The sequence below is a fragment of the Aulonocara sp. 'chitande type north' Nkhata Bay genome, linkage group LG18 (assembly GCF_057382095.1).
Source record: "Aulonocara sp. 'chitande type north' Nkhata Bay isolate Kocher_YH1m ecotype deep benthic linkage group LG18, A_spYH_male_GT1.1, whole genome shotgun sequence".
Lineage (NCBI taxonomy): Eukaryota > Metazoa > Chordata > Actinopteri > Cichliformes > Cichlidae > Aulonocara > Aulonocara sp. 'chitande type north' Nkhata Bay.
Window position 1 is genome coordinate 2,767,220 of NC_141361.1, and position 71,554 is coordinate 2,838,773.

A 71,554-nucleotide genomic window follows, 5' to 3' on the forward strand; every position below is an offset into this window, starting at 1 on the left:
TTAAGAATCATTAAAATGATGATCATCAATTCTAATATCTATAAACAGTAATAAAAACAGGGCTGTGTTTCACGTCAGCTTCATTTATTTGTAGCCATGGTTAGATTTCATCTGCAGCAGGCAGTCATCCACCTTTACACACACATTTACACAACAGTACAAAAGTACTTTTTGATTCCTGAAAGAGAAATAAGACAAATGTTGCCTTTGTATCATCTCTGATATGGAAGGGATCATTTGAAGATGTGAGTGAAGGACACAAATATTTGGATCTGGTGTTGTTCTACATTTTAGGACTAAAAGACAGAAGGAAGAAAGTGAAAGTGACTGTGCGAGGCGTTGAAGTCATGAAGTCAAGTGGAGGCCGCTGACTGCTGTTACTTTCTGCTGTACAGGTTCAACAGGGACTCACAGTCAGCCTGCTAGAACATTTGGATGAAGAGAAAAAGGAGGAAAAAGACTTTGAGGGACAAATCCAATAAGATCAGCATGTTTTGAATGTGGGAATACAACAGTTTCCTCCACCATGACACACACTGGAGCCTCTTTTTGCTCACAGCTTCACTGTTTGTCTCAAAGTTCAGTTTGGAGGCCAAAATTGTTGCAACACATTTGTAAGTTTGCACTAATTTCACTGTGTGACCCTTAATGGATGTAATGAAAGAATCAGTCAGTGAAATATGAAGCTGTGCTGTAAGTTTGGAGGAGAAAAGTGTCTGAGTGACTTTAATGAGGTGAACACATGAATACAGAGCACTGACTGACACGTACACACTCCTTTAATGAGTCGCACACATTGTTGTGACTTCATGAAATGTCAAAAATGACACAACACACAACAAGCTGCGAGCACATTATTGTGTGTTTGCTGTTTGTGTGCTTTGTTTGCTGTTATGATAGCAGGCATACAGCCATGTTCTCAATGTCTCAGCTATCATTGATTATTGCTGCTCTTCCTCTTCTATTAGGCACTTCAACTCAATGAATGACACACAGAAAGATTTCATGACTGTGTTCTTCACAATAAGGAGAATATGTTATCTGCATCTGAATGACTCATGTTGCCTTGTTTCTACTTTGTTTGCATATTTCTGCTTGTTGGAAAGGATTTTCTGAATCATTCAGTAGTTTTTGTAATAATAAGGACATTTAGCAAGACTTCAAAATGATTCTCCAACATTTGCTGTTCAGACTTGATCTGTTCTTACGTGTGTGATATCCAGAATGAAAAACTCAGCTCAGGTAATAAAATGGGAGCTGAGCAGACTGCAGGGGCTTCATGGTCTCTCCTTTGATTCCATTAAAGTTCATTTGTCAGCTGTGAGTTGAGGATTTGAGCTGTTTCTCTCACAGGTGAAGAACACAGATCCTTCCTGGAATCATTCTTGAAGCAGAGTTCCTGCTTGTAACTGTCATTGTGTTATTAAAGTGAAAGCCACAGCTAACGGTGTGGAGGCTGCAGAGCAGAAACCCACACAGCCCGTCTGCTGCAGGAGAGCAAGTTTGGATACAGTCAGTTTGTGCTTCACTCACACGGCTTGTTGTTGATCACACAATGAAAGTAGAATCAAACTCTTCATCTTCAAATCTTTATTGTTCACACAAACACAACTACACTGTTTGACATTTGAAAATCAAAGTGAAAACTTGTGATAAAAATATTCCTGATGGTTTTTGTTACTACAATAAAAGTCACAATAAGCACAAAAAGAATTCTAACTCAGAGCAACAATACATGTAAAGATGTATTTATTTCAGACGATCTTCTAACTGTTGAAGAAAAAGGCAAAATAAGCTCAACACATCATAACTAACATTTGTGATCAAAGTGATGAATGAGATGAATTGATGAGATGTGATGGTGAGAAAAGGCGAGCAGGAAACAGTCAGTCAGCATGTGTGCAGTTGGTGGACGCTCCCTTGTTTGTGAGCATCATCAGCAGAGAGAGTCCACAGCAGTACACCAGACTCTTCACTATCAGCACTGTGTACAGCAGGCAGAGCAGCTTCACCCTGCACTGAGACTGGAAGGACACTGAAGGACAGACAGACACAAAGAGACAGACAGACAGTCGGGTTATTCCTCTCAGATCAAGGAGAAAAAGTCCAAATAGAAACAGTCACAGCTTCTTCTTCAAGTGGATGAATTGATGTAGTGTTTGTGTCCACTTGGGGGCAGAAGAACTCCACAAGCAGCTAACAAACTGATCTCTGACATATTATGGTCTGTCTGCTGTTTGGTGCTGAGCAGCTAGTGTACAGTGGCTTTATCAGAGCTTGTTGGATGAAGATTTGATCAATTAGTGCAACTTTAAGAGCCTAAACTTGTTCCAGCTGCCTCATTGGACATTGGAGCTGTCCATGCAGAGAGGCAGCAGGTGATCTTACAGTCAGCTGGCTGCAGAGCTGGCAGGTCTGCTGGCTCTCTCTCTGGAGGACAGGAGGCTGCTGGAGCTGGAAGCTCTGAAACAGAAAAGGAGTCAAATGTTTGGAGCTGCAGTGAGAAATGTCAGTCCTCTGCTGCTCTGCTCTCTTTGACAGCATCTCCACATGAAGCTGAATCACTGCTGAACACAGTCACCAAGCCTTCATTACCTTGTTGTGTTCGGGCCTCCACTGTGCCCCCCTCGTGCTTCACCCAGCAGCTGTATTTATATGTGTCAGAATGGCTCCCATCAAGCATCCTGATGGCAATGGTGCGTCCCGCCTCTCTGAGCTCCAGCTGCTCTCCCTCAGCAGGGGGCAGCTCCTCCGCTTCTCCGCCGTTCTTCTTCTGTCTTTTCCAGGAGAACTGGACCAGAGGAGGAAACATGGCTGAGGCCACACACAGCAGGGAGCTGTTCCCCTCCAGGTGGGCTCTGGATGCTGCTGGGTACACGCTCACCACGGGCTTCACTACCTGCTCATCTGAAGTTTGACAGCAGCAACAAGCAGCACAGACACACATTCACACAGTCAGCAGCAGCTTCCAGCACTGCACTGCATTCAGTCTGATCCTGGAAACTACATGGACTCTGATCACTAAACTACTCATCAGCACAAAGTTCACTACATACACTGGATTCAGCTTCATATCAAACACAGTCATCACCTCATGTCATCATGGCTCACATGAGGAACACTCAGCATGATTTTACATCATGAAATAAAATGTATTTCTTCTCTTTTATTTTCTTGATATTATTTCAAAATATGACTCACACATGTAAATGTATATAGATATTTGTTTTTATACAATTTAAATTTGATTTCCCATCTAAAAAAAAAAAAATTCTAACAGAAATTAGTTTGTTTCCAAAAATAAATTATTTCTTTCACAACATAATTTCAACAATGAAATTTACATTTTTGCATCGGAGTTTTTAAACATTTGCTATATAGATTTCACAATTCTTGTATTTTATACTCCAACAATTGCAACAGCAGCACATCTATTGTTTATTTTATTATATGCTTTAAATGTGTGAATGGATTGTTACACACATTTAAATGTAATTAATCAGACACTTAAATGTAAATTAAATACCTTTTTTAAATAATATGAACTAATGATCATACTTTACATCATATATTGTATGTGAGAAACAGTTTGGCAAAATGTTATTTACCTGTACATATTTTTTCAAAGAAGCAGTTACTGGTAACATTTTTCTTGTCTTTTGAAATTTAGTCTCACACATCAAACAAATCTGACTCGTAACAATTTCATTCTAATTTTTGTTATCACATTTTTTAATCACACCATTAACTGCTATCTATTTTCTCTTTAGCATAGCTTATATATACACATTTATTTCTACTTATTTGAACATCAAATATGATCTTGTGTTAAAAACCAGCAGAATCACTGAGAGGATCAAATCCTAAATATTTGTAACATCACTAATATTTGCAGAAATAAAGAATAACTTTAGTTGTTCAGTGAGATTTCAACATGTTTTCAGAGATTATTGAGCTTTTCTTATGTAACAATGGCTGCAGATTTTTTTTTATTTTTTTTTTTATTTTTTTATTTTATTTTTTGAAAACCTAACATCTAATACCTGCAACAATAGAAGCTGGCTTTTAAAATATTTTCAGCTTCTACAATAAAACAACAGAAGGAAAATTCTTTGTTCTTACCTGTTACATAGAGTTTAGTTCCAGAGCCAAAGATGTAGTACCATCTGCTGCTATCCTCCCACAGTGAGACAGACTGCTACAAAAACCTGTCTGCTGCTGAACGTGTCAGCTGAGGTGAATGAGTCCAAATGAGGAAGCAGGATCATATTTCAGCTCCATGATGTGTTTCTCTAATGTTCATATCAACATGACTGTCTCTTCTTCTCTTTTCTTTAATGCACATGGATTCTTCATTAACTGATTCAGTTGATTCTGAATTTTTGATCCAGGTCAGCATTTGAGGTCTGGAATGAAACACCTGACATGAATAATGCAACTGGAATTTACAGGCTTCTGTTTAGTCTGCTTAAAATGTAGTTATTCATGGCAGTCAGTCAGCTTTGTGTCAGTATTATATTGCTTGCTGTGTCTACACTCAATACTGGATGACATCATCCTTTTTGCTAAACCATATAGTTATGCTGGATCAGGAGACCCCGAATCCTTCCTTAGTTATGCTGCAGTAGGCTTAGGCTGCTGAGGGATTCCCATGATGCACTGGACGTTTCTCCTTCTCTCATCTCTTCTTCACTCACTATGTTTTATACAGCACTCTGCATTTTATAATAAATCCTTATTGATCTCTTGCTCTCTTCCACAGCGTTTCTTTAGCCTTGTTTACCTCCCTTCACTCCAGCCAGCTGTGACAGATGGTGAATCCTCCCTGAGCCTGGTTTTGCTGGACGATTCTTCCTGCTGAAAGAGAGTTTTTCTTTCCCATTTCCCACAAAGTGTTTGCTTGTAGGGTTTTGTGTGCTTAATACGGGTTTCTCTGTATTATTGTAGGGTTTTTAACTTACGGTATAAAACTTCATTGAGCAGACTGTTGTTGGGGTTTGGCGTTATATAAATAATAGGGGTGGGACTCAATTAAAAAAAATCAACTTAATTAGAGGCTTTGCAATTAATTAATCTTGATTAATCACATTTAATCGCACATGAAAATTTGCCCCAAAGCACTTTTTTTTTATTTAAAAGGGTTTTAGTGGGCGACAGAATGAAATGATTGTCATGCACATGAATATTATAACCCAAGCTCTTTCAATTTATGGGGAAAAAGCATTTAAACTGCATTAAAAAAAATCCCTGGCCAAAGTTGGACAGACTTAAAATTCAAGTGTTATTTTAAGTACTTTATGTGGATTTTCAAATGGTATTGTCTTTAAGTAATAATAATACAAATTTCAGCATAAAGTGCAGTTTTCTGTATAAAAGCAAAAAGGCGGAAACATAAACGGTTACTTGACCAGCTTCACCTTTAAACTCTGAGTAACCTTTGCCAACATTATTTTGTACATTAGGCTAAAACAGTGTGATCATTGAGCATTTTAGTGCAAAAACTAACAAACACATTGGACTCACAAGACCTCCATGCTTATTTACTCTCTCTCTACTAACATGTTCACATTTTCAGAGCAGCTCTGTTTTGATCCTATGTGACCTGTAAGTGAGAACAGTCTCTCACATGGGGCAGAAGTGGCAGGACAAATCAAATACTTGTGGGCCAGGACACACAGCTGTGTCGCTGCTCGACGGGTCAAACTGCGGTGTGCAGTCTGTCTCGCTGATGGTGGATTCTGCTCTGTACAAACTTACACAGGGCTTCCTCATCTGAATCTGTAGCACATTTTCCAACCCCCCGACCTCCTACCACTGATAGTGGTCTACAGTCCAGAGCAATACATTTTGTGAGAGAATTTGTAAGTTTGTCCAATGCTGACTTACTAATTTTGGTCCTGAAGCCAGTCATTTCATCAAGTTTGGGCTGCCGACATCTTTTTGTTGGTACTCTGACTGGGACTGCTACCACTAACAGCTCCCACAGTTTCTGTGCTCGCTGCAACGTGTTTTGCATTTAGATGGTACCGTATGGTTGAGGTGCTTTGGTGGCATCCAAAGTCCAGTTTGCACAAAAACTGCACTTTTAACAAATTTCTTTTGAAATGAAATTTGCATCTTCCATTTTTGTAGTTTGTGCATCAGTGTAATTGGTTTACAGTACCAGAAAAGTGTGCATTGACAAAAGTTCCCCTTTGCTTGGAAAGTGCGATTAAATGCGTGTTTTTTTAAACGTGTTATTTTTTCAAATTAATGAATGTCAATTAACGCATTAAAGTCCCATCTCTAATAAAGAACAATAATTGAACCTCTGTGTGCAAACAACAGGAGGGTCCAAACTTTGTTTTTTGGATGTTTAATAGCCTGGTCTGTGTTTCCCTAACGAGCGTCAGTAATAAATAATAAATAACATAGATTTATACATCCAACTTTGTTTCTTGATTTTCTATTTTTTTCTGTTGGCAGCAAATAATTTTACCCCAAATTTATTTTCTACAAGCATTAATATCTGATTCTTAAACATGATACTTAAGATAAGAGATAAGATAAGATAAGATAAGACTTTATTGATCCCACAACGGGGAAATTTTTGCGTCACCTCAGCTCAGGTACAGATATATGAAGGAAATACAAAAATACAATTAAGTACAATCAATGAAAAAAAGTAAGATAATAAACTATATACAATGGTAGCATACACAGTATGTGATTATGGATATAATTGGAAATATGGAAGACATAAACTATATAGCTTGGAAGGTCATGGAGGGTCCATTATGCATGAAGTGGTGACCGTGGATGTTCACAGTGTCCAGTGACTTATGACATCGTGATTGAGGAGTTATAGAGTCTAACTGCTGTTGGGATGAATGATCTGTGAAAGTGCTCCTTCCTGCATCGAGGGTGTTTCAGTCTCTGACAAAAGGAGCTGCTCAGCCCACTCACAGACTCATGCAGTGGGTGATGTGGGTTGTTCATGATGGATGTCAGCTTTACTAACATCCTCCCCTCACCAACCAACCTCCGCACCAGTTTGTCAATCCTGCTCCTGTCCCTGTCCGTGCATCCACTCCCCCAGCAGGCCACTGCATAGAAAATGGCAGATGCTACCACAGTGTCATAGAATGTCCTTAACAGAGTCCTGCAGACTCCGAAGGACCTCAGTCTCCTCAGCAGGTGGAGTGGACCCTGGCCCTTCTTATACAGGACGTCTGTATTTGTAGTCCAGTCCAGTTTCTTGTTCAATGACAGTGTCATCCACCCCAATTCCAGAATGGTAGGCGAACTGCAGGGGGTCCAACACTGAGCCCACCAGTGGCCGAAAGTGGTGCAGGATGAGCCTTTCCATGGTCTTCATCAGATGAGAAGTCAACAGGCCTGAAGTGGTTGGGCTCCCTGGGGTGTGCGATTTTTGGCACCGGAACCACACAGGAAGTCTTCCACAGTTCAGGAACCCTCTCCAGGCTCAGGCTCAGGTTGAAGATGTACAGGGCCACCTGACAGAGCTGGTCTGCACAGTCCCTGAGCAGTCTGGAGCAGATTCCATCCGGACCTGCTGCCTTCCTTGCCTTTGTCCTCTTGAGCTGATTTCTCACCTGATCAGCTGTGAAGTAGATGTGAGGCTGGGCTGGAGTGGGGGGTGGGGCTCGCTTTGTTGTGGATAGATGTGTGGATAGGGGTGAAGCAGGGTTGTGGTGATGCTGCACTGTACTTGCTGACCTCTTGATATGAGGTTTGTATGTAGACTGAGACTGAACAAAGTTTTTAAATCTAATTTTTGCTCTCAAGCTCTTTAACAGCACTGAGCCTGCATCTGAAAGAAGAAACAGTGAAAGTTGAGGGGCAGGTTATGTTTCATGATTAAGTTTAAAAGCAGGTGGAGGTGCTAGCATTGATTCTTTTATTTTATGTAAATGGGCAGAAGGGGGAAGTTTTAGTTTCAAGGACATGATGCCAGACTCTTTTACGTAAATATAGAAATGTGTGGTATCCACAAAAACTTCTGAATAAATCTTACAACTCATAGAAACTATTTTTAACCACCAAAAAGCTAAAATTAAAAAGTAAGAACTTTCAGCACTACTTCTTAGCCAACAGGCTTCAGTTTATCTCAGGATGGCTAAAACACACCCTCTTAGATGAACCTTGGCTAGATGTAGAACAAGCACTCTGCAATAATCTAGAGATCTCAGACCTACCATTTATCAGCTCAAACATCCAACGACATGAATGCTTTAAAAGCATCAACATCAGCTCTTCTCTGACAGCATGGTGGGAGTTTCTAAAATTGACGGCGTCTTCATTAATCCCATGCAAACGTACACCTATCTGGAACAACCCTGACATATTACAAAACAATAATATGATAAACTTTTCAGATTGGAGTGATAAAGGAATCAAATATTTAGAACATATACTAGAAGGAACAGAATTTATTTCATTTGACGGACTAGTTACACAATATGGGATCAACAAGAAAAGATTTTTAGAATATCAACAAATTAAATCCATAGTAAAAAAGAAATTTAAACCGGGTCAAGTTGAACTACAAACACCACCAAGTGTGGTTCAATTTCTTACTCTTAAACCCCCCAAATTACTATCCAAAATATACAGAATGCTTTCTAAAACAGATGAATCAATATCACTTCCTATTGCAAAATGGGAAGCGGATTTATCAGTTAACTTAGACCTAAACTTCTGGTCTCAGATTTGCTTAAAAACCTTTCATCTAATTAGAAATCCCAGTCTTCAATTAATTCAATACAAAATATTACATAGAGTGCACTATACAGGTCATCGGATGTTCAAGATGGGCTTTACGTCTACCAACAACTGCTCACACTGCCAAACCAATTCACCGGACAATTATATCCACGCTCTTTGGTTCTGTCCACCAGTTCAGAAGTTTTGGCGCGAGATATGTGAAGACTTATCGAAGTGTCTGAAATGTAACATTCCAACTTCCCCCTTAGTGTGTTTGTTGGGCAGCTTAGATAATGTCACTTCAGAAAAGAATATCGCCCATATGGTTTTCACTGCCCTATGCATAGCCAAGAAAACAGTCCTCATGAACTGGAAAAATAAAAATAATCTTAATTCTAACCAATATAGAAATTATCTATTAGATTACATTAGTCTTGATACAGCCTCTGCCACCACATCAGATCAATTGCTCTGGGCTCCTTTGATCAGCTCCATCACCTAGTGGGGGTGGGGGGTCATAGTTTGGTCCCGCCTTCACTGTTGTGATTGGTGTGGGGGTAGGGACAGGCTTAGGGCGTTGGGGGGTTCCCCGGAGGCATCTTCCTTGGGGGGCTCAACCCGGGGTAGCGGTCATGTCCGGTTAGGGGCTCTGTTGGCTCTCAGGTGACTGTTTCCTCGCGGCTGCGTGCAGCGGGGCTAGGGGAGGGTCTGTGCTGACGGACGTGGGTTACTGACCTGGTAGCCTGGCTGCCCCTGGGTGGGTCCGGGATGGGCGTGAGGTTCTGGGGGCGCTCCGTCTCTGGGCTGGGACCCGGACCGGGCCTCGGGGGCTTGGGTCCTGGTTGGTGTGTTGCCGGGGTTGTGGGCGGGTGGGTGCATGGGGGCCCAGCCCTGGAGCAGGGTGCCGCCGGTGCGTCGAGCCACCTGGGGGGCTCTTCAACTGGTGGGGGAGATTGTCACATCTTGCAGGAGCTTTCCTCTCCTCAGGAACTCTCTGCAGGAGAGGGAGACACAGGAGAGGTGGAGGAAGATCTCAGCCTGGGTGTTTATTGTCTTATGTAGTCTGGAAGATGAGTGGATGGTGGGGTGGGTGCAGTTTTCTCTGTGGTGGGGTTGGGTGGACTGTCCCGGGCTCTGTGGGGCCGGGCGGCGCTGCTGCACTGGGCCCCGGTCTGGATGGGCCTGGGCCCCCTTTCCCTGGCGGGTCGCGGAGTATGGGGGTGCCTACTGGGGTCAGCGGGGGAGCTGGCCCCAGGGAGGGGTCACTTGCCCCTCCCTTCCTTCCCTCCCCATCTCCAGCTGCCTCCCTCTTCCCGCTCCACCACAACCACCCACACATGCAGGGCCTTGGAGTAGGGGTATGTCACCAGGGTGCAGAGGAGGCCACCCCCCCCCCCCCCCTCTGTCCCCTTCTGGCTGCCTCTGCCTCAATTTTATCCCACAACTTAGACATTCACATTACTCACACTCTCATTACACATACATATAGGATCTTGGGGGTGGGCACAATCACGGAGTCCAAAGTACCATCAGGGTGTACACCCCACCCCTGGCATCGTTGCCCACCTCTCAATTTTAAATACACATAGACATTGAGGGCTAGCAGGAGGGGCTATGCGCTTACCTGCTGCTCTCTGGCAGGTAGCTCCATGCCCTCCTGGGTTTTAATTGCACCTTAGAACACACATGCATCAACATTACAATGAACGGGTGGAGGGAGGTTTGGAGTCTTCTCTCACCCCCATTCTCTGCGACCTGCTGGAGCAGGGGGGCTAGGACTAGGAGGAGGAGTTGGCCGTCCGACTGCGGTCTGGAGTGTGGAGCCTTCCTGCTGCTGCGGAGTCGGGGCGGTCTGCCTCCCCCCACCGCAGGGAAAAGGGAAACACCACCTGGGTCTGGGTGCAGTTCCCCCCTCCAGGGGCGGGGGCACCTAGACCCGGTTTGTAGAGTACGCTTGGGGAGTGTGATCGTGTGTACAGCGTCTCTTTATGTCTGTCTCCACGTTGGTTGAGTGTGGAGTAAGTGCATATGAGAGCATGAGGGTGGGAATGGATGTTTGTGTCTGTGTGCCTGTATGTCTGTGTCTATATGTCAGGTTGGGTGTCAGGCGCCACCTCTCTGGGGACATCTCAGGCCCTCCAAGGTTTGGAGGCCTATCTCCCCCTACCACCACTTCCCCTGCCAGTGGCGGACCCCCTCAGACATCGGTGCGTTGGTGGTTCTTTGTGTCCGGGGATGGGCGTCCAGGTACACACCGGCTCACTCCTTGGTGGCCGCTTATCGGGGCCTGGAGCCTGGGGCTCGCTCGGGCCACTTCGGAGGTGGGGTGCCCCCGGCCTCTCGGCCTGGGGCTCGGTCACTCAGGCACAGCTGGCTGCCGGCGGAGCTCACGGGCGCGTCACTGCAACTCCCCCTGGCTTCTGCTCCGCGGCTGCTGAGTGAGCCCTCATCTGGGACTCTCCTCAGCTCTTTCCGGGACAGTGGCGCGGCTGCCCCTCTGTTGGTCTTCCTTGGTCTCTTGTGTTCTGGGGGCCTCTGGATGTCTGGAGTTTTGATCTCCTCCATACCTGCTTCATGCCCTGGAGGACGGGGCTGTGGCCCCCCCACACCCTCTAGCAGATCATTACATGAAGGAACCTTTTAAAAAAACAAAAAACAAGCGCGTCCATGCTCACAGGTGTACACACGGGTGATCACACCCACAAACTACACCCTTTTTGGCTCCTACCTCAAAGCACACTGTGTTCTGTTGATCTTATGTGCTGCACAATAATGTTTAACATTTAGTATTTACTGTCATATTCCCATATATCATTGTGATGTTGTTTATTCTATTACTCTTGTTCTCTTCTGCTTGTTTTCTTTTTTCTTTCTCAGCAGGTGACCCAGGTGATTGATATATGCATTTTTTTTTCTCTGCCCGTTCTGTTGGTTTTTGTCTTTTGCCCTTCTCCCCCGTCCCTCTTCTCAGCTGTTTCTCTTTCCCTCTTTCTTTCTCCCCTTCTTTCCCCCAGTCAAGTCTGTCCCGTATTCAGTAAGTGAAAATAAAATAAACAATAAAAGGTGAATCAAATGGACCATTACGGCAAGGCTGGGATGGTCAGTTTGGTAAAGTAAATCCGTTGGGCATCTTTCTTTGCCTTTAGACAACAATTCTGATGCAAAAGAGCCAAACGGGACAGGCCAAAAAAAAAAAAAAAAAAAAAAAAAGTAAGAACAACAAATTAAAAGAGCAGGTCAGTAAATCCCACAAACGATGTAAACACAAAGCACAGAATCCCCTGTTCACCCGACGGCATGTAAACAGACAAACAAGGCCTTTGTTGAAGGCTGACATCTCACAGATTCCAACACTGAGAGCTTCTTCATCCTCTGACAGAAATTCACTGAACCCGCAGAAAAATAAGACCTAAATTATGCTTCATGTCTGAAAACCTCAGCATGAATTCTGTCTCATGTTTGCTCAGGTGAGACTCTTGGTTCCAACTTTTAGGCGACTCACCTCCCAATCATAATGTCATGCATGCAGTGCCTTGTAATTATTATTAATGGAATATGCTGATTGTGAATGCAATCAACCCTTTTCATGTTTGCACATCTTAGCTGAATTAGACAAACATTACAATTCCATGAGTGGAGAATAGATTTGTAGTGGCAGGCATCCTGTTCAGCCGTGGTTGGAGTGATTCCTGATATCATTCATATCAATATTCTCTGTTCATAATGTTCACTGGCATTTTTAGAAATGTGCTACTGGAAAGCAATTCATCAATAAAATACATGAAAAACTTTATAAAAATTATTATCACATCTGACCCACGTTAAACTCATGGACTGAACATACACACCCCCACAATGGACAACTGTACCCTCAAACACATAATAATAACATGGAGTGAACCACCACTCACAACCACTAGCACTTTATATAGCCTCTGTAGGAATTATCTACACCCTCACTTATCTTAACTGCACTACTGTATAGCTCTGTGTAAATAATCATTCTGTACATTCGATAATTTTTAATCCTACAACTGTTTACAACTTGCACAGTTCCCATTTCTGTATAGCTGTATATCTCAGATTTCTGTAAAGTTATTTATTTCATATTCTGTATAGTTTTTCATATTTATATCCTGTTCATAGCCTGTACATAGCTTGTACTCACTACAGCCTGTACATACTTATAGTTATAGCATATTCACAACATACTTCATACCGTGTACATTATAACATACCATAATAGACCCATTTCTGTAATATACTTACATATCTATACTATTGCTAATATATATTGTAATATATCTATATCACTAAAGCACTTCTGGATGGATGCAAACTGCATTTCGTTGCCCTGTACCTGTGCATGTGCAATGACAATAAAGTTGAATTCTATTCTATTCTATTCTATTCCTGTTTTTGTACAACCTCTCTGTCCTCTCTTTCTCCATCCTCCTCACTCAACTACAAACTAGAAAATAACAAATATATAATCTCATAGTAATTATTAGAGCAGCAGGTCAGGGATCCACAACTGATAGCAGTACAAAACACTCTTTAGTTATGTGAACTCCTCATAAACTTTATCCTTTTTGGTGAATTTAACCACATGTCCTCTCTTACTTTTTCTTTTTGCTCTCTTTGCTGTCTTCATCCTGCTCTCGCCCTCTCTGTCCTCCTCTCTAAGTCTTTGTGGCAACAAAGTTAAACTTTACACTGAATAAAGACATAAATCAGAATACAGGCTGCTACTGACAGACAGGTAACTTCACTTTGACTTGCTGTCACTTGTATGCAGCTGTGCTGTAAACAAACACTAAAGCTCAAATTGACCAGAACAAAAGAGAAATCTTTAACAAACTATAATAAAGTACATCAGTTCCTTCACTGGTAACCAGCAGCAGATGTGTGGATCAGAAGGTTAAAACTAGCCACTACTACAATATTTACAGAACAAATAAAAGTAAGCAGACACTTTATAAGTCACAGCAAAGTCCCCACATCATCACAACAGTTTGACCACTTCAGTTAAACTGTGTTTTAAATCAAAATGACTGATTAGTGTCACGAAATTACTGATCTGATTATTCAGTTATTCAGGAAACAGCATCTCCTGAATAACTCCATCTCCCACAATGCATCAGAGCATAAGGCTTTGGAGTTGACGTCATGCCGCAATGGGAGCGCAGCGCCATTTTCGGGGGTCTACGAATCAAAACAAACACACTGTGTTGGAACAACGACTCCAAGAAAGATGCTTAAAAGCAGCTCAAAAGAGAATGAACAGTATAGAGACCGATTGCGTCCAGAGGCGAAGCGGCGGTACTTGCAGAAAATAGCGTGCATTGGAAATGTGGACCCGTATGAAATACGGCCGTGGAGTAGAAACCCTGAAGACCAACCGCTATTGACGTAGCCTGACATATTTTCGTGCCTTGTCTGTGGAGTCAGCGCGTACAAGTCGTCATTCAAACAAAGATAAGTCAGCTCGAGTACTGCGAGTGAAATGCGTTTGATTTCCCTGCAAACATTCAGATTAGTGCAGCATAAATTCATTCATGAGGGGAAATTACAGTGAGAACATGTGGAGGCTGTCAGAGGGATAACAGTGAGTTCAGTGCATTGATGAGACACTGTCCTAAAGGATTGTTGTTCTTTATGGTTAAAGAAGTTGCACTAATTTATTCATATTTATTATAAATAATCCTAATTATGCATCTTGCTTCCATGTTTGTATCCTGTGTCACTAAACGGACTATTTTCTTCCCAGTTACACAGACTTGATTGGATGATGGCGAGTGTGATATTGAATTCATTGAATTAAAAACTGACTTGACTGAAATCTGACATAAGACAACATTAAGACAAATGTTTTACAAGACTCATATACAGTCATGATTCTTTGGAGAAATATATTAATAGTAATATAATAAATATAATATTAAAATATGCTGAGGGCTCTTTTGAATTCTAAAGTTGAACTGTAAACACTTTAAGGAAGCAAGAAAGATTAAATGGGACTTGGACTTGAACACTAAAAAACAAAACTGTCACATGAAGCTGTGTTTTGTTTTCAAGCTTATTGGCCAAAGTTAACAAACAATACTCATTTAAGCATGCTAACATAATTGCTAAAATTAAATAATCTTAATTATTAGAGCAGTAAACCAACATGGAGCTCAGTATGTTTGTGACTCTGAGATGGAGGTGAAACATGTGAAGCTGGGCTGTGGTTTACTGCTCTCTTCCTGTCACAGACACTGTTTGACATCTGTTCATCTGTTGGTTTTTGTTCAGGCTGCAGGGATCATTTCTCACTGTGGGGAGCATCCTTGTAACAGAAGCAGTAGTAGGTGGCTGAATGATCGCGTTTAACTTTCTTTATCTTCAACTCACAGCTGTTCTGTTTTTTCTCAGCTGAAAAGTCATCTTTCTGAGGATGACCGTAACCTGAGTAAACAGAACCACTGCTCTTATCAATATAAAGAATCACTCTGAATGTTTCTTTTTCTTTCTTCTGGTACCAGAATATCAGGTTATCATCACACTTATTAATCCCTCCACAGCTGAAGGAGACACTTTCTCCAACTCTCCTGGTCAATGTTAAATCGTCCTGAATCAGCATTTCTGCTGCCATGGTAACCAGTGCTGTAGAGACACAGACAGATAGATGAAGGTTAGTGTGACAGTGTTTGTTACAGGTTGACTTTGTTGGCTCCTGATTGGCTGGAAACACTCACCTGAACACAGACAGCACAGAGCAGCAGCTGGGAGGAAAAGCATTTTGTGCAGTGGTGTTTCCTCTGGTGAACCTGGGGAGAAGTGGCGCTCTGATGCAGCTGAGGCCAAACAAGGACGAGCTGTGAGATCAGACGAGGGCCACGTGGTTTCTAACAGGTCCTCAAAGCTCCCATCAGCCCCTGCGGCCCACAGATAAGACTGCTGCTGCTGATTGACAGCTCAGCTGAAGCTGCTGTGGTTTCATCGTCTTCATTTCAATCTGACAGCAGATCCAAAAATCTGGGTCACATGATGCACAAACAGTCAGAAACATTCATGTTGCTGTGAATTTACTAACACACACTGTTATCTGTTGTTTAACAGCTGTGATGAAAACACTAAATATACAAACTAAATATAACTAAACTATTAATAAAAATACAAACATAAAAAATAATATTCTGTAAAAATCATTTAAAAGTTCATAAATTATAAACAAAGGACTTTAAAAGAATAAAATCTCATGAAACATAATTTATAGTCAAATTCTTTTTTCTTTTTTTTGTTTTTAAGGTTTTAGCTTCTGTGAAGCACTTTGAGATTTTTATCTTGAAAGGTGCTCTATAAATAAAGTTTTACTTACTTACTTACATGTGGTTCGGTTGTGTGTTTAAAATATGTTTATCTTTGTGAATCAAAATGAATAAATAATATTCACAGCATCTCATTTTTAATTGTCCTGTTTTATCGACGACGGTTTTAAGAATCATTAAAATGATGATCATCAATTCTAATATCTATAAACAGTAATAAAAACAGGGCTGTGTTTCACGTCAGCTTCATTTATTTGTAGCCATGGTTAGATTTCATCTGCAGCAGGCAGTCATCCACCTTTACACACACATTTACACAACAGTACAAAAGTACTTTTTGATTCCTGAAAGAGAAATAAGACAAATGTTGCCTTTGTATCATCTCTGATATGGAAGGGATCATTTGAAGATGTGAGTGAAGGACACAAATATTTGGATCTGGTGTTGTTCTACATTTTAGGACTAAAAGACAGAAGGAAGAAAGTGAAAGTGACTGTGCGAGGCGTTGAAGTCATGAAGTCAAGTGGAGGCCGCTGACTGCTGTTACTTTCTGCTGTACAGGTTCAACAGGGACTCACAGTCAGCCTGCTAGAACATTTGGATGAAGAGAAAAAGGAGGAAAAAGACTTTGAGGGACAAATCCAATAAGATCAGCATGTTTTGAATGTGGGAATACAACAGTTTCCTCCACCATGACACACACTGGAGCCTCTTTTTGCTCACAGCTTCACTGTTTGTCTCAAAGTTCAGTTTGGAGGCCAAAATTGTTGCAACACATTTGTAAGTTTGCACTAATTTCACTGTGTGACCCTTAATGGATGTAATGAAAGAATCAGTCAGTGAAATATGAAGCTGTGCTGTAAGTTTGGAGGAGAAAAGTGTCTGAGTGACTTTAATGAGGTGAACACATGAATACAGAGCACTGACTGACACGTACACACTCCTTTAATGAGTCGCACACATTTTTGTGACTTCATGAAATGTCAAAAATGACACAACACACAACAAGCTGCGAGCACATTATTGTGTGTTTGCTGTTTGTGTGCTTTGTTTGCTGTTATGATAGCAGGCATACAGCCATGTTCTCAATGTCTCAGCTATCATTGATTATTGCTGCTCTTCCTCTTCTATTAGGCACTTCAACTCAATGAATGACACACAGAAAGATTTCATGACTGTGTTCTTCAAAATAAGGAGAATATGTTATCTGCATCTGAATGACTCATGTTGCCTTGTTTCTACTTTGTTTGCATATTTCTGCTTGTTGGAAAGGATTTTCTGAATCATTCAGTAGTTTTTGTAATAATAACGACATTTAGCAAGACTTCAAAATGATTCTCCAACATTTGCTGTTCAGACTTGATCTGTTCTTACGTGTGTGATATCCAGAATGAAAAACTCAGCTCAGGTAATAAAATGGGAGCTGAGCAGACTGCAGGGGCTTCATGGTCTCTCCTTTGAGTCCATTAAAGTTCATTTGTCAGCTGTGAGTTGAGGATTTGAGCTGTTTCTCTCACAGGTGAAGAACACAGATCCTTCCTGGAATCATTCTTGAAGCAGAGTTCCTGCTTGTAACTGTCATTGTGTTATTAAAGTGAAAGCCACAGCTAACGGTGTGGAGGCTGCAGAGCAGAAACCCACACAGCCCGTCTGCTGCAGGAGAGCAAGTTTGGATACAGTCAGTTTGTGCTTCACTCACACGGGTTGTTGTTGATCACACAATGAAAGTAGAATCAAACTCTTCATCTTCAAATCTTTATTGTTCACACAAACACAACTACACTGTTATTGCTGTTTGTTCATAGCTGGACTGGCCCGGTATGCCCGATGGCGATTTTTTGTTTTTATGGGCCGATCGATTTTTTTTTTTTTTTGGAAGGGTATAAATAATGAAAGGTGTTGGATTGGCCAATTGGTCATGATCGACTCTGGGCTGGACCAATTACAGCTGAGGAGGTCGGATGCACCCTCCCCCTTGTTTAGCAATCTTATAGACCATAGGTGTCAAACTCTGGCCCGCGGGCCAAATTTGGCCCACAGCCTAATTACATTTGGCCCGCGAAGCCAATCCTAAATTACTATTAGAGCTGTCAAAGGAGCTTGCAAAGAAAAGCGTCTGGACTTCTTTAAGTTACTTGAAGACGTTTCACCTCTCATCCGAGAAGCTTCTTCAGTTCTAAGGTCAAATGGTGGACAGTCCCAGATATAAACCTAGTGGGAGTATCCCCCCACAGAGGGACAAAAGGACCCCCTGATGATCCTCTAATCACCTGAGCCAAGCTGTGAAACTGGGTGTGGGTCCCAATCAGCCAGAGTTTCGGGTGAGTTCATTGTGTTCCAGGCATGTCCCACCGGGAGGAGGCCCCGGGGCAGACCCAGGACACGCTGGAGAGATTATATCTCTCGGCTGGCCTGGGAACGCCTTGGTATTCCCCCGGATAAGCTGGAGGAGGTGGCTGGGGAGAGGGAGGTCTGGGCCTCTTTGCTTAGGCTGCTGCCCCCGCGACCCGGCCTCGGATAAAGCGGATGAAGATGGATGGTCTCTACTGTTGTTTACTGGGTGCAGCTGGATTGGGAGAGGGTCGCCATGGCCATGAGCCAGGGCCGCTTCTGGGACCATTGTTCTGGCCCCTATTTGTTATTTTACAGGAAACCGACGCAAGGGGAGCTGTGGCGGTGGTCGCATGATGGATTCGGGTGCAGAACACAAGCTGGGCTGGGAAGTGATGGGCCAGCAGAAGGACAAGAAGATGGGAGGCTCTTTCTTGTCTGCCGAAGACGAGGCTGGTGTGGACTCTGCTCTAAAGAAGGAATTCCTGGCCTGCTGATGGACCCATAATGAACATGTGGCATAATTATAGCAGGGGGGGTTTAGTGAATGTAGAAAATGGTAGTTTTACGGGTTTTAGAATTGTTTTATTTAGTTTTAGTAGATTGACAACATTTTATTACGTACATTTTAAGGGTGTTTTTATTTGTGCTCTCTGGCCTAGTAATAAACTGTTTCTGATCAGACCTGCTTCCTCTCTGTGGCCGTGGTATCTGACTCGCTTGCTCCCCCTTGTATTTTAAAGAATCTTTCTTTTTAGCGTGACATTCTGGCGCGACCGCTTTAGTGTCGCCGCGTGTTACATATACAAGTATAAAAGAATAGCTTAAGTGTTTTGTCTTTAACATTTTAGTATGAACTTGTACAAAATGCAGCAAGACATTAAAATCAGTTTTATTGAATATAAAATAGACTGTATCAGATTCACATGGATGCTGGCAGATATCCAAATTTATGACATCGTACCGGACATAAAAAAGTGTTATCACGCCATCTCTAATATGGATATGCTTCACTCCCTGTTTCATTCAGTTTATACCATTTGGTCTTCAATTAGGCTCCATCAGAACGTTTTCACAAGAACTTTCATTTCAGCATAATCCCTTTGATTTGGGTTGTATAGAAATACTTTTTAACTCAGTTTCATGGTCACAATATACTCAATACAATTTATTTTTATTAAATCATATATTTGTAAAGTCAGACATCGTTTGGCTTCTCCACGTCTTTCATTCTCTCCCATCTTTCCACAAATGCCAAGCTCTCAGCTTCAGGCCTGTTTTTAGAATAATCATTAGAAATTATATTTTCTTCTTATTATTAGTTTTTTTAATATCGGTTAAACTTATACCAGGTTATATTTTTATCAGTATCAAGCAATTAAGCACAATTAACCATCAGTAAAACCACATAAATTGTGATTCTGTGTTTAATCATTAATACACTTGATACCTCTTAGTCAAAAACATGTATAATCATGGGTTGGTGACACGTTTCTTATCTTCCACATTCCTGCAGACACAGAACTGCCGAGGTTGAAGCTGGATCATGTGCACACACACATAACATTCAGACATTAGAACAGCCATTTTCACTATTAACATATTAAGCAAAATTATACTTTAATTTATCTTTGATTAAGAATTAAGATCCTTTGCCATTAGCAAATGTGGAAAAGCTCTATTTTAACACTCTGATCATTTTGGATATTGGGGAGGACACAGGTGCAGACAGTACAGGTTTTATTTACAATATATATACATGTGGAGGGGAATCCGGGGTTCCACAGGTCCAGGAAAAGGAAAGTTCAGGAAAAGGGAAGGTTCTCTCACACTCACACTCCACGATTCTACACAGCCAATCATTCATGTCCCAAGCAGCAGGTAGGTCACAGGTCCAGGGAAAAGTGTCTCGCACAATCATCCAGTGATGAGAGGATCTGCGTCCTGGCCTTAAATGGCAAACACAACAGCAGCGTAATGGGAGACAGGTGCGTGAAGCCCACAGTGAGCTCCGCCCAGTCAGAATGACGAGGAAAAGAGAGAGCAAAACAATAAACACATGTGGCCTTGTGGGGCCAGCCAGGCAGACACAGGGACCACGACAGATTACACTGATTACACTACTCTGCTACAGATAGACGATACAGTGCCAACGTCACAAACAGAGTTGGTTGGAGTCACACTCATACAGACACTTGGACACCAAAAAGAACAACATACAGGAAGAAATACCTACAAGCTTTTGTATCAGTCCCTTCAAACATTTTACTAAAAACCAGAACGACTTCAGTATCTTTAACGAATTTGGGCTGTTTCATCAACGACTACATTTGTAGGCAAATCAACATCAGAATTCACACTTTTGTGAAATCTCAGATCAACAGAACCACTGATCTGAAATCAGCTCTCACCTTTCACAGTAACCTGAACAGTAGCTTCAATCATGCCCAGACTAGACATGGCCACACATGTGTAGTTAGCTGATTCTTGAATGTTGGTGAGCTCCAGCACACTGCGCCCTAATGGCATCTCGTCTTCTTTGGACAGGTCCACCAAGCCCATGGTCCACTTGATATATGGCATTGGTGAGCCCACTGCTACACATGTTAGACTGACACTGCTGCCTGCCATCACTTCCTGGTTGGAGGGTAAAACGGAGAATCTGGGCGGGACTCTTCGTACTAACGAAATAAAAAGAAAAAGGAATATGTGAGGTCATTATAATGCTTTTTGTGACGTTATGAATAGTTACGCCCATACAGGGTAAAAGCTAACTCAGAACAGCTGACAGAATGCAGGGCTGATTGCTTCTGTCCAGATGTGCAGACAAGCACAAAGAGAATAATGGAATAACATAACAAGCACATTTAAAGCAGGTCTCACAGCAGAGTGTGTTATTGGTGGGCGTGAGAACAGCGTTTGATCACTCATCCATAAAACTGCCTCTATGATACACGACTGTATGCTTTTAACGAAATCATGAAATGTTAGCCGAGCCCATCTCTTTCTTACCAAAACACTAATAAGCATTTTATAAGTATAATGAGTGATTTGTCTCCCTGTGTCAGGGGCAGCTAGAGTTATACGAGAAGATGCCGTTAAAACACTGTCTGCACATTCCCATAGTAGGGCTTAAATCAAACCATGAGGGGCGAGGGTTTAAAGAGTTGTGTGATTTCATGAGATATCACAATGACCTTATTGATTAACTCCACAAATGAGAGAAACATTTTACCTCGTACGTAGAGATTGGCGGGACCAGAGTAACGCACACCAAGGCTGTTTGTGGCGACACATTCATATTTCCCCTGATCCGACTCCTCACTGTTCTCAATTTGCAGCGCTCCTGTGTAGAGAATTAGTGAATTGAGCTGTTTGATAGTGACTTGCTAGAGAGTCAGTAGCCAACTGTAACCCAGTATAACCCAGTTCATGATCAGACAGGATTACAGTTTTGGCAATAAAATACTTAAAGCAATACAAACATCCAGCAGATCAGGAAATATAAAACATGTCTTCTTTACCTTTCTTTGTTAAGAGATGGTTCATTGCAATGAAGCTGCATTTAAGAAAGAAAAAAAAACCTTTCCTGTGCTCTCATTTTCCCCAACATGAATTTCTGAAAGCCAGTGATTGTTTTGGAAGCGCTGTTTTAATTTTCATTAAACATTAATGTATGTAGTGTTTCTGTAATGTTTGAATCCAGTTTGTGCACCCTCCCAGTCCAGCAAGAAGAGAGGATGTGTGCTTCTGAAATATCTTTGGCTGCAGACACTCGTGCTGAGGAAACAGACTGTATGCAGATCCATCTATTTCAGTTTACAGTGAGTCTGCTCACACCTACAGACTAACCTCATACTGCATAGCGTGAACTTTCCATGAATGTGACAACGTGAAGATGGAGGCTTCATGACTGAAAGAGCCTCTGGTCAGTTTTCTCTTCTAACTCAGCACCAATCTGAACTTGTCACGGTCCTGAGTTATTATTTTTATTAATCTGTGACTTCATGCTTTTTCATTACTAATGTTTTGGTTTCTGTTTTAGTGCTCTAGTCCTTCTTTGATCTGTTAAGTCTAGTTCTTAGGGTTCATTCTGGCGCCTCCATGTTTAGTGTGGGTTTAGTTCTGTCCTCACCTTTGTTCTTGTTCCCCAGTCAGTCGTCTCTCATGTTGCTCCTGTCCCTGTACTCAGTGTTCCCTCTGTGCGGTGTCTAGTGTGGGCCTCTGTGTCTGTCGTGTACTTCCTGTTTTATTTTGACAGTCCTGCTTTATGTTCGGCCTCTGTTCCCCATCTCGTCTGTGTAATTAGTCCCAGCTGTGTTTCCCTTCTCCTTTTCAGACACACACTTTAGTAACAGTGTGTGTGTGTGTGTGTTAGAGAGTCAACAAAGCAACAATTCTTTTATACATGTGGAAAATGTTGTGTGGAGTGACTCAGAGTTACAGACATTCTGTACTTAAGTAGAAGTACAAATACTACTGTTAAAAACTACTCCAGTAAAGTACTGGTTCAACTTCTTTACTCTAGTAAAGGTGCAGGCTCTGAGATGTACTCAAAGTAATAAAGTAAAAACTATCTCTTTGAATCAGAATGTCTTTATCGTCATTGTTGCAGGTACAATGAAATTAAAAGTGGTCCCCAATCAGTGCATGATCCATAGAAATATGAAAATATAAATAAAAACAATAAATAAATCCCTAATAAGAATAGTATGAGCAAACATTCACATACACCTCCACACACATGCCTCAGTCAGTGCATAGATCATTTCAAGAATGGCGTGATGGACATTTTTTGGTAACAGCATTCAGACGTGTTATTGTGGTTGGAAAAAGCTGTGTTTGAGTCTATTTGTCCTTGCACTGATTGCTCTGTCCCGTTTCCAAGGGAAAAGTAGGGTGTGAGGTATCTATTATATTGATCTGAGCTTTTGTAAGACAGCGGGTGTTGTGTAGATCTTCCAGCGTGGCGAGAGGGCAGCCAGTGATCCTTTGCGCGCTGTTAATGATCCCTTGGACTGCTTTCCTCTGAGCCACTGTGCAGCTAGTGTACCACATGCATATGCAATAGGTTAGTACACTCTGGATGGTGGCTCTGTTGGAGGACGTTTCTATTTTTGTGCAAAGCTAACTGAACCTTGTGCTATATTAACATAATAATAAAATAATATTAGAATATGGGAACACAAATTTTTGTCTAACTTCTTTTAATTCTAATTATACTCGGCTTGAATCTGGAGAAAAAGAAGAAAAATGTATATCTCTATCTTCTGTTGCCTCCATTGTACAGGGGGCTGTGACTATAAACAGGAAAATGATTCGGGAAGAGGTTAAAGTGGAATCAGCAGGTGGGGGAAACCTAGAATCAGCTGTAGTGGCTCAGCGTGGGGAAAAGAATCATAACTCAGTCATTCGATTGAGAGGTCCAGTAGATTTTCTTAGTGTGCAGCTGACCTGCTGCTGTGGACGTACACAGCTGAATTCAACCAGATGTCAGCAGATGTTTCATGAGTTGGCTGATTTCATCCTGTACACTGACAGTACGCTGTTTATGCTGTGTGTTTTCTAGATTGTATAAAGTTTCTATGAAGGTGAATGAATCTCAATCTCTGGATGACATAATGACATCAGATGAACTCATGAATGAATCAAACAATGTCTGAAAATGCTGCTTATAACTGTGGAAACTTGAACTGCATTGGTGGCACAAAAGCCTGATCAACTTCCAGCTTGAATCTTTTCCATCAGGTGAAAATGTCTTTATCTGTATATCTGTAAGGTTGCAGACGCAGTCATCGCTGTCAAAGACGTTATTCCAACATCCGCGTTACTTTTAACGTGGCAGCTGTCCTGATTTGACCAATAAAATTCACAAAAAGAATTCATGCAAATAATCAAAGTGAACTTAAATAAAACATTCATGCCTTTAATGGTGAAAGTGAATAAAAGAAATGGTACGGGAACAAAGATGTGAAAGCTGCTTTGCAACATTCTCAGTATGCCACGCAAATTAAAACCTTAGAGATATTAAATCAGATCATTTTAAAGTCTACCTGAGCGAAGCTGTTTGAGGCGCCCGTCGCTGCTGCTGATATTCACAGGAAGCATGTCCTTGAACCACGAGATCTCTGGGTCTGGATTTCCACTGGCAGAGCACAGCATTGTGGCAGTTCTGCTTTTTTCAACAACTTTAAGCTCGGGGCCCAAATCAATGAAGGGAAAGCCATGGGGGATGTTGTTCTCTGAAAAATTGCAAAAGGCAGGTTTAGTACAACCACAGACCCTGAGAGCACCACAGACAGACTGATAATCACTGTTGTGATCACAAGTCGATAAACTGTAGTGAGAGGAGCTGACTGCAGCAAATATGTTGAGCTGGTAAAGACAAAGGCAGCAAATATATTTCAGATGCCACAAAATTAGTGCAAGAGCAGAAGATACCAAAGAGTGATACTTTAGATCTGCTGCTCTTTGTGATGAGGTTGGAAAGTAGAATTGTGTTTGTAACTGATGATAATGGTGAGTTATTAACAACACAAGGAGTCTGAAGTTTAGACAGAAGAAGGATCATTTCAGTCTGCCTCTGATGCATACAAAGCTGCCTTAGGCTTACAGTACAGTAACTAACCAATAAGCCATCTTATGGTAACCAACGTAACAGAACAACAGAATACAGAACTTAAACCAAAATTTATGATTCACGTTTTTTTCCCTAAAACACTGACCCTGAACTGATATTCTACTCTTTTAGTCCCTCTTTAAACTCTGGCACTCTCCTGTTTTTTTCTGGTGTTTGTTTGTTTGTTTGTTTGGGGGGGTTGTAGTATTTCTTATATTTTATAGAAGACATTTTTAAAAATGTCTTCTGAAAGAAATTCTCCTGCTATTCTCCTTATTAAATGTGAGAAAACCACCATGGAAATCTGCATCTGTAAATCTGTAATTAGTGTGAATGCTTGAAAAGCATTCACAGTATTGTTCTTCAAATCTTTATTATTATTATTATTATATATTCCGTACGTTTTTTGGCATCTCACTCCTTCAAAACCGTTCAACTTAGAAAAACCATTCAAACACCGTTAGATTCCTATTCTTTTGGACAACACTGCTTCTATTTTTCATATTTTTAACATTTATATTTTTAATTTTATTCAACTTTATTCAACAAAAATTTATAATGTATTTCAATGGGGAGACCCTTCAAATCCTCATTCAACTTATTCATTTTTAAACTCTTACTACTTCCACATACATTGACATAGAGCCACCATTCAAACTTTAAAACGAAGACAAGACATTCAACTATTCAACTTGTATTTATCTTTTCAATATCTATTATACTTTTTCTTCAGTTCCAGTTTAAGTTTCATGATGTTTTTTCACCCGTTTCAGAGTTTATAATGGGTGTGTATGGGACGGAATGTTGGGGCTAGAGTGAGGCAGCTCAACTGCTAGAGTGAGAGGAGCAAAAAAATTAATCTTAAAATCTTTTTTAAAACTGCTGCTGTGTCCACAGCGTTTGCTCTACAGGTATGATTTTACCCTCAAAACGTAGCCATGGCTGTCCTCTTTCATCCAATGTGTTTACTGTTGTACTAGGTGTTATGGTTCTTTCATAAATGTCACCAATGCACAGCCTCCTCCCTCCAACTCTTCCATAGACTCTAATGTTAAAATGGCTCAGAAGGTTCGTTTGAAAATCAGAAGAGCATGGTGTTTTTACACTGTCACCACGTCCATATAATAAACTCCACAGGCATGAAAACTGAGAATTAGGTAGACTAGACATTGCTGTCGCTCACGGTGAAAGAATTTTGTCAATACGACTTTTACTTTTCATTTGGGAGCGATTTGTTTCGGCCTGACTTTTCTGTTCATTTTAAGCAGCAAAAGTGAGGCGCATGTCTGTGTACGTGTGTATGGAGCCATTGGGTGCAGTCACTATAGCAACCAGGCTCACACCTGCCTGCTTAACGAGCTCTGCCTGCCACTGTGCCAAGATTCATCTTAAGCACTTCTCTTTCAACTGCTGCTGTGTCCACAGTGTTACAGCCATCATTTTACCCTCAAATTGTCGCCATTATTGTTCTCTTTCCAACACCGTGTCTTTCAAAGCTCAGACTTTTAAATTTTTTAAACTGTGTGGATCCAAGCAGAGGGATCACATTTGAGTCATTCAGTGATTCAAAGAATATGACCTTTTACTATTCATTCAGATGTTTTCTGACTCTAAATGTTCTTTTCTCATTTCTTAGGGTTTTCTAATTTACATTTAAAACATTTTCAGCTTTTTTCCAACTCCTTCTTCTGTGTAACCTTCAGCTTTTAGCAGTTCAGCACCTTTGTTTTCAGGTTAAATTCGTTTTTTTTTTTGTTTTTTTTTAATCTCATTCAATATTTTTAACTCAAAATTCAGCAATTAATTCATTTCAGTGCATACATTCAGATTCAAGCATTCACACTGCAGTTTCTTCAGAAAATGCACTTTCTAGTTATTATATATTCCGTACGTTTTTTGGCATCTAACTCCTTCAAAACCGTTCAACTTAGAAAAACCATTCAAACACCGTTAGATTCCTCTTCTTTTGGACATGACTGCTTCTACTTTTCTCATTTTTAACATTTATATTTTTAATTTTATTCAACTTTATTCAACAAAAATTTCCCATGTATTTCAATGGGGAGACCCTTCAAATTCTCATTCAACTTACTCATTTTTAAACTCTTACTACTTCCACATACATTGACATAGAGCCACCATTCAAACTTTAAAACGAAGACAAGACATTCAACTATTCAACTTGTATTTATCTTTTCAATATCTATTATACTTTTTCTTCAGTTCCAGTTTAAGTTTCATGATGTTTTTTCACCCGTTTCAAAATTTATAATGGGTGTGTATGGGACGGAATGTTGGGGCTAGAGTGAGACAGCTCAACTGCTAGAGTGAGAGGAGCAAAAAAATTAATCTTAAAATCTTTTTTAAAACTGCTGCTGTGTCCGCAGCGTTTGCTCTACAGGTATGATTTTACCCTCAAAACGTAGCCATGGCTGTCCTCTTTCATCCAATGTGTTTACTATTGTACTAGGTGTTATGGTTCTTTCATAAATGTCACCAATGCACAGCCTCCTCCCTCCAACTCTTCCATAGACTCTAATGTTAAAATGGCTCAGAAGGTTCGTTTGAAAATCAGAAGAGCATGGTGTCTTTCCACTGTCACCACGTCCATATAATAAACTCCACAGACATGAAAACTGAGAATTTGGTAGACTAGACATTGCTGTCGCTCACAGTGAAAGAATTTTGTCAATACGACTTTTACTTTTCATTTGGGAACGATTTGTTTCGGCCTGACTTTTCTGTTCATTTTAAGCAGCAAAAGTGAGGTGCATGTCTGTGTCCGTGTGTATGGAGCCATTGGGTGCGGTCACTATAGCAACCAGGCTCACACCTGCCTGCTTAACGAGCTCTACCTGCCACTGTACCAAGATTCATCTTAAACACTTCTCTTTCAACTGCTGCTGTGTCCACAGTGTTACAGCCATCATTTTACCCTCAAATTGTCGCCATTATTGTTCTCTTTCCAACACCGTATCTTTCAAAGCTCAGGCATTTAAACTTTTTAAACTGTGTGGATCAAAGTGGAGGGATCACATTTGAGTCATTCAGTGATTCAAAGAATATGACCTTTTAATATTCATTCAGATGTTTTCTGACTCTAAATGTTCTTTTCTCATTTCTTAGGGTTTTCTAATTTACATTTAAAACATTTTCAGTTTTTTTCCAACTCCTTCTTCTGTGTAACCTTCAGCTTTTAGCAGTTCAGCACCTTTGTTTTCAGGTTAAATTCGTTTTTTTTTTTGTTTTTTTTTTAATCTCATTCAATATTTTTAACTCAAAATTCAGCAATTAATTCATTTCAGTGCATACATTCAGATTCAAGCATTCACACTGCAGTTTCTTCAGAAAATGCACTTTCTAGTTGTAATATGTTTGTCTGAAATAGGTCTCTCTTGTAAATGATGCACTGAGTCTCAATGTGACCTGTAAACATAAATGTAAGTAAATAAAATGAAATTTTATTTAAAACATTTGGTCTTCATTGAATCTGACAATCACTGTATTTCATTGATGTCAGTGGAAACCATAATCATTAGGTTTTCATTTATATTGTTACATTAGGATATATCAGCTCCTTTGTGACACTTCTAATACCAGGTGTCCACAGATTAGGGAGCTGTTGCAGGAATGAATATTTGCTTTTGGGGGGAAAAAAAGTATAAAATCTTAAAAAAAATCCTAAAACCTTAAAAAAAAAAAAAACAGGATCCATTTTTACCTTCCAGCACTTCAAGGCTGGCACTGACGTTGACCTCGCCTGCACTATTACTGGCGATGCACTTGTAAATGGCTGCATCTCTGTATACGTGCAGCGGCTGGATCCGCAGCACCGACCCCAAACCTCCATCAAATTCAATCACCTAGAAGAGCCACAGTAAACAGGAGGAGAGTTATTTTTCAAGGCTTCTTTTTCTTTTAGACAACGTTCGCTTCATTACAAGATTTCAATAAAATCCAGTCGTCCTTGCAGACTACACAGAGCTTTGTCTTTCTTATGTCAAAGTAATTAAATAAATGTTTATAATAAATAAACAAACAGCGTGATTCACTGTGGGGGCTCTGTGAATTCGTTTTTATGCTTAGCAATGTAAAAGTCATGCATCAGCACCCACCTCAAATCGCTGGCTGCTGACCTTCTTGCCTATCTTGAACCAGGTGATTCTGGGTTTTGGCTCTCCTCTGGCCTGGCACACAAATGAAGCAACTCCACCCGAGATGCCCGTCTGATTCACAGGAAATGTGATGAAACTTGGAGGGCCTGATGAAGATGACGTAAATGGTAAATGGTAAATGGCCTGTATTTATATAGCGCTTTACTAGTCCCTAAGGACCCCAAAGCGCTTTACATATCCAGTCATCCACCCATTCACACACGTGACAGGACAAATAAGTTACTGACATGGAGATTCAGAGTGATGGGAGACCTTGTCTGTGGGTGTCACTATTCTCCACACACAGGACACCTGAGAAAACCCAGAGAAGCGCTGCTGCTTCACCTGCAGCTCAGTCATGAGACACACGTCCAGTCTGTGTGTTAGTGTCACATTCTTGTCTTTGTTTTGACACAGTGTTTAAACCAAAACAAAGTTTAACATTAAACTTTTTAACATTAAAAATGTTTTGTATAAAGATGAAACACAATTTTGTGTGATCAGGTAACTGACTGAGCATCTCCCAAAATTAGGAAAAGGCCACTACTATGTTATAATGCTGTACTATCTCAGAGACACCTCCAGCTCTTTAGAGTTTTACAGGACATCATGACTGTGCACATGACAACACAGTCTGTGATTCATTGTCTGTGATGCTCCTGTTGTCCTGCAGCAATGCTGAAACCAGGACAGTGTAGAATGTTTGAGTGAGTGCTCTGCTGCAGAACTCTCTAACTAAGTTCATTTTGAAAGCTTTTACCTTAAATGCTTACACTGAGCTTCAGCCAGAGGCTTACCTTGGCTTTCCTGCAAGTTAAAAGCCAGACTGAAAAAGAAAACAAAACAAAACAAACACAGGAACAAAAACTGAAGTGTTTCTGGGGACACAATAACCTGACGGACCAGACCTGGACATGACAAACTAACAGTAAATGGCTAATAGCAAGCATGTATATGTGCATTATATGAATCATGTGATTAATATACACATTACTTTGAACCTTTTCTCCTCATAACACTAATGAACCGTCTTCTTCTCCTCAACGAGTCTCAGTGCGGTCCTTTGTATGTCTTGGTGCCAGTTCAGGGTCTGCCGGTGTATAGACCGGGTCCTCGAAGACCACGAAGGCCAGAAGTGAGAGGCTGTGAAATCGGACAATCTAGCCCATAATGCGCTGCCCAGTGTGCCTAGCAACACATCATCAACTAGAAACATTTAAAACTGCATTGTTTGATAGAAATGAAGGAGAAAATCTTAATTTGATCTTATTTTTCATTTCCTTTGATTTCCCACTGGTATTTGATGTATCTGAGGCCGACAGACAGTCATTTTAAGATTAGCTAGTAAACAGTGCGCTAATATACTTCATGAGACAAACGACCAACAAACTTCGGTATTATAATGTAAATGTTTGTCCAAAATGAATGAATATTCTTTATTGTCATTGTCACAAGTACAATGAAATTGAAAGATGTCTCCGGTCAGTGCAAGATCACGAAAGATAAATACTTAAAAACTATAATAGAAAGGATATAAAAGATAGAAATACATATAAAATACAGTATTCTCATACGGTAAATACACCCAAGCAATCCACGCCTAAGGCCCCATACAGACACTCAACATATGACCTAGTTGATATATCACTCAAACAATCAATCACTCAGTCAATTTGTTAGCGCATCCAACAAAACATGTCTAGAAGCATTCCAACATCAGGGGCACAAATGACAACAGGGGCAATGAGAGTCATCTACTTTTAGTAGCATTGAGACATGATATTGCAATTGGGTAGAAACTGTGTTTGAGTCTGTTAGTCCTTGTGTGTGTTGTTCTATACCGTTTACCTGAAGGCAGCAGTTCGAACATGGAGTGACCAGGGTGTGAGGTGTCCTTTATGATGTTATGGGCTCTTTTGAGGCAGCGGGAACTGTGTAGGTCTTTCAGTTTGAGGAGAGGGCAGCCGATTGTCCTTAAAATATCATTTATTGTATTATTAAATTAAATTTATTTAATTTAAAAAACTACAGCAGTGAAATTTAACAGGAAACAATCAAGGTGAAATTATTTCTATTTCATATTAATTTAAGTTTTGATCTCAAAGACAAATATTTCTACATCACTACATTTAACTGAGAGCTGACTTATACGAGCACAAAGACAACTCGTGTATGCACATACATCCATTATGTGTCTTTATTAAATAAAATGCTGAGCTGTTTGATTTTATCCATAAATTAAATGATTATTGAAAAAACAATGAATGAATGTTGATATTTTAAAACTTGAAGCACCATCCAAATGCAGGTCACACAGGTCCCTCTGACACACACAGAGCATGTGTGACATGTGACCGTAGAAGAGCAGAATGACACAGCGTGAGGTCAAAGGTCGCAGTGAAGTTGTTCTGGAGTTTTATGGGCTCAAAATGTGGTCATAAATATTTTGTACTTGTAAACCGGTTTTGTATGTGTAAAAAAAATTTGTGTGTGCGTAAAACAGATTTGTGTGTGGACTTAGCCAAAAAAAAACCCTGCAAATTACAAGTACAAATTTTGACCCTATTTTTCTTCCTTTCATCTGATTGGTCAATGTCAATCACAAATGTAACAATCCAATCAGAGAACAGATGGGTTTGGCTGTCGAGGGGCGCTTTTTTGAACTGCAGGTCCTTGAAGGGAATAAATGCCCTTTTACATGCCAACCCAGCGTTTTCCTTCATCACCACGAAGGAAAACAGTCTGTGGTCGTCCGAGTTTGGTGATTGTTGTGTCACAGGTTCACGTGCTTACAGGGACCTCCAGAGCCTTTTCAACAGCGCTGCGGGCCGCGGGGGGGGGGGACAGTGTTTTGGAAATGACAGTCTTCATTAAAAAGCTTTCTTCGTTATCAATTAGCATACATGTTTTTATTGAACATTTGAAGAACTAGCAAAAAAAAGACAGAAACTCTTGTAGAGGACATAAAGTCAGAGATAGAAAAGACAAGGAGCAGGTGCATCTAGTACAGGTTCAAGGTTCAAGGTTCTTTATTTGTCACATACATAGTTATACAAGTATAACACACAGTGAAATGTAGCCTGACACGCTCCTCAGCATGTGCAAAAAATGGGGGGGTAGAGGAAAAACATTATATATATATATATATATATAGTATATACATTGGGTGAATGTGCAGTAGTAGCAGCAAGCAGGTGAATTCTGTACATTAATATGAATAGACATCTGACTATTTTACAGGATAGACAATATAAACATATTTAAAATTAAAGGAATTGAAATGTACATTGTGCCTTGGTTTAGTGTCTGGAAGAGTCCTGTCTCAGTCAATTATAGATGATGTGAGAGGGCGGGTGTGTGTGTTTAGGGCACGGATGGCTTGGGGATAGAAGCTCCTCTTGAGTCTCTCTGTCCTTGCCCGGATGATGCGGAACCTTCTACCAGATTGCAGAAGTTGGAACAGTTTGTTGTCAGGATGGGACGGGTCCTTCAGTATCTGCTCTAGTCCAGCATCTCCTGGTGTAGGTGTCCTGAAGCGGGGGGAGAGCAATCCTGCAGCAGCGCTCTGCTGTACGGATCACTCTCTGGAGAGCTTTTTGGTCCTTCACACAGCTGTTCCCGAACCACGATGTCATGTTCTGTGTGAGGATGCTCTCCACAGCGCCTGTATAGAAAATCCTGAGGATCTTTGGAGAGACCCTGAACTTCCTCAGTTGTCGTAGGTGATACAGGCGCTGCCTAGCCTTTTTGGTCTGGACCTGAATATGGGCAGCCCATGTCAGGTCTGAGGAGATGTGGACACCAAGATATTTGAAGGACTGCACCCTCTCCACTGGAGCTCCATTGATGATAATGGGCTTGTAGTCTCTGTGCTGACTCCTTCTGAAGTCCACCACCAGCTCCTTGGTCTTGCTGACGTTCAGCTGGAGGTGGTTGTCCTGGCACCACGATGCCAGATTCTTCACTTCATCCATGTAGGCCGCCTCATCGTTGTTGGAGATGGCGCCCAACACCACTGTGTCGTCAGCAAACTTCACAATGGTGTTGGAGCCGTGGGTGGCCACACAGTCTGAAGTGTAGAGGGAGTAGAGCAGTGGCGAGAGGACACATCCCTGAGGTGCTCCTGTGTTGATGGTGATGCTGTTAGAGACACACCTGCCCACCCTCACCACCTGAGTTCTGCCAGTGAGGAAGTCCAACACCCATGCACACAGACGGCTGTTAAGTCCCAGATCCCTCAGCTTTGTGAACAGTCTGCAGGGCACTATTGTGTTAAACGCTGAACTGTAATCAACAAACAGCATTTGCACATAGTTACCCTGTTTCTTGTCCACGTGGCTGAGAGTGGTGTGGAGGACGTGGGCGATGGCATCCTCTGTGGATCTGTTGGATCTGTAGGCGAACTGCAGCGGATCTGTGGTGTCTGGGATGGAGGAGGAGATGATGTTCTTCAGCAGCCTCTCAAACACCTTCATTACTACCGAGGTCAGTGCAACTGGCCGGTAATCGTTCAGGGATGAGGGTTTGCTGTTCTTGGGCACAGGGATGATGGTGGATCTTTTGAAGCATGTGGGGACCACAAGTAGAGCTGCTGCAAAAACCCACAGAGCTCAGCAGCCAGCAACAAATTCTGGATCCTTTGCTTTTAGTTAGCAGTTAGCATTAGCAGCACATCCTGCGTCTGATGTGAAAGGACTTTTATGCTGCACACTGTGACTCACAGCCATGGTCCTGGGTCAGCCCTGACTTTGTGTTAAACTAATCCTAAAGTAATAATGGTGTTTCTAACCACTGATGTACCACAACTTTACCCTTTCAACATCTGCTGGAAGTTAGGGGACCTAGCTGCTACCCTTCAAGGACCTGCAGTTCAAAAAAGCGCCCCTCCGACAGCCAAACCCATCTGTTCTCTGATTGGATTGTTACATTTGTGATTGACATGACATTGACCAATCAGATGAAAGGAAGAAAAATAGGGTCAAAATTTGTACTTGTAACTTGCAGGGTTTTTTTGGCTAAGTCCACACACAAATCTTTTTTACACATACAAATCCTGATTTACAAGTACAAAATATTTATGACCACATTTTGAGCCCATAGAGTTTGCCTCCAAACAAACAACATCCTGTATATGGACACATTGATCAAAGAAAGTATGGAAATAAAGTATAAGCACATCTAAATATGGAACTGTTTGTCAAACATGATTTGGACACAAATTGGGGAATAATTGGCGTTTCAAATTTACATTATGAACGAACGAGCTTCAGGTGAACTCCCTGTTTTTGTTGAACTTGTACATTCAATAGAACAGCTCGCATCAGACTATTTTTCTGTACTGCACTCTATGTTTTTGCCCAGTGTTTGGGTTCTAAGTAGGTTTTAAAAAACCTAAATCAACATCTTTTTAGTCTAAAGAAGTTCAGGAAATCCTTTTAAATGTATGACCTGACATCTTAGACACCACAAAAGACAACACAATACATGTTTTAAAGGATGGAGCAGTTCCCATAGTCAGGTGGGAAACAGGAGGGGATTGGCTCTTAATTATATTACAGTGACCCTATGACAGCAGTATAGGTGAGGTCCCCAACCCCGTCCCCACTGGGCGGTGCTGCCTGGCTGTCCCCGACACCCAGAGGTACCACAAAAGTAAAAGTCTAATGGAGCGCTTTCTGCTGTGCAGTGTGAGTCTGTTCTACACACTCCACGGCATGAAGGTTTGTTCTCTTCATGTAATCAGTCAAAGTGCAACAAATTAGTGCAATAAGTTGAACATTGAATATCTATATCATTCCTTTAAATGAACAGAGCTCCTTGAAATCTGCTGCAGGTGAGCCACTGATCACTGCACTAATTACAGCATAAAATGCACTTTGTGTCAAAATACTCATGAAGCTCAGTGTTTTATTGGATGATGATAAGGTGTAAATGAGGACACTTACTCTCTGCCAGAGACGAGAACAGCATGCAGCTGAGTGAAAACAGGACCAGCAGCCCCCCTCGGGGGCGAGGGGACCCTGCCAGGTGAATATTACACACCATGTTACAAACTGTTTCTGCTCAGTCCCCTGCTGGCCACGTCCCAATATGTCAAGGTCAAAGACAAACACCTGAGACAGCAAACACATACAGAAGAGAGGTACACAGACATCAGCAATCAAACTTACCACATCTCTGCACACAGGCTGCTCAAAACATTAAGGGAGGAGCCAGAGAGTTGATTCTGTTCTAACTTCTATTCTGTATGTTGTGTTTTCAGTGGGAGAAACATTTAACTTACCTATGTGACTTCTTCAGCCTTAGAGACTGAAAATGCAACATCAACGTGCAAAGAATCAACTTTCCGGGCTTTCCTTCCCTCTGTGACTGAGCATGTGTCAGGACACTGAGGCAAGCTTCAGCTCAGAGACATAAACCACTATGAATCCATTTCAGATGCATTGGTGCAAATTAGGGCAACAACATGTATCCTGAGAAGACAAGGGCAAGGCAAAGCCCCATAGTGGTAACACTCTGCTCTTATCCCTCCTCCTGACTTTTCTCTGGTTTACTTTTTGTTATTGTCCTCTTCTCTGCTGATGGCATGAGACAGTATCTGCAGCAGATTCAAGCTCCACAGGTTTTCTGCAGGGAGGAAGAGGAGGAGCGTTGCCAGAGCCCTACAAAGTGACCTCCACCTACTGAAGCTACTGAGGCATGTTTCTGAGGGTACTCAGATCTATACTGAGGAAACGTGACAGACATGAAGGAGTCTGGAGGCACAAACATGACCAGTTTCGTGGTGGTCAGTGATGGCCTGGGGAAAGGAATGGTTGTGTTAGGCTGTGGAAGAAGATCTCAGAGCATCTTTGTGACCTCAAAGAGTGAAATGGAAATCAGTGATTTTGATTCTGACTATATATTTATTTCGTTTGTGTAAATTTTGGACTCTGTTCTCTCATTGATCACACTCAGCATACCATCAGGTGTCTCACTCTCTGTGCAGGTGGAGAGAGCAGGGCTGTCACGATGCCAGAAATGTGGTAATCACAGAATTACACAATACACCAAACCTGACTTTCACATGATGATCACAAGTACATAAGTATCAGGTTATTTAAGTCTTTTTAAATCACTGCTGCATTTATTTCAATATTTTCTCTATCAATAATTTTGTGGCAGAAACATTTTTGTCACATTTTTGTCAAAATGTTTAACACAAAAAGTCTTAAGACTTCAGAGAAGTTTTAAATTTTCTGATTATAATTTGGGACACAGATGTTGAAATAATGCGGATACTGGTCAAAGCAGCCGTTTCTTTCTGTAAAACCAAACACACAGAAACTATCATATAACACTGTCAGCTGTGATTATGCTAGAAACTGCCAACACATGTTCATCCACACTGTGATTGTTCGGTCATTAAAATGTTAAAGTTAAAATTTTCCTGTTAGTAAAAGTTCTGGTTATAAACGCGTCATGTGTTTGATCCCAGAGGAGAAGCTGTATATGTTTAGAAAAGCATAAAACATGTAACTGTTAACAGTTTAAATCATTTTATAAATATTTGCATGTAAAACAAACAAATGTCAACATTGTATATAAATACAAAACTAAACTCGATGAGAACATTCAGGAACGATAACGGTGAACTTACTGAATCTCCTTTTTGTCTCCTTCTCTCAAAGTGTTTCGTTCTGTATTTATTTTTCAGGGAGTCCAACAACCTACTTTATGTAAGCAAACAGGAGTCAGGTGACCTGGTAACGGGCAGACGTGGGCGTGGCTAATTGTCCCAGTGTAACAGCTGATATTTGCTTACATAGTCCATTTTCCTCTAACAGCAGCACAGAGCTGCCAGCATGTTTAATGATTGACAAGATTAAAGACAAAACGTTGCTGTGATGAGTTCACGATAAATCTGATAAATAACTGCTTTAATATAAGTTTGGTCAAGTTGTTCTGGTGTGTATAACTGTGCTCCTCTTATAGAGAACAAATGTGAGATGTTGATTCCTGCCAGCAGAAACCAGCACAGGCTGCTTCATGTGGACTGGAACTAATAACTGCTTTGATATTAGTTCGGGGGAGTTGTTCACAGTCTAAAAAGTAATTCAGGGGCTTAGTAAATATCACGATGAATATAAGTTTTTTTTTTTGTTTTGTTTTTTTTTTTTTTTGAAGTGACATCACAAACAGCAGCATGTGACATCACGTGATGGCGGAGCTTCAGTTCATCCTTTGTCATCTTTTTTTTTTTTTTTTTTTAATAGGACAGGGGGAAAGAATGAAAGAAAGAGGGGGAGAGGAAGAAAGAAAACCAAAGGGGAGAAGAGACGGTGAGAAGGGGGGGGAAGAGAGAGAAAAAAACAAACAAAAAAAAACCAACTCCTGGGTCACCTGTATGGAGAGAAAGAAAAACAAAAAAAAAAGGGGAGACAGCAAACAACAAAGAGCAACATAATAATAAAAAAAAATGTGTGCATACCTGTGTGGATCAGCATGCTTGCATTCCAAAGGTTTCTCCATGTAATGATCTGCTAGAGAGTGTGGGGAGCCACAGCCCTGTCCTCTATGGTATCAAGCAGGTATGGAGGAGATCAAAACTCCAGACATCCAGAGGCCCCCAGAACACAAGAGATGAATATAAGTTAGATGAGCCTGATAAAATCTATGAATATCCTTTTAGTAATTATTTGAGTTTGATCAATTAAAATAAATGTCTAGAATTTCAACTTGTGTGTTTGTGTGAAATTAAGGTATTTATTTACATTTACTGCAGACGAAAAAATCAGTATTTGGTTCACAGAACACCTTTTTTGCATATACTTAATATTTTTGTTTGAAATTGAATCTAAATATTTGAGAAATAGGTATCTATACTTATCAGTATCTTGGACTAAAATCATTAATTATTCAAATCAATATTTTTTATTGTCAGCAACTACAACTTAAAAGTGTAAGTAAAACACGATAACATAGAGTAATTGAGTATTAGTGCGCGGCACGCATAGCCTCACGGGAAAGTTTTCATTTCATCACAACAGCCGTCAGCAGACACAAACTCACGGGGGAACCACCTGGAAAAGTTGCCTCCCATTCTGCTTTTAAATACTCGAGGAACAAGAAGTAGGCCTGCAGTGTGAGAGCGAAGTGCTCTAACAGGGTGATATGGTACTACAAGGTCATTAAGATAAGATGGGGCCTGATTTTTGTCAACAAACTTTTCTGCCCATTAAGCTTTTCCTATGTGAGCTGTTTCTCAGGTGATGAACTCAGAGAATCATTCTTTAAGCAGAGCTCATGCTTGTATTTGTCATTGTGTTATTAAAGTGAAAAGGCAAAGTTAATCGTGTGTAGGTCTGTCTGATGCTTCACTCACATCTGATATTTTGTGTCACAGAGGTAGTTGTGACAGTAGTTCATTCTTTAGCGAGCTCATTGCTTTTACCCATTAGATGTTTCATGCGTAACATCTTGGTAAGGACACATTTTTACTGGCCATCAGTTGGGACTGAAACAGTTGATATTCATTTCCAGCATTTCCAGATTTTCAGCTGGTGGCATGACTTTCCATAGATTTTTGTAAATCTCTTTCTTTGCAGGTTTAATATTTTTTCTGTGTCATTTCTCATCATTACATATAACTTAATTTATCGACATTTATGGTTCGATTTCTTTGAAAATCCAACAAGCTAATTCAATTTATGGGAGATGCAAAGTTGGAAGAACACATTCATCATTTCCATTAAATTCATTATTTCTAACTCTGATAATGTCAGTATGTCCAGTTTATTTGCTAATTTTCCTGTTCATACTAATTTCATCAGTTTTCACACTGAATTTTTCAAGTGATCCCAAATATTGATGAAGAACTATAAATGTAGTTTCTCTCTAGATAGATAGATAGATAGATAGATAGATAGATAGATAGATAGATAGATAGATAGATAGATAGATAGATAGATTCTCATCCATTTTCCACTCATGCCTTTTTGTTCTGAGCACAGGGGCCTACACCCTGTTACCCTTACTGCATGCATGTAATTCAATGTGAGGGTTTTTTTTCTCCCACACGCTGTGAATGCATCATTAATCCCGTCCCTCCCAATCGGAAACATTTTCTATCTGGCGCACTGGCACCATAAGTGTTTTTATTCTACCAGATAGGGAAAATATGGTGACAGCGGGAGTTGCAGGCAAGTTAGGGATTGAGACTCACTGTCGTTTGGATTTCACAAGGAGGAAGTCGAAAAAGTTTTGGTAATTTGACAACTATTGCTGCTAAAGGTAGCAATACCACAGATTTATTCCACCAGCGGAAGAGTCATCTACTGCTAATGAAGACAATTGTAAACATTAACGTGTTCAACGTCTCCCCGCACACCAAAGGAAACATTAAATAAACGAGCTGTGATACCTGTGACTGTTCCACGTCAGTCGGTTTTATAGTCACTGTCTAGACTTCTATTTCTGTAATTTGAGGTCAGAAGAGGTTTTTTTTTTTTTCTTTTTTTTACAATTTTACATGTTATAAGCACAAACGAGCACCTTTGTAATTTCAGTTGTTTTCGTTTGTGTCGTCTACCTTGAGGTCCATTTTTTTTGATATAGTTTGTGTTTGTTAGTGTCGACCACAGAGAGAGTTTACTGTCAGGTGTTGACATTGGTGAAAAACCTCAGTGAGCAACTGATGGTTAAAAGTGGTTATAATAAAAATGTTCAATTCATTCAGATATTTCTGTATTCAAAGCAAAAAATGGTTGATGTGAATGAGTGTACCAATGTTAGACACGATATGGTTGAAACTAAAACTTGTTATTGGAGCTTATTTAAACATACCGTGATATATATCGTGTATTGTGATATAGCCAAAAAATATTGTGATATTAGATTTTCCTCATATCGCCCGGCCGTACACAGGAGCCCTCAAGCTCCCAGATTAAAGACCGCCCCGGGGCAAGTGGGGAGTGCAGACTGAAGGCCTTATTTTATTCTCTAAACTATATTTACATCTCTGTGGTGAAAACATGACACAAACACACACTACAAACTTCAGTAACAACTCAAAAAACAGATATAACAAAGAGCAAAGCACTCCCCCAGGTTTTGGGGTGTTTTTTCCATATCTTTTACCGCAGGCACGCAGTAAAAGATCAAGTGCTCGGGGCCTTCAGTGGCTCTCACTTTTATTCATTTAAATTTCTAAAATGTTCCATCTTGGAAAAACAGACTTTTCAGTCTTTGTTTATCAGCATCAGTGGGTCCGACTCACTTGTATTAACACATTATCTCGTGCTACTGTCTGAATGTCATAACCTATTAAAAACCCACACAAAGCCAAACATGTGGGCATGAAAAATATCACTTTGTTGTCCCACACAAAATATCACAAACAATGTTCGACTCATAATGTTGATGACTTGAAATATCCACAAGATGTTTTATATAAAGGGCAATAATGTGTCATACAGTGCAGGTCAAAATCATATTCTAGTGTCTATCATTTTTCCCCTGAGCTCATATTTCTATTTCAATTCAAAACACCTTAATTCCAGCTGTTTTTCAGCTAGAAGTATGTCCACAAAACACCAAACAGTATCTATAGTTTGTTTATCCCTAAAGTGCTCTGAGGAAAAAGAGAAAAAAATGAATTAAAATTAAAACTTTCATCCAAACAAAATCATTGAATCGCTGAAAATCGTCTCTTTTATTAGTGATTACAGGATATTTATGTTCTTAAATAGAATCTGTATCAAGATAAACACTAAAAATGATTTTGTAAAATCTACTGATTACATTTGCATTTCCATGATGCAGATAACAAATGAACTATGACTGTAGTGAACTTTGTGCTGATGAGTAGTTTAGTGATCAGAGTCCATGTAGTTTCCAGGATCAGACTGAATGCAGTGCAGTGCTGGAAGCTGCTGCTGACTGTGTGAATGTGTGTCTGTGCTGCTTGTTGCTGCTGTCAAACTTCAGATGAGCAGGTAGTGAAGCCCGTGGTGAGCGTGTACCCAGCAGCATCCAGAGCCCACCTGGAGGGGAAGAGCTCCCTGCTGTGTGTGGCCTCAGCCATGTTTCCTCCTCTGGTCCAGTTCTCCTGGAAAAGACAGAAGAAGAACGGCGGAGAAGCGGAGGAGCTGCCCCCTGCTGAGGGAGAGCAGCTGGAGCTCAGAGAGGCGGGACGCACCATTGCCATCAGGATGCTTGATGGGAGCCATTCTGACACATATAAATACAGCTGCTGGGTGAAGCACGAGGGGGGCACAGTGGAGGCCCGAACACAACAAGGTAATGAAGGCTTGGTGACTGTGTTCAGCAGTGATTCAGCTTCATGTGGAGATGCTGTCAAAGAGAGCAGAGCAGCAGAGGACTGACATTTCTCACTGCAGCTCCAAACATTTGACTCCTTTTCTGTTTCAGAGCTTCCAGCTCCAGCAGCCTCCTGTCCTCCAGAGAGAGAGCCAGCAGACCTGCCAGCTCTGCAGCCAGCTGACTGTAAGATCACCTGCTGCCTCTCTGCATGGACAGCTCCAATGTCCAATGAGGCAGCTGGAACAAGTTTAGGCTCTTAAAGTTGCACTAATTGATCAAATCTTCATCCAACAAGCTCTGATAAAGCCACTGTACACTAGCTGCTCAGCACCAAACAGCAGACAGACCATAATATGTCAGAGATCAGTTTGTTAGCTGCTTGTGGAGTTCTTCTGCCCCCAAGTGGACACAAACACTACATCAATTCATCCACTTGAAGAAGAAGCTGTGACTGTTTCTATTTGGACTTTTTCTCCTTGATCTGAGAGGAATAACCCGACTGTCTGTCTGTCTCTTTGTGTCTGTCTGTCCTTCAGTGTCCTTCCAGTCTCAGTGCAGGGTGAAGCTGCTCTGCCTGCTGTACACAGTGCTGATAGTGAAGAGTCTGGTGTACTGCTGTGGACTCTCTCTGCTGATGATGCTCACAAACAAGGGAGCGTCCACCAACTGCACACATGCTGACTGACTGTTTCCTGCTCGCCTTTTCTCACCATCACATCTCATCAATTCATCTCATTCATCACTTTGATCACAAATGTTAGTTATGATGTGTTGAGCTTATTTTGCCTTTTTCTTCAACAGTTAGAAGATCGTCTGAAATAAATACATCTTTACATGTATTGTTGCGCTGAGTTAGAATTCTTTTTGTGCTTATTGTGACTTTTATTGTAGTAACAAAAACCATCAGGAATATTTTTATCACAAGTTTTTGTTTGATTTTCAAATGTCAAACAGTGTAGTTGTGTTTGTGTGAACAATAAAGATTTGAAGATGAAGAGTTTGATTCTACTTTCATTGTGTGATCAACAACAAGCCGTGTGAGTGAAGCACAAACTGACTGTATCCAAACTTGCTCTCCTGCAGCAGACGGGCTGTGTGGGTTTCTGCTCTGCAGCCTCCACACCGTTAGCTGTGGCTTTCACTTTAATAACACAATGACAGTTACAAGCAGGAACTCTGCTTCAAGAATGATTCCAGGAAGGATCTGTGTTCTTCACCTGTGAGAGAAACAGCTCAAATCCTCAACTCACAGCTGACAAATGAACTTTAATGGAATCAAAGGAGAGACCATGAAGCCCCTGCAGTCTGCTCAGCTCCCATTTTATTACCTGAGCTGAGTTTTTCATTCTGGATATCACACACGTAAGAACAGATCAAGTCTGAACAGCAAATGTTGGAGAATCATTTTGAAGTCTTGCTAAATGTCGTTATTATTACAAAAACTACTGAATGATTCAGAAAATCCTTTCCAACAAGCAGAAATATGCAAACAAAGTAGAAACAAGGCAACATGAGTCATTCAGATGCAGATAACATATTCTCCTTATTGTGAAGAACACAGTCATGAAATCTTTCTGTGTGTCATTCATTGAGTTGAAGTGCCTAATAGAAGAGGAAGAGCAGCAATAATCAATGATAGCTGAGACATTGAGAACATGGCTGTATGCCTGCTATCATAACAGCAAACAAAGCACACAAACAGCAAACACACAATAATGTGCTCGCAGCTTGTTGTGTGTTGTGTCATTTTTGACATTTCATGAAGTCACAAAAATGTGTGCGACTCATTAAAGGAGTGTGTACGTGTCAGTCAGTGCTCTGTATTCATGTGTTCACCTCATTAAAGTCACTCAGACACTTTTCTCCTCCAAACTTACAGCACAGCTTCATATTTCACTGACTGATTCTTTCATTACATCCATTAAGGGTCACACAGTGAAATTAGTGCAAACTTACAAATGTGTTGCAACAATTTTGGCCTCCAAACTGAACTTTGAGACAAACAGTGAAGCTGTGAGCAAAAAGAGGCTCCAGTGTGTGTCATGGTGGAGGAAACTGTTGTATTCCCACATTCAAAACATGCTGATCTTATTGGATTTGTCCCTCAAAGTCTTTTTCCTCCTTTTTCTCTTCATCCAAATGTTCTAGCAGGCTGACTGTGAGTCCCTGTTGAACCTGTACAGCAGAAAGTAACAGCAGTCAGCGGCCTCCACTTGACTTCATGACTTCAACGCCTCGCACAGTCACTTTCACTTTCTTCCTTCTGTCTTTTAGTCCTAAAATGTAGAACAACACCAGATCCAAATATTTGTGTCCTTCACTCACATCTTCAAATGATCCCTTCCATATCAGAGATGATACAAAGGCAACATTTGTCTTATTTCTCTTTCAGGAATCAAAAAGTACTTTTGTACTGTTGTGTAAATGTGTGTGTAAAGGTGGATGACTGCCTGCTGCAGATGAAATCTAACCATGGCTACAAATAAATGAAGCTGACGTGAAACACAGCCCTGTTTTTATTACTGTTTATAGATATTAGAATTGATGATCATCATTTTAATGATTCTTAAAAAGGCTTTAATGAATCCTTCAGTCTGAAACCAACTTGGAACAAAACACATTAGAAGATGTGGGAAAGAACCACAGTGTGCACATATTTAAACACACAACAGAACCACAGTGTGCACATATTTAAACACACAACAGAACCACATGTGTTTGTTTCAAATAAGATTTTTACTCTAAATGTTATTATATATGATTTTGGTTTTTTTTAACTACTTTGTGTGCAATTTATGAACTTTTAAAATATTTAACCATATTATCGTTTTTTTTAGATTTTTCTATTTATTTATAGTTTAGTTATATTTAGTTTGTATATTCAGTGTTTTCATCACAGCTGTTAAACAACAGATAACAGTGTGTGTTACTAAATTCACAGCAACATGAATGTTTCTGAGTGTTTGTGCATCATGTGACCCAGATTTTTGGATCTGCTGTCAGATTGAAATGAAGACGATGAAACCACAGCAGCTTCAGCTGAGCTGTCAATCAGCAGCAGCAGTCTTATCTGTGGGCCGCAGGGGCTGATGGGAGCTTTGAGGACCTGTTAGAAACCACGTGGCCCTCGTCTGATCTCACAGCTCGTCCTTGTTTGGCCTCAGCTGCATCAGAGCGCCACTTCTCCCCAGGTTCACCAGAGGAAACACCACTGCACAAAATGCTTTTCCTCCCAGCTGCTGCTCTGTGCTGTCTGTGTTCAGGTGAGTGTTTCCAGCCAATCAGGAGCCAACAAAGTCAACCTGTAACAAACACTGTCACACTAACCTTCATCTATCTGTCTGTGTCTCTACAGCACTGGTTACCATGGCAGCAGGACAGCTGATTCAGGACGATTTAACATTGACCAGGAGAGTTGGACAAAGTGTCTCCTTCAGCTGTGGAGGGACTGAACAGTGTAGCAGCAGCTATCTGCTCTGGTACCAGAAGAAAGAAAATGAAACTTTCAAAGTGATACTTGATATTGATAGAACAAATGGTGTCATAGACAAAACATATGATCATCCTCAGAAAGATGATTTTTCAGCTGAGAATAAACAGAATGGCTGTGAGTTGAAGATAGAGAAAGTTAAACCCGATCATTCAGCCACCTACTACTGTAACTGTTGGAAGAGAGCTCCCCACAGTGAGAAATGATCCCTGCAGCCTGAACAAAAACCAACAGATGAACAGATGTCAAACAGTGTCTGTGACAGGAAGAGAGCAGTAAACCACAGCCCAGCTTCACATGTTTCACCTCCATCTCAGAGTCACAAACATACTGAGCTCAGGGACCATTTTTATTTACTGCTGTCAGAAATTCAATTCGATTTATTTCTGTTTAAACAGATTTTTCATCCTGTTTTAAGACAGAAACAAGAGGAACAGATGACATCAAACTTCCAAATGTAAACAAATGTATCCTCAGTCCCACAAAAACATTTATTCAAAGTGAAAGAAAAACAGATTGTGTCAAACTGAGTCAAAGTCCATCCCTCATTCACAGTGTTAATGTTCTCTTCATGAAAACTCTTCCAGCAGCACTTGTTGTTTAACACCTTTCAGTACATTTAACCAGACACTTGGACTGATGTCAGGTCAGGATCTTGTCCTTCTAGCAGCGGCTCATTAGGACGCTGATTTTGTTGGACAGGTTTCCATCAGTTTCCTGTGGATGTTTATAGAGGATGAATCAGTCACGGTGCCTCATCTTTCTGTCACCTTCTTTTCTCTCTGATAGAAAAAAACTGATTTTGTATCTGAATATGTCAAATCTGGAATCACAGGACAAGATTTCTGCTTTCTGTTTGTGCTTCTGACCAATCACATTTGAGCAGCTTTGGCTGCTTCATTTCATTTCCAGCATCGCTGCTGAAGAAGAATCAGAGTCTGACTGGATCAAACACACAGATTTAACAGCAGAAAAAGTGATTCCATGTAAAACACTCTCGTTCACCAGTTTTAACTCACATAACTTCACATTTCCTCAAATTGAATCTTAGTCATTTAATCACAGGAAGTTTCTGGGATTTTGTTCCAGACTGTATATTTATTTATAGATTTTTCTCTACTGACTTTGTTTGAAATATTCAGGTTTAAAATCAGTCTGATGTATTCTTAATGAGTCTTGTTCACAAAGTTACATGTGCAGTACTCTGTACATCTTCCATCCTTAGAGATCAATAATATATGTTGACCAATACTCAGCAGACTGAACCAGGACTGGAAACCTGCTCATCATCTCATCTTTGAGGTCTCCATTTAAAAGCAGCAATGACTCAAAGGTAAATATTATACTGGATAATGTGTTAGTATATAAGACTTTGTCTTTTTTAACAAACAGCTCATCTATCAGCTGTCAGCAGAACTGTAGAACTTCAGATCCTGAAGTGTGTGAGGACAGAGAAGAGTCGGCTTTACTTCAGGTTTGATGGATAAACTTTCACAGTTTGTGATGATTCTGCTCTCTTTGTGATTTTAGGAGCTGCCCTCAGCACCACCCAGTGACATCACACACATCATCCTACATGTTCACTCTTTGTCAGTGGAAGCTGCAGCTGTTTGATTGATAAAGTTAAAGACAAGAAGTCAAAGGGATTAATCATCCATGTAACTGTGTCACTATATAGGAGCATAAATATTAACTCAGTTTGGTGTTTCAGAAAGCTGCTGATCTCAGACCTGCACAGCTTCTGTTTTAAACACTGAATGTCGTCAGCTGCATAAAGTGAGATTTTCTCTGACACAATTAAGTAAAACCTTATGAAGGTCAAAGGTCACTTGTCACTTGTATGTTGAACTAAAAACTTTAATCTGGAATTCACACACACTGTGTTTTGCCAATATTGTGTTTTTTACCATGAAGTCATTCAGAGTCCTTCATACCAGAGTAACCAGAAAGGATAATATATATTTTAAATATGTAACTTTCTACAGGACTGAATATAACATCATTATGTAAAAGTCCAGAGTCTCTGTGCTTCATCTGAGGATGATGTGAAAACTTCTAACATCACACAAAGTAAAGGTCTCTATCACACTGCTCATGAAATGCAGATTTGTCCATCTTCTATTTTGGGCGTCTAGTGGAGGTCTGAAGATTTCCCTCTGAGGAAGCTGCTGGTGAAGATTGCGAGTTCTGCTTGATCCCTGCGGTGACCTTCAGTTCCTGATGTTTCTGAAATGACACATCAGGAGTCTTCCTCCGTGGGTCAACAGAAGCTGTGATAAATGAAAGGGAGGACATTTCTCAAACCTCTGGACCCAGGAAACCCAGCGTGGTCCTCATGGTCACCTTCACTTGTTGCTCCCCAGGATGAATGTAGCTGTTGATAATAATGTGGACTTTGGACCCTGTTATTAAATGAAAAGAACAAACTACACTTCTATCAAACCTTTTGTCAGTGTGCTTTATTTCATTTAAACTTTCCATGTTAGCAGGCTGTAGAGCGCTCTGTGTGAACTGAATCTAAAACTGTTTAAATCCATATAATTCAGATACTAACAGTAACTCTGGGTCTCTGTGGAGTCTGCTGCTGATGTCATCTCTGTCTAAAACAGGATAAGAAAAAATGAGACCTGTGGAATCATTGAAGCATAAAGACCACGGGAGTAACAGGTGTGCAGCATCGCTAGCTAGCAACAACCCTCTAATACCGTGTGGCTAATCTAGCTAATGATCGCTTACAGTTAGAATGACAGAGATGACATTTTGTATAAAAACTGCTAAAACTGTTTCACAGGTTGTTGATCCTGTCGTGTTCTTTGTGTGTTTGGCAGCCATCATGAAGCTGTACGTGTCCATCACTGCTGTCAGTGTGAGAGCAGGACTTCTGTGTATTCTGGCTATCAAACAGCTCTACAGAGCACACTGTTTGTTCTTTAAAACATTTATTTAATCACAGTTCAGTGGCCGTGATATCACCACTCCTCTCTGTAATTCCACTTCTAAATCACAGAATTTCACCTTGGATGTCAGGTTGTGTTTTTGTGCCAGCAAACATTTTAAAACTGTTCTGACTTCAGTTCTTCTCAGACTGAACCATCAGGAGGATTCATACCTGCAACACCTGGAACCAGTCAGCTGGAGGCAGCAGCAGTTTGTCTCAGAACAACTTTATGAACAAAAAAAAGTAATCTCAGAGAGATAGATACCAACCTCTCAACATGGATTCAAACCAATAACCTTCATCTGATCGACCTTTCAGGCTACACCTGTTATTTGTAGCTGTCCACTGTAACACAGCAGGCTGAAACTGACTCTGATCCACAAAGCAGGACCTCTGCTAACTGGAATGCAGCCGTCTTTATCACACCTGTATTTTTCCTCCTGTGAACTAAAGACATCTGCTGTGGAAGAGGTCTGTCTGTGTCCCACATGTCTGTCTGTGACTCTCAGGATCACAAGGATCCACCTGACAGCAAGAACACAGGAGATGGAGGCGAATCCATCAGCAAACCATCTAAAAATCCTTTGTGAGAAAGACGTCTTCTGCAGGTATGAATGCACACTGTAACGTGTACGTCATCACTGATATGTATCAGCTGCTTGCTGTGGTGGATGTTCTGACACACAGTAATCTGCTGCCCTTAAACGATCTTGATATATAACTTGGAATGTAATTTAAGTTTGAGCAGCATTGTCACAGCCACACTGTGCTGCTAACTTTAAATGACTGTCAGGTGATTTGTGACAGAAGGACAGCAGCAGAGTGAAAGGAAGGTTTACAGGATGTTGGTGAGAGCTGCTGTGATGTCTGGTTTGGATCCTGTGGCTCTGATAAAAAGACAGGAGGCCGAACGGAAGATGTTCAGACTTTCACTGGACAAGATTAGAAATGAGTTCATCAGAGACAAAGTCAGAGAGGCTGATATCCTAATCTTTCCTGGGAATAACACTCCAGGAAATATAAATCTAATAAACTAATAGTTCATAAAGGACACAGACTCATTACTGTAAGATTAATTATTTAATAGTTTAACTGATAAATCAAAAAAATCTTCTAAAGATTTTCAGTTACAGTGAAAACATTTGCACTAATACTGAACCATTCCTTAAAATCTTTACATACATTCCATTTTTAAGGAGCAGATCGCTATGATCGGCCACCAAGATGCTAAGAGCTGTGAACGCCCTGTCCATCACCTCAAAAAGTGATGGACAGGAGTAACCTCTAAGAGCTGTTTACAATAAAATGATTAATATTCTTGTACTTACCTTTACTATTTCACAAAGTGTCAAAAGAATATTGATTTTATATAATGTGATCAGCTTCATGAAATGTATTATTTTATTTAATCACTAAGCAAACGTCTACGTGACTTTTGACATGCACCTTTGTGTGATAAACAACTGATAGCTGATAACTGATAGATTCCTCTTTTTGTAAGAAAATACAGAATTAGAAAAAGGGGAACCTCAGCTCAGAGTTCTTAGAATAAGAAGCTATTTGCACACACACACACACACACACACACACACACACACACACACACACACACACACACACACTCACACACACACACACACACACTCACACACACACACACACACACTCTCACACACACACTCACACACACCCACTCACACACACACACTCACACACACACACACTCTCACACACACACACACACACACAAAGAGTGCGGGCAGTGATGAGACGCAGGTCTCAGAGCGACTGCCCACGCGTGTAAAGACGACTGCAGTGTTTGTGTTTTCTAACTCAGGTGTCTTAGCTGAAGAACTACAGGGTGATTTGAAGAAATCCTTTGTCACAAAGGTTTAAAAAGGGTATGTCCACAATTTAGACTGTAATTACAGGATATTTTACTTTATTTGGCAGGAGAGAAGCAGAGGCAGAATTAAATGATAATAACAGTCACAGAATAATAAGAAAATCACATCAATCATAATTATCTCATTAACCTACTCTGAGCTAATGCTGATTTTGTCCTTGTCTTTGGGATGAGAGAGGTTGGAGGAGAGAATGAGCAGATCTTGTGCTGAATTTTGTTTCATCTCAGTGTTTTGTGCTAATGGAAACAATCCAACAGGAAAGCAGGAATCCTTGAATATTCGATACTTCAGGAAAACAGCGAGACCCCAGATCTTCTCAGTGTTGGGAGAAGCTGCAATCCACCAGGAAAATGATGGGAGTCCAAACCGTTAGAATTATAATCCAACAGAGCAAAGATGATGATGATGATGAGCAGAGATGGAGCCAAATCCATGATGAATTTGTAAGTCCATTGTTTGGGCAGCTGCTTGATGTCTCTGGTGTCTCTGCCAGAATTTCCAAAGGTGAATTTCTGGTATCCGATCATCTGAACTGCTCATCACACAGAACTGCTGGAAACAGAACCTGAACATCTCTGAGGCTCCAATTTATGCTCTGACAAGTGCTCACTCACCCCACCTCTCCTCCCTCTGGTAGGTCGTCACCAATCACTGTGTTTACAGAAGATCAGCAGTTATTTTACTTACTACATTTATTATTTAACATATAGATCAGGATCATACTTTGATTATAACTTTGATGAAAAATAAAGATGATTTACTACGAGCACATGGGGAAAAAGCTCTTTTCTTACAGTGATGCCACGAATCTGGGTCTAACACATGAGGCTGGATGTTAAATCCTTTTACCCCCTCAAAGATGTGATGACAGGGGAAAGTACTTCAGCCTCTCTGTCTCACTTCTTCCATCAGAAACTTTTTGTTTTTTTATTGAGCTGAGATCAGATTTGTGACGGTCACTCTGATAACTGGATGTTGTTTAAACCATTTTGCCACAGTTTCTGTACAACTGTGTGTTTAAACTTCAAGTTCAGCTCTTGAAGGTCTTCAGCTGCTCATGTTGCAGATCCACTGTGAGCTGAAATTCCAATGAAGCTGTTAGAAAAATCAAAGTGATGTTTCAGATTAGTCAATGAGCTCATTAGTTAATAACTGTGTAAGATGGTGTTATGGTCCCCTGATCCTCTGCTGCCTACCCACCATCGATCTTTCCTCCCTCTGTTTTCTATCTTTGTCTCTCTGTGAGTGTGGCATTTGTGGTGTGTGATGTGTGTCGGTGGGGTTTGGCAGTTCTGCTGGTTCCTGCTCCTCCTCGGCTGGAGCACCTGCAGTAACTGATAATCAGTCCAGCACATCAGTTTGGAAGAATTTGACTCCATTTTTGACACAGAGCAGCTTTAATTCTGACATGTTGGATTTTCTCACATGAACTTCCAGCTCTTTCACACCATTTCTGTTGGACTCTGTTGGACTCGGTTGTTCCAAAGCTCTATTTTTAACAGCAGGCATGGACGCTGTGTGTTCCTACGAGGCTGCTGGAGCTGATTGAGGCCACTCAGTACAACACTGATGATTCCAGCAGACATGCCACAGCACATTTCAGAAGCATCCCTGAAGCATCTCTTTGCTCTGCACCACTAAAAATAACTCTGGATCTATTTTGTACAGAAGCTCCATCAAGCTGCACAAAACAGAGGAAAATGTGCAGCACAGAAGAAACAGCAAAGGAAATCCTGTCAGTGTTGAAAATAGAAGAGCCTGTGCAGACCAACATGTTTCTCTTCTAAAATACACCAGGTGTGGTTTGAAGGACGCAACAAAACCACATCAGAAAGACATCAGAGACTCATCACATCACTCGCTGGATTCACTGGATTCTTTTTCTTTCACCATTATTTGGAACAAAGAGAACAAACGTGACTGGTTTGTGTCATTGTGGTGCTGCATGGCCCACTTTCTCCTGAGATTCAGTTCACAGACAGATGTTCTGATAGTTTTCTTTACAATTTGCTGCTAGAATTCAAAATTGATTGTGTGATTAATGATGGTGAGCCAGATGGGCCAAACCATGATCCTATCAGCAGCATGTTTCATTGTAGTGGTGCATCATTGATGGGATAAATGGACTGGTGCTTATATAGTGATTTTCTATTTCCATGTGGACTAAAGTAGTGGACTGACCAACAGACTGACATTAACATCAGAGCCGTGCTGCTAGTGTGGCTAAAAGAAAAGAGAAGAAGAGACAGTCATGTTGATATGAACATTAGAGAAACACATCATGGAGCTGAAATATGATCCTGCTTCCTCATTTGGACTCATTCACCTCAGCTGACACGTTCAACAGCAGACAGGTTTTTGTAGCAGTCTGTCTCACTGTGGGAGTGGGATGGTACCTCATCTTTGGCTCTGGAACTAAACTGTCTGTAACAGGTAAGAACAAACATTTATTTTCCTTCAGTTGTTTTATTGTAGAAGCTGAAAATGTGTTTAAAGTCAGTTTCTGCTGCTTCAGGCTTTACATGTTAGTTTTTCATCATTAGTAGAGAATTCATCTGCAGCCATTGTTACATAAGAAAAGCTCAATAATCTCTGAAAACATGTTGAAATCTCACTGAACAACTAAAGTTATTCTTTATTTCTGCAAATATTAGTGATGTTACAAATATTTAGGATTTGATCCTCTCAGTGATTCTGCTGGTTTTCAACACAAGATCATATTTGACATTAGAAGTAATGTCGAAGCAGTAAATTTGTAAATATAAATAATGCTGAAGTGAAAATGTAGACATGGTTTATGATAATTGTCAAAGAGACATTTTCCTGGTTCAATCAGTCTTTTTTTAAAATATATATATATATATATATGAATATGTTAATTGTCATAAAAACTGAGACATTAAAATTTGTGTAAAATGTGATTAAAAATGCAGGATAAAATATGAGATTGTTACAGTCTTTCAGTATTTCTTGCTTGTTTGATTTGTCTTAATTGCAAAATTCAAAGATTTTGGCAGAAAACACAACTTTGTAAAATAATTTCACATTCTTTAGATATTATATCATAAACACGGATTAATAAATTTGTTTTACTCTACTATAAATTTCATATTAATTGCATTTAAATGTGTTCAGTGATACTTTCACATATTTTTAAAAAGTATAGCAAAAACAAATAACTAATGTTCTGCTCTTGTCATCATTGTAATAAAATAGTTCAGAATCATTCACTTTGTAAAACAAGTATGTTATTTATTATAATATGTTTTATATATCATTTCAGTTGTATTAAGAAAAATGTATATTTATTGCCAAATAATATATAATATATATGAAATCACACCGAGAAAAAGTTGAAGAAATGTCAGTTTGGTTCAGCCGTGTCTCGCTCTTGTGTGCAGTTTCCTTATTTCCCTATATGTATTTATAGTGTGTTTTCTTGAGTTCGTCACTGGTCCGTCTGTGTTACCTCGATGTGTTATTCTGTGTTTCACCCTAGCATTATCCCGCACATCATGCTGCGCGTCATGCTGTCAGGTTTTTGTAGTTAGTTCCTGTCCTTGTGTTACTCTGCATTTTCACCCAGTGTCAATAAAGCGCACTCTTCTCATCTGAGTCAGCGCCTACATCTTTGGGTTCTTCTCTCACTCCACACGGCTCGCCTTAGCTGTGACTCATTTATCAAAGTAGTTTTCTTCCAATTTTTGAACTAAAAGAATTAAAGAAAAAACAACATATGGTCTTTAAAATAAATTGTATTATACATGACAAGAATGTGAATTTTCTTGGATGAATTAAATTATGTGGAATTACTTTTTATTTCCTTTTTAGTGCGAAATATTATGAATTAAGATTAATGCATTTTTATACAGAAGAGGATCTCTGTTAGAAATCCTGTAAGGACTAATATGGAAAATACATTTTCATTTGTATCAAGACAAATATATATATTTTAAAATTGGACTGAACTAAATTTCTATAAAACAATAAAAAGCAAACACATGACGAATTAAACTGAAATGAATTTAATTTGACTTTAAAACCATGCTGAGTGTTCCTCATGTGAGCCATGATGACATGAGGTGATGACTGTGTTTGATATGAAGCTGAATCCAGTGTATGTAGTGAACTTTGTGCTGATGAGTAGTTTAGTGATCAGAGTCCATGTAGTTTCCAGGATCAGACTGAATGCAGTGCAGTGCTGGAAGCTGCTGCTGACTGTGTGAATGTGTGTCTGTGCTGCTTGTTGCTGCTGTCAAACTTCAGATGAGCAGGTAGTGAAGCCCGTGGTGAGCGTGTACCCAGCAGCATCCAGAGCCCACCTGGAGGGGAACAGCTCCCTGCTGTGTGTGGCCTCAGCCATGTTTCCTCCTCTGGTCCAGTTCTCCTGGAAAAGACAGAAGAAGAACGGCGGAGAAGCGGAGGAGCTGCCCCCTGCTGAGGGAGAGCAGCTGGAGCTCAGAGAGGCGGGACGCACCATTGCCATCAGGATGGTTGATGGGAGCCATTCTGACACATATAAATACAGCTGCTGGGTGAAGCACGAGGGGGGCACAGTGGAGGCCCGAACACAACAAGGTAATGAAGGCTTGGTGACTGTGTTCAGCAGTGATTCAGCTTCATGTGGAGATGCTGTCAAAGAGAGCAGAGCAGCAGAGGACTGACATTTCTCACTGCAGCTCCAAACATTTGACTCCTTTTCTGTTTCAGAGCTTCCAGCTCCAGCAGCCTCCTGTCCTCCAGAGAGAGAGCCAGCAGACCTGCCAGCTCTGCAGCCAGCTGACTGTAAGATCACCTGCTGCCTCTCTGCATGGACAGCTCCAATGTCCAATGAGGCAGCTGGAACAAGTTTAGGCTCTTAAAGTTGCACTAATTGATCAAATCTTCATCCAACAAGCTCTGATAAAGCCACTGTACACTAGCTGCTCAGCACCAAACAGCAGACAGACCATAATATGTCAGAGATCAGTTTGTTAGCTGCTTGTGGAGTTCTTCTGCCCCCAAGTGGACACAAACACTACATCAATTCATCCACTTGAAGAAGAAGCTGTGACTGTTTCTATTTGGACTTTTTCTCCTTGATCTGAGAGGAATAACCCGACTGTCTGTCTGTCTCTTTGTGTCTGTCTGTCCTTCAGTGTCCTTCCAGTCTCAGTGCAGGGTGAAGCTGCTCTGCCTGCTGTACACAGTGCTGATAGTGAAGAGTCTGGTGTACTGCTGTGGACTCTCTCTGCTGATGATGCTCACAAACAAGGGAGCGTCCACCAACTGCACACATGCTGACTGACTGTTTCCTGCTCGCCTTTTCTCACCATCAGATTTCCTCCAGTCAGCAGTCAGAAATGTAAATTAACTTCTGGTTGGTTCAATGTTTCATTACTGAGCATTTGACCTTTTCTCATTTAATCATCTTAAACTGTGTAACATAAATTTACAAAGAAACATGTTTGATGTGTTTGTAAAAGTGTAGATTCTTTATGTGAAGATTTCTTTTGTACATCTCTGCAGAAAAACTCAGCTGATGCATTCAGATCCCACCATAACAAAATAACAGTGTAGTTATTTGTCTGAAGTAAAAATAAAGATTGTGATTTTAAGAATGCATTTCTCATCTCTTCTGTGATACATAACCTGTGTGACTGCAGCATTCACAGATCATAAACTTGCTCTCCTGCAGCAGACGGGCTGTGTGGGTTTCTGCTCTGCAGCCTCCACACCGTTAGCTGTGGCTTTCACTTTAATAACACAACGACAGTTACAAGCAGGAACTCTGCTTCAAGTTGTTCAGGAAGCATCTGTGTTCATGTGTGTGAGAGAAACAAAGTGTGAACTCAGAGCTGTTACACAGTTGATGTTTAGTACGATCACAAAAGACAAATACAAGATGAAGTCTGAACATTAAATCCCACAGAACTCAAGTTGAACCGTTATGATTTAAAAACACTGAAAAAGGGAATAAATTAAGACAAGATTTGTAAAAACAATTTCACAAAACACCATCAGTTCAGATGGATGTTGAGCATCTTTCCATCTTTTTCTAATAATCATAAATATGTAAAATGTTTAATCAAAATGTGTCATTGATTAATCAGCTTAATTATTCAGACTAGTACAATTTATACAAATAATATAATTGAGTTAAAAACTGAAATAAATCATAATTATTATAATTAAGAGCAGCACAGAGAGACAAACTCAAACAAAGAACATTCATCAATTTGATGATTGAACCAGTGCTGAATATTTATTAAGTTCACCCACGCTGTGCTGTAAATTCTGTTGATATGAATATTAAGATTTAACCCTCATAATGTCCCGATTTCCACACACCTGTGGTCCTCAGGGTCACAAATGTCCCCACTTCATTTCAGTGTTTTTAAAGTATAAATTGTCGATCAATTCAGTGTAAAAAATACATGAAATGATCAGTTATTGTGATTATTGTTTCCCAACCAGAGTCGGTCGCTTTAACAGATGATCACAGACGGCTTTATGTCAAAGTTAATGTAGGAAGCTGTTTTTAAACGACTTCAAGTTTTTTACTGGCAGCAAATAATCAGGTTTTCCTTTGGGCTCAAAAATGACCCCGTCTGCTTTGACTGTTTATAAATGAAAGGTATAAAATATCATCCATCTCTGTGTTTCAAGGTTTGATTCAACTTTATTCCAACTCATTGCCTGACATGTGTCTGTATGTTGGCATGGTAGGAACAGCAGGGCATGGGTCTGAGTGAAGGCAAACCTTCATGAGGACAAAGGCGTGTCCATATTTGACACAAGTGCAGGAGGACAAATTAGAAATTCGCTGAACTTTAGTGACACTTTTAAAGAATCTGTGATTTTAAAATCTTAGATGCAAATATAAAATCTGATGAGATTTATTCCACAGATTTGTGTTTTATGTCAGGGTAAATAATCTATAACAAGTTAAGTGATTTACTATGAAGTGAAAAAGACAGGTATGTCACTGTGTGATCCATTAAGGGTCACACAGTGAAATTAGTGCAAACTTACAAATGTGTTGCAACAATTTTGGCCTCCAAACTGAACTTTGAGACAAACAGTGAAGCTGTGAGCAAAAAGAGGCTCCAGTGTGTGTCATGGTGGAGGAAACTGTTGTATTCCCACATTCAAAACATGCTGATCTTATTGGATTTGTCCCTCAAAGTCTTTTTCCTCCTTTTTCTCTTCATCCAAATGTTCTAGCAGGCTGACTGTGAGTCCCTGTTGAACCTGTACAGCAGAAAGTAACAGCAGTCAGCGGCCTCCACTTGACTTCATGACTTCAACGCCTCGCACAGTCACTTTCACTTTCTTCCTTCTGTCTTTTAGTCCTAAAATGTAGAACAACACCAGATCCAAATATTTGTGTCCTTCACTCACATCTTCAAATGATCCCTTCCATATCAGAGATGATACAAAGGCAACATTTGTCTTATTTCTCTTTCAGGAATCAAAAAGTACTTTTGTACTGTTGTGTAAATGTGTGTGTAAAGGTGGATGACTGCCTGCTGCAGATGAAATCTAACCATGGCTACAAATAAATGAAGCTGACGTGAAACACAGCCCTGTTTTTATTACTGTTTATAGATATTAGAATTGATGATCATCATTTTAATGATTCTTAAAAAGGCTTTAATGAATCCTTCAGTCTGAAACCAACTTGGAACAAAACACATTAGAAGATGTGGGAAAGAACCACAGTGTGCACATATTTAAACACACAACAGAACCACAGTGTGCACATATTTAAACACACAACAGAACCACAGTGTGCACATATTTAAACACACAACAGAACCACAGTGTGCACATATTTAAACACACAACAGAACCACAGTGTGCACATATTTAAACACACAACAGAACCACAGTGTGCACATATTTAAACACACAACAGAACCACATGTGTTTGTTTCAAATAAGATTTTTACTCTAAATGTTGTTAAATATGATTTTGTTTTTTTAACTACTTTGAGTGCAATTTATGAACTTTTAAAATATTTAACCATATTATTTTTTTAGATTTTTCTATTTATTAATAGTTTCGTTATATTTAGTGTTTTCATCACAGCTGTTAAACCACAGATAACAGTGTGTGTTAGTAAATTCACAGCAACATGAATGTTTCTGAGTGTTTGTGCATCATGTGACCCAGATTTTTGGATCTGCTGTCAGATTGAAATGAAGACGATGAAACCACAGCAGCTTCAGCTGAGCTGTCAATCAGCAGCAGCAGTCTTATCTGTGGGCCGCAGGGGCTGATGGGAGCTTTGAGGACCTGTTAGAAACCACGTGGCCCTCGTCTGATCTCACAGCTCGTCCTTGTTTGGCCTCAGCTGCATCAGAGCGCCACTTCTCCCCAGGTTCACCAGAGGAAACACCACTGCACAAAATGCTTTTCCTCCCAGCTGCTGCTCTGTGCTGTCTGTGTTCAGGTGAGTGTTTCCAGCCAATCAGGAGCCAACAAAGTCAACCTGTAACAAACACTGTCACACTAACCTTCATCTATCTGTCTGTGTCTCTACAGCACTGGTTACCATGGCAGCAGAACAGCTGATTCAGGACGATTTAACATTGACCAGGAGAGTTGGACAAAGTGTCTCCTTCAGCTGTGGAGGGACTGAACAGTGTAGCAGCAGCTATCGGTACTGGTACCAGAAGAAAGAAAAAGAAACATTTAGAATTATTCTGTATAGTTATAAGAGTGGTGGTAATTACAGAGTTTCCAAGCCTCCTCATCCTCAGCAAGATGATTTCATAGTTGAGAATGAAGAAAACAGCTGTGAGTTGAAAATAGAAAAAGTTAAACACGATCATTCAGCCACCTACTACTGCTCCTGTGATAAATATGATCCCCACAGTGAGAAATGATCCCTGCAGCCTGAACAAAAACCAACAGATGAACAGATGTCAAACAGTGTCTGTGACAGGAAGAGAGCAGTAAACCACAGCCCAGCTTCACATGTTTCACCTCCATCTCAGAGTCACAAACATACTGAGCTCAGGGACCATTTTTATTTACTGCTGTCAGAAATTCAATTCGATTTATTTCTGTTTAAACAGATTTTTCATCCTGTTTTAAGACAGAAACAAGAGGAACAGATGACATCAAACTTCCAAATGTAAACAAATGTATCCTCAGTCCCACAAAAACATTTATTCAAAGTGAAAGAAAAACAGATTGTGTCAAACTGAGTCAAAGTCCATCCCTCATTCACAGTCTTAATGTTCTCTTCATGAAAACTCTTCCAGCAGCACTTGTTGTTTAACACCTTTCAGTACATTTAACCAGACACTTGGACTGATGTCAGGTCAGGATCTTGTCCTTCTAGCAGCGGCTCATTAGGACGCTGATTTTGTTGGACAGGTTTCCATCAGTTTCCTGTGGATGTTTATAGAGGATGAATCAGTCACGGTGCCTCATCTTTCTGTCACCTTCTTTTCTCTCCTATCTAAACAAAATGATTTTGTATCTGAGTATGTTGAATCCAGAATCACAGGATAAGATTTCTGTTCATTTTTCCCGACGAATCACATTTGAACAGCATGCAAGCAATAGTCTGTCAGGAGAGCAAAAGAGTTCATCTGCTGAAAATGCATTGCATCATCAAATATAATCTAGACATGTGCTTTCATAGACAACGAGCAATTGCAGGAAATTGATTTCTTGCCCAGATATCTGCTGGATAAACCAGAAGCCCAGAAAACTTGTGCGTTGTATCCAGAATCTAAGTCAGCAGACTAATCGATGGGTTCCCAGATTGTCCAAACACAGCAGGTCATGGCTGCCCTGACCTGGTTGTGCCAGAGGTTTGTTCTCTTTTTACGCATTTTAGCCAATAAAGGCAGAAATATTGGAATTTATTAGTAGTATTATTGGAATTATTAGAAATTGAAATAGTCATGGACTGGTGTAGAAACAGCTTTTAGGGTGGATCACCCCCGGGTCTGTTGCTATGGATTACTATCTCACAGGTCGATCAGTAAACTCTGTCTGATCTGTTTCTTGATTTTTGATCTTCACTTTCCGTGTCCTAAATTTTGTCCTGCCAAGCTAAAGCTGAATTATTACATTTCATATCAAATATAAAATTAGGATTCAGCTACAGTTGAATGGGCATTTCTATATTTATATAAATATATAAATAATTCCCTTCTCGGGTCCTCTACCAGAGGCCTGGGAGCTTGTGGGTCCTGCGCAGTATCTTACCTGTTCCTAGGACTGCGCTCTTCTGGACAGAGATCTCCTATTTTGTTGCTGGGATCTGCTCAAGCCACTCACATAGTTTGGGAGTCACCACACTTAGTGCTCCGATTACCACTGTATCCTGTACACTATGCTGGCCAATTGGTTATGGCGTTCCATGTATGCCCTGCCTGCTAGCATCTTGCACCCTGCTGTTATGTGCTGGATTTTCTCTGGGGCATCTTTACACAGCCTGCACCTGGGGTCTTGCCAGGTGTGATAGACCCCAGCCTCTATGGATCCTATGCTCAGAGCTTGTTCCTGTGCTGCCATGATTAGTGCCTCTGTGCTGTCTTTCAGTGCAGCCACTGGTAGGGTTTCTGGATGTCAGCCACCTCCTCTATCTGCTCCTATATCTCCTCTATCTGATACACACCGTGCAGGGGCCTGTCCTCCTGTAATGGTTCCTCCTTCTCCTCCTCTTTCTTTGATTTCTGCTGCCTTAGGTATTCACTGAGCTTGTGGTCACTTCCTGATGTATTCGTGGATGTTCGTTGCCACATCCTGAACTTTGGTGCTGACACTCACCAGTCCCCGGCCTCCTTCCTTCTGCTTAACATACAGTCCCAAGGTGCTGGACTTCGGGTCAAACCTTCCATGCATGGTCAGGAGCTTCTTTGTCTTGATTAGGGATGGGTATCGTTTAGGTTTTATCCGATACCAGTACCAAACCGGTACTTTTGAAACCGGTTTGGTACTGTGTGTGTGTGTGTGTGTGTGTGTGTGTGTGTGTGTGTGTGTGTGTGTGTGTGTGTGTGTGTATGTTAACAAAATTAACTAACAGTTAAACAACACCTTGGTGGCAGAGCCCCTGGGGTGGACGAGGTCCGCCCAGAGTTCCTGAAGGCTCTGGATGTTGTAGGGCTGTCTTGGTTGACGCGTCTCTACAATGTTGCATGGCGATCAGGGGCAGTACCCCTGGACTGGGAGACCAGGGATGGTGGTCCCCATCTTTAAGAAAGGGAAGAGGCCCCAGGGCAGACCCAGGACACGCTAGAGAGATTATCTCTCTCGACTGGCCTGGGAACAACTTGGTGTTCCCTGGACAAGCTGGAGAAGGTTGCTGGGGAGAGGGCTGCTGCCCCCGTGACCCGGCCCCAGATAATTGGAAGAAAATGGATGGAACTAACTAATATCAAAATTGTCTGTAATTAATTGCGATTACATTTTTTCAACTTTATATTTAACTGACATTTATGCAATATAATGAAGTAAAACTGGTGAAGCTGTGATGAGAGGTAAAATTATTTCTTTCTCACCACATAAAAAGAAAGAAGAAAACAAAAATATTGAGGAAGCAGAAAAAACCATCAAATCCCTAGAAGAAGCCTACGTGTCACACCAAGATCAGGAAACATTGAACAAAATACGCAAAAAAACCCCTAGAATTAAATGAAATCATTATTTAAAAAATAAATTATTAGTACAAAGACTACGCTAACAAAATTTTGAACATGGTAATAAATCTGGTCAATTTCTAGTTAACAAGGTAAGAAGAAATAAAGAAAAAAACAACTATATGTGTCGTTCAAGATGTATCTGGGAACACAATATATGATCCAAAGAAAATAAACCACATTTTCAGGGATTTCTGTAAACCTTTATATCCACCACAAATAAACCCATCTAAAAAAAAAGAATTATCAGTTTTTGGACAACATAACTCTTCCAAAATTACTAGACTGTCATGGTCCCTGTACCTCGCTGGCCGACCCTCTATTAGGCGATATGTTTGTTTTGGTTTTGCTCTCTCGCTCTCTCTCTTTCGTCACGGCGATGCTCATTGTGGGCTCCCGCTGCTGGCCCACATACCTGCTCTAATCACTGCACCGCTGATTCCAGCTGATTGCAGTAGTACTTAAGATGGGGGATCTATGCTAGTCTTCGCTGGATCGTTGAGCTATCAGCGTCAGTCAACTAGTAAATCTGTAAACCTGAGTCTGTAACCCATTTTGTGATTATTCCACTAACCTGACCTTTCTTTGTATAGATGGTTTCTGGAACCCGACTACAAGAGGAGTGACTGAGGTGGAGATTTTCGAACTTCTGTACAGAGAGTGTGGAGCACTTTTTCCCTAATCCCCGTTCCCCCACGGACCCCGGCGACCTGGACCCCCTTTTCCCTGAACATTGTACAAAGTCACCTGGTGTTGTGTTCACTGTGAATAAAGGCACTGTCTTTCGCTTAAAGGAAAACCCTGGGCTGCGCCTGAGTCCCTTTCAGAATCCGTGTCATAGAAGCTCTAGCAATTGCACTGGATTCGCCACTGACATCAGGTGAATTCCAGGAAGCCCTGAAAAGTATGCTCAATAATAAGGCTCCAGGTCCAGATGGCTTCCCTTCAGAATTCTGCAAAGAATTCTGGACGATTCTAGCACCAGTTTTTACAAAACATTGCTGGAAATCAAAGGAGGAAGAATGGCAGACTTCCACCAAATAGGAATTCTGCAAACATTAATCTCCTAATAAAACCAGGCAAAGACCCTGTATTTCCCTCAAGCTATCGTCCAATATCCCTTATAAATGTAGACCTTAAAATAATCTGCTCTCTCAAAGAGGTTAGAGAAAATAACCCCCCTTTTTAATACATCCTGACCAAACGGGTTTCATAAAAGGTAAGCACTCATCAACGCACATAGATTATTTAATTTAATAGACTACTCATACAGTAAAAACATTGAAACTACAATATTATCTCTGGATTCAGAAAAAGTGTTTGACAGAGTAAACTGGAAATTTCTATTTGCAACTTTACACAAATTTGGTTTTGGAACCTTTGTCAGGCGTTGTGTGGAGGCGAGGAGGAAGGAACCCAAACGCAGGACTCGCAGGTAGGTGAAGACTGATGAAGGTTTATTATAAGGAGTGGATGAACAGAACAGAGGTAGAAAATGGCTGGCTGGCTGAACGACTGAATGAATGAATGGCTGGCTGGACGACTGAACTGAACTGAACGACATCATCACATGTACATCAATGACACGACAGTGAATGGGTAGAAACAGAGGGCTTAAATACACAGACTGGTGATAATGATTATGAGAGACCGGTGAGTACACAGCTGAACATAATGAACTAATGGGAAGAGGACTGAACATAACGCACACAGACCAAGGCTAACACAATAAAACAGGAAGTGGAACAGGCAGTAGATAAACAGTGAACAAGAACTGAAAATACTGGGTCACCGACCCAGGAACCCTGACAGTACCCCCCCCCCCCCGACAAAGGCCGGCACCCGACGGCCAAAAGAAAAAAAAAAAAAAAAAAAAAAACCCAGAACAGGGCGGGCGGAGGGGGCCCAGGACAGAGGGACGGAGTCCACACAGACAGTCCAGGTGGGCGGCCACGTGGCCGAGACGAGACAGTTCAGGGGGCCGACCGTGCGGACGGCAACGGCGGCGACGTGGACACAGTTCGGGGGGCCGGCCGTGCGGAAGGCAACGGCGGCCACTCAGGCGAAGGCGGTCGGGGGGCCGGCCGTGCGGAAGGCAACGGCGGCCACTCAGGCGAAGGCGGTCGACCACGCCGGCGACGAGGAGAGGGCGGCTGAGGAGCAGCTGCAGGAGGCGGCACGGGAGGCGGCGGAGACTGAGGAGCAGCTGTAGGACCAGGCGAAGCAGAGGCCGAGCCTGAGGCCGGACCAGGCGAAGCAGAGGCCGAGCCTGAGGCCGGACCAGGCGAAGCAGAAGCAGAGCTGGGTGACAGCGAGGCAGCCGCAGGTGGTGGCTGGACGGGCTCCTCGGGCCCTCCAGCTGACGAGGCATGAGGCTGGTGCGGTTCTCCTGAACCCCCAGCTGACGAGGAAGGTTGCCGGACGGGCTCCACGGGCCCTCCAGCTGACGAGGCATGAGGCTGGTGCGGTTCTCCTGAACCCCCAGCTGACGAGGAAGGTTGCCGGACGGGCTCCTCGGGCCCTCCAGCGAAAACGGTCTCAGAACCAGTGGGCACTGGAGCCCCTGGCACACACAGGACAGGGCCAGCGGGTGCGGAAACCCCTGGCTGAGGAGCGGCCGGGCCAGCGGGTGCGGAAACCCCTGGCTGGGCAGCAGGCTGGTGGACAGGAGGCGACTGGACTACTGACTGGAGAGCAGGCGAGTGAACTGACGGGGCTGGAAGCTGGAGAGCAGGCGAGTGAACTGACGGGGCTGGAAGCTGGAGAGCAGGCGAGTGAACTGACGGGGCTGGAAGCTGGAGAGCAGGCGAGTGAACTGACGGGGCTGGAAGCTGGAGAGCAGGCGAGTGAACTGACGGGGCTGGAAGCTGGAGAGCAGGCGAGTGAACTGACGGGGCTGGAAGCTGGAGAGCAGGCGAGTGAACTGACGGGGCTGGAAGCTGGAGAGCAGGCGAGTGAACTGACGGGGCTGGAAGCTGGAGAGCAGGCGAGTGAACTGACGGGGCTGGAAGCTGGAGAGCAGGCGAGTGAACTGACGGGGCTGGAAGCTGGAGAGCAGGCGAGTGAACTGACGGGGCTGGAAGCTGGAGAGCAGGCGAGTGAACTGACGGGGCTGGAAGCTGGAGAGCAGGCGAGTGAACTGACGGGGCTGGAAGCTGGAGAGCAGGCGAGTGAACTGACGGGGCTGGAAGCTGGAGAGCAGGCGAGTGAACTGACGGGGCTGGAAGCTGGAGAGCAGGCGAGTGAACTGACGGGGCTGGAAGCTGGAGAGCAGGCGAGTGAACTGACGGGGCTGGAAGCTGGAGAGCAGGCGAGTGAACTGACGGGGCTGGAAGCTGGAGAGCAGGCGAGTGAACTGACGGGGCTGGAAGCTGGAGAGCAGGCGAGTGAACTGACGGGGCTGGAAGCTGGAGAGCAGGCGAGTGAACTGACGGGGCTGGAAGCTGGAGAGCAGGCGAGTGAACTGACGGGGCTGGAAGCTGGAGAGCAGGCGAGGGAACTGACGGGGCTGGAAGCTGGAGAGCAGGCGAGGGAACTGACGGGGCTGGAAGCTGGAGAGCAGGCGAGGGAACTGACGGGGCTGGAAGCTGGAGAGCAGGCGAGGGAACTGACGGGGCTGGAAGCTGGAGAGCAGGCGAGGGAACTGACGGGGCTGGAAGCTGGAGAGCAGGCGAGGGAACTGACGGGGCTGGAAGCTGGAGAGCAGGCGAGGGAACTGACGGGGCTGGAAGCTGGAGAGCAGGCGAGGGAACTGACGGGGCTGGAAGCTGGAGAGCAGGCGAGGGAACTGACGGGGCTGGAAGCTGGAGAGCAGGCGAGGGAACTGACGGGGCTGGAAGCTGGAGAGCAGGCGAGGGAACTGACGGGGCTGGAAGCTGGAGAGCAGGCGAGGGAACTGACGGGGCTGGAAGCTGGAGAGCAGGCGAGGGAACTGACGGGAGTGGAAGCTGGAGAGCAGGCGAGGGAACTGACGGGAGTGGAAGCTGGAGAGCAGGCGAGGGAACTGACAGGAGTGGAAGCTGGAGAGCAGGCGAGGGAACTGACAGGAGTGGAAGCTGGAGAGCAGGCGAGGGAACTGACAGGAGTGGAAGCTGAACAGCAGGCGAGGGAACTGACAGGAGTGGAAGCTGAACAGCAGGCGAGGGAACTGACAGGAGTGGAAGCTGAACAGCAGGCGAGGGAACTGACAGGAGTGGAAGCTGAACAGCAGGCGAGGGAACTGACAGGAGTGGAAGCTGAACAGCAGGCGAGGGAACTGACAGGAGTGGAAGCTGAACAGCAGGTGAGGCTGACGACGGAGCTGAGGTTGGTGTGGCTAATGGCTGGGCTACAGACTGAGCTAATGAGGGAGATAAAGCTACAGCCTGAGCTAGTAAGGCCGGTGCCTGAGCAGGGGACACTTCAGCCAGCCTAACCAGGGATAAAGCTAGTGCGTGAAAGGCTGGGTCAGGAGGTGGATGAAGTGGTGGACTGATTAGCTCTTCCGTGCCTCCAGAGCGTGAGGGCACTGGCTGGAGAGCCTCAGCTGAGTCTCTAGGGGGGTCAGGCTGGATCCTGGCCGTCCTCAGCCTAGGCGCTGGGATAGGCACGGGAGGTGGCTGGACACCAGTCACCCCCACTCGAGAAACCGAAGCGGGTGTGGCGGTAGACTGGGTCGCAGCTGCCCTCCTCCTGGGAGCTGGCACTGGTGTGGGGGTAGACTGACTGACGGGAGTGGAGATAATGACTGGGTGTGTGATGTTAGCAGGTTTATTGGGGATTGTTCTGGTCTTCCTGCCACCACTATTTACAGTCTTTGGGAGAGCAGAGCAGAACAAATCTTCCCAGTCCACAGAATCCTCCAGGAGGGAAACATCCCACGAATCAGAGATGGGGTTATTGTGCGTTTTGAGTGAATAATCAGATGGTGAGTGCGAAAAACAGTCAGTGGAGCTCACCATCGGGAGTGGCTGAAAGTAGTCCGTTTTATGGCGGCGTGTGCGCCGATTTCTCCGGGAGGAGGAAGCGGGCGGGGTACACGTCCGAGCCTCTGGCACGGGAGCCTCTGTTGAGCCGAGGTGGAAGACGGAGCCGCTGTGCCGTGGCGAGGTTGAAGGTCCGGTGAATGAGGCAGGTGATGTGTGAGCGTGGAGCGGAGTGGCGAGAGAGGGAGCGGCCGAAGCGCGGCGTGAAACGTCCACTCTCCGCGGCAGATGCTCCGGTGCAGGTGAGGCAGCAGGTGGGGGAACGCGGCGTCTCCGAGGCCCGCCAAGAGCCAAGCGAGTGCCCTCGAAGACGTGCTCTCGCTCCGCGAAGAGCCGCTGTCTCTCCTTGAGTTTTTCCGCCCACAAGGAGAGCGCTACCTCCTGCCGCTCATAGAGGTCCGAGTCCGCTGGGTTCCTAACGTGTCTTCGTGGCACGGGTCGTGTCATTCTGTCAGGCGTTGTGTGGAGGCGAGGAGGAAGGAACCCAAACGCAGGACTCGCAGGTAGGTGAAGACTGGTGAAGGTTTATTATAAGGAGTGGATGAACAGAACAGAGGTAGAAAATGGCTGGCTGGCTGGCTGGCTGGACGAATGAATGAACTGAACGACATCATCACATGTACATCAATGACACGACAGTGAATGGGTAGAAACAGAGGGCTTAAATACACAGACTAGTGATAATGATTATGAGAGACCGGTGAGTACACAGCTGAACATAATGAACTAATGGGAAGAGGACTGAACATAACGCACACAGACCAAGGCTAACACAATAAAACAGGAAGTGGAACAGGCAGTAGATAAACAGTGAACAAGAACTGAAAATACTGGGTCACCGACCCAGGAACCCTGACAACCTTATTCATTAACTGGTTAAAAATATTATATAATTCCTTAACAGCTGGTGTCAAAACAAATTCAAATTCAAATTCAAATTTTATTTGTCACACACACACAACCATACACAGTATGACATGGGGGTGAAATGCTTGTAGCTGTACAATGCCCGACCATTAAATGACAGAAGAAAGTTTTACAATATTTACAATTTACACTTTACTACAAAATTTACAAATTAACTTAGGAATTTACAGTAAAGAATGTGAAAATAGCAGAAGAGATTATAAAGATAAGGATTATAAATTATAGGAATTATAGGATTATAGGAAATGTGTGGTGACGTGTGGGAGAGTCCAGTCCTACACCTGGTTCAGGCCCCGAATAGCCTGGGGGAAGAAGCTCCTCCTCATTCTCTCTGTTTTGGCCTTAAGGGAGCGGAAGCGCTTCCCAGACCTCAACAGTGAGAAGAGTCCATTGTTGGGATGGGAGAGGTCCATCATAATCTTCCTAGCTTTGGACTTGCACCGCTTGGTGTAGATGGACAGCAGGTCAGGGAGCTCTGATTGAATGATGCGTTCTGCCGAGCGCACCACCCTTTGCAGATCTCGTCTGTCCTGCTTGGTGCTGTTCCCAAACCAGGTGCAGATGTTTGACGTCAGGACGCTCTCGATGGTGCAGGAGTAGAAGTTCTTGAGCACCTTCAGTGGCAGATGGAAGTCTCTAAGTCTTCTGAGGAAGAAGAGACGCTGACGGGCTTTCTTAACCAGGGTGTTGATGTGACAGGACCATGACAGGTCCTGAGTGATGTGGACACCCAGGTATCGGAAACTGTCCACTCTCTCCACTGGCGTGCCACTGACGATGAGGGGTTTGTAATTCCTCGCCTGCTTTGTAGTGAAGTCCACGATCAGCTCCTTAGTCTTGCTGATGTTTAGGAGGAGGTTATTCTCCTGGCACCAGGTCTCCAGGTTCCTAATCTCCTCCAGGTAGGCCGTCTCGATGTTGTCGGAGATCAGGCCCACAACAGCAGTGTCGTCAGCAAACTTGACAATGGAGGTGGTGTCTGATGTGGCTACACAGTCATAAGTGTACAGTGAGTACAGCAGGGGGCTTAAAACACAGCCCTGAGGCACTTCAGTGCTGAGTGAGATGGAGGGGGAGACTTGTTTTCCCACCCTCACTGATTGGGGTCTGTCTGTGAGGAAGTTGAGGATCCACTGACACAGTGATGAGCTGAGTCCTAGATCCGTCAACTTGGTGAAAAGCTTAGAGGGAATTATTGTGTTGAATGCTGAACTGTAGTCCACGAACAGCATCCTAACATAATTCCCTCTGCCAGTGTCCAGGTGACTCAGGGATGTGTGGAGCAGGTGAGATATGGCATCGTCTGTGGAACGATTAGTCCGGTAAGCAAACTGAAGTGAGTCGATGGTGGGAGGAAGTGAAGAAGTGATGTGATCTCTCATCAGTCTTTCAAAACACTTCATCACAATTGAAGTCAGTGCTACTGGACGGTAGTCATTGTGGCAAGCGGGCTGTTGTTTCTTTGGAACAGGGACAATAATGGACTGTTTGAAGCACGTGGGAACCACAGCTTGGGCCAGGGAGAGGTTGAAGATCTCAGTGAACACCGGTGCTAGTTGATCAGCGCAGGCTCTCAGGACCCGGCCAGGGATTGCATCTGGTCCTGCTGCCTTCCTGGTGTTCACCCTCCTGAAGGTGTTCCTCACGGCATGCTCTGTGATGACGAATGCATTTTCTTCACTGGTGCACTCCGAGCGCGCGCAGCCGTTTGTTGTTTTAATTGCTGCGGCGTCGAAGCGAGCATAAAACGTGTTCAGCTCATCAGCCAGTGAAGCATCGGCATTCATCATTGAAGAAGCTGGTCGTTTATAGTCCGTTATAGTCCGCAGTCCTTTCCACAGGCTCCTAGAGTCGCACTGTCGTAGCTGTGACTCTAGTTTTTCCCCGTAGCTCCGCTTTGCCTTTCGGACCGCGCTGCGCACGTTGTAGGACGCAGCCTTGTATAGGTCCATATTACCGGAGACAAGCCCTTCATTGTAGGCAGCGGTGCGTGATCTCAGAGCGTCGCGGATGTTTTTATCCACCCACGGCTTCTGGTTGGGAAACGTTCGGATGATAGTTCTTTCTGCTGTGTCGTCCGCTAGTTTCCCGATAAATCCCACAACCGCTTCCGTAAACATGTTGATGTCATCAGAGCTGCGCCGAAACATGTCCCAGTCTGCGTCATCCAGTGCGTCCTGCAGCGCGGCCACCGATTGGTCCGTCCAGCGAGCGACCTCCCTCCTGATTGGTGGTTGCTGCTTTAGCCTTTGTTTGTAAGCAGGCATGAGGAAGATGGCGGAATGGTCCGATTTTCCAAATGCCGGCAGGGGCTGAGCCTTGTAACAGTTCTTGAACGGGGTGTAGCAGTGGTCTAATGTCCTCGTGCCCCGGGTGGGGCAGTTGATGTGCTGGTGAAGGTTGTGAAATGTCCGTTTGAGATTCACTCTGTTAAAATCTCCCATAACAATGAGTGCGGCATCTTGGTGAAGTGTTTGTTGATGTGTGAGAGCCTCATGTAGCTCACATAAGGCAGTGTCCGAGTCCGCGTGAGGCGGAATGTAAACAGTGCAGGCAATGACCGCAGTGAATTCCCGAGGGAGATAGAAAGGGCGACACTTAACGATCAAAAGCTCCAGATTGGGCGAGCAAGAGCGTGTGAGTGAAAACACTTGTGCTAAATGAAAGATATGCAGATCCATCAACTGTGGAGACCTCAGTCTTGATGCAGCTTCGTGAATCTTTCAGTCTAGTTCAGTAGATAAAAACACAAAGATGGGGAACAATGCTGACATAACAGCTGTTCAGGGCCCTGTTCTGGGACCAGATTAAACAAACTCTGAGTTGATTAACTTGGACCCTCTATAGTAGTAAAAAATGTTGAAATAATATATATACAGTTCTTAATGTGATCATTACTTACCCAACTTGAATTGTCATTACATGATTCTGGAATCCTAACTTTACATTAACATTTTTAAATCTAATTGGTCAGCTGTAACCTGGCAGGGCAAAATGTTGGTGATAGAAAATGAAGATAAAAATCTGAAAGATGCAAACATGACTGTCCCTCACTTCAAGATCCAAAGATTTATAGGAAAATGGGATGCCCTTCAAAATAAAAGCCCAGCTCGATGAGTGCTGTTTGCTGTTCTTTTTTTTCTTTTTTGCTGAGTTCATCAAATAATGCATAATGTTATGTCCAGGAACTAAAGTAATATTGCACTAAGGTGGCTTGCTGGCAAAACAGAGAAGCTTACAGTCTGAATGACATTTTGTATAAACTGCTAAAACTGTTAGTCCCTGATAGCGTTGCTGTTTTGAGAGGCTGTTGATCCTGTCATGATCTCTGAGCACTCAAGCATGAGAGATTGAAGCTTTACACAGGCCTGATGTGACTGAATAAATGGTGAGTCATTTAGCATAAATATCATGAGTGATGATAATATTAATAATGAATAAGTTTTACTCAATGTGTATTTTTAAGTATCAGTGTCTGACTTGGCTCCCTCTCTGTCTGTCTCTGGGCTTTTTGTTCTTTAGGCCCTTAATGGGCTGTCCGTGGTGCTGAACAAGAACAAATTGTTGCAGATCCACTGTGAGCTGAAATTCCATTGAAGCTGTCAGAAAACTGAAAATGATGTTTCAGATCAGTCAATGAGCTCATTAGTTAATAACTGTGTAAGATGGTGTTATGGTCCCCTGATCCTCTGCTGCCTACCCACCATCGATCTTTAATTTTGTGTCATTGTGGTGCTGCATGGCCCACTTTCTCCTGAGATTCAGTTCACAGAAAGATGTTCTGATAGTTTTCTTTACAATTTGCTGCTAGAATTCAAAACTCATTGTGTGATTAATGATGGTGAGCCAGATGGGCCAAACCATGATACTATAAGCAGCATGTTTCATTGTAGTGGTGCATCATTGATGGGATAAATGGACTGGTGCTTATATAGTGATTTTCTATTTTCATGTGGACTAAAGTAGTGGACTGACCAACAGACTGACATTAACATCAGAGCCGTGCTGCTAGTGTGGCTAAAAGAAAAGAGAAGAAGAGACAGTCATGTTGATATGAACATTAGAGAAACACATCATGGAGCTGAAATATGATCCTGCTTCCTCATTTGGACTCATTCACCTCAGCTGACACGTTCAACAGCAGACAGGTTTTTGTAGCAGTCTGTCTCACTGTGGGAGGATAGCAGCAGATGGTACTACATCTTTGGCTCTGGAACTAAACTGTCTGTAACAGGTAAGAACAAACATTTATTTTC

At 42.1% G+C, this 71,554-nt stretch overlaps 3 protein-coding genes across 8 annotated transcripts; 1 reads left to right on the plus strand and 2 right to left on the minus strand.

The window, feature by feature from the left end:
• Positions 1-1,586: 1,586 nt before the first annotated feature.
• LOC147307625 (immunoglobulin lambda-1 light chain-like) lies at positions 1,587-15,702 on the minus strand. Of its 2 annotated transcripts, none has more exons than XM_086271900.1 (6): positions 15,447-15,702; positions 15,035-15,354; positions 4,123-4,177; positions 2,596-2,907; positions 2,389-2,463; positions 1,587-2,035 (listed from the first exon to the last, which is right to left on the minus strand). In XM_086271900.1, the coding sequence occupies exons 1-6, from the start codon at positions 15,487-15,489 to the stop codon at positions 1,887-1,889; spliced, it is 954 nt and encodes a 317-aa protein (XP_086128026.1). In that variant the 5' UTR covers positions 15,490-15,702; the 3' UTR covers positions 1,587-1,886. The 2 variants fall into 2 exon arrangements, with proteins under 2 accessions (XP_086128026.1, XP_086128027.1); XM_086271901.1 differs by having other exon boundaries at positions 4,123-4,163; positions 15,033-15,354.
• A 3,524-nt stretch (positions 15,703-19,226) lies between these two features.
• On the minus strand, positions 19,227-36,861 carry LOC147307626 (receptor-type tyrosine-protein phosphatase F-like). Of its 5 annotated transcripts, XM_086271880.1 has the most exons (8): positions 36,763-36,813; positions 35,407-35,922; positions 35,069-35,236; positions 29,085-29,230; positions 28,691-28,832; positions 24,404-24,592; positions 21,586-21,696; positions 19,227-21,031 (listed from the first exon to the last, which is right to left on the minus strand). In XM_086271880.1, the coding sequence occupies exons 3-8, from the start codon at positions 35,166-35,168 to the stop codon at positions 20,751-20,753; spliced, it is 969 nt and encodes a 322-aa protein (XP_086128006.1). In that variant the 5' UTR covers positions 35,169-35,236; positions 35,407-35,922; positions 36,763-36,813; the 3' UTR covers positions 19,227-20,750. The 5 variants fall into 5 exon arrangements, with proteins under 5 accessions (XP_086128006.1, XP_086128008.1, XP_086128007.1 ...); XM_086271882.1 differs by lacking the exon at positions 35,407-35,922 and having other exon boundaries at positions 36,763-36,861; XM_086271881.1 differs by lacking the exon at positions 36,763-36,813 and having other exon boundaries at positions 35,407-36,720.
• A 14,254-nt stretch (positions 36,862-51,115) lies between these two features.
• Positions 51,116-55,346, plus strand: LOC147307627 (uncharacterized). The gene is made up of 4 exons (XM_086271925.1): positions 51,116-52,194; positions 54,028-54,339; positions 54,472-54,546; positions 54,900-55,346. The coding sequence occupies exons 1-4, from the start codon at positions 52,056-52,058 to the stop codon at positions 55,046-55,048; spliced, it is 675 nt and encodes a 224-aa protein (XP_086128051.1). The 5' UTR covers positions 51,116-52,055; the 3' UTR covers positions 55,049-55,346.
• The last annotated feature ends 16,208 nt before the right edge of the window (positions 55,347-71,554 follow it).

Excerpts from the sequence above, each read along its gene's own strand:
- LOC147307626 (XM_086271879.1), bottom strand. The coding sequence starts at position 29,483 with ATGACTGAGCTGCAGGTGAAGCAGCAGCGCTTCTCTGGGTTTTCTCAG. Across the intron at positions 28,833-29,084 it reads TCAGCAGCCAGCGATTTGAG|GTGATTGAATTTGATGGAGG; the intron begins GTGGGTGCTGAT and ends TGGCTCTTCTAG. Across the intron at positions 21,697-24,403 it reads CCTCAAACAGCTTCGCTCAG|GAGCGCTGCAAATTGAGAAC; the intron begins GTAGACTTTAAA and ends TTCTCTACACAG.
- LOC147307625 (XM_086271900.1), bottom strand. The coding sequence starts at position 15,489 with ATGCTTTTCCTCCCAGCTGCTGCTCTGTGCTGTCTGTGTTCAG. Across the intron at positions 15,355-15,446 it reads TCTGTGCTGTCTGTGTTCAG|CACTGGTTACCATGGCAGCA; the intron begins GTGAGTGTTTCC and ends GTGTCTCTACAG. Across the intron at positions 2,908-4,122 it reads AACTAAACTCTATGTAACAG|ATGAGCAGGTAGTGAAGCCC; the intron begins GTAAGAACAAAG and ends GTCAAACTTCAG.
- LOC147307627 (XM_086271925.1), top strand. The coding sequence starts at position 52,056 with ATGATCCTGCTTCCTCATTTGGACTCATTCACCTCAGCTGACACGTTC. Across the intron at positions 52,195-54,027 it reads AACTAAACTGTCTGTAACAG|ATGAGCAGGTAGTGAAGCCC; the intron begins GTAAGAACAAAC and ends GTCAAACTTCAG. Across the intron at positions 54,547-54,899 it reads AGCTCTGCAGCCAGCTGACT|TGTCCTTCCAGTCTCAGTGC; the intron begins GTAAGATCACCT and ends TCTGTCCTTCAG.